Raw genomic sequence first — 72,089 nt, 5'->3', positions numbered from 1 at the left:
GGAACTGCTTTTGAAAAGCAGCGACTGAATTTAAGATTAATTGAAATGTACTGATTGATTTATATTAGTGCAAGTGGGAGTTTGTTGGGCTTTGTGCCCTAAATAAAACTCTACTTCAATGTAATATTTATCATTTAATTATCAATAAAGAGACAGAAGTATTTTCATCACTTATTTAGTGTGTCATTTAGTTCATGTTATCATTTATATGTTTTTTGATTTATAAATTCATCCAAATCCTTATCACATTGATATTCTTGTTTATTGTGTCGTCAGGACAGTGGAAAGTAATCAAGATTATGTGATTAAATTTATTCCTAGATTTATCAGTACAAATGGTTCACTGAAATATCATTTATAGGTGGCTAAGTATTTTAAGGATAAAATACATTGAAGGGTGTAACGGTAAATTAATCCCTATGCAATGTAAATCATATATAGAGGATCATTAATTATTGGGATTCTAACAATGGATAATTAATTGTGTATCTATATCGTGGAACATATAGAGCGTTCTATATAACTGAGAGTGCAATTTCAAGTTCTATGGTGGATGCAATGAGGAGTTAATAAGTTAGTGGATTTACTTGGTAAATTCTAAATCTGCTTATTGGAAGCTCGGATATATAGGCCCATGGTCCCCATACTATTTGAGACAATATAACTTGTAAGACTCAGTTAATTGATTTTAATTAATCAATTTTAATTCTAAAATTAGACTATGTCTAGTTTATGAATTTTCACTAAGCTAGGGCTTAATTGTGAAGAAAAGAAATTCTAGGGTTTATTTGTTAATTAAAAGGCTTTATTAAGTCTAACTAATAAATATATTAAATGGCAATTTTATTTAATAATTAATTATTAAATAATTAATTTTGGCATTTATGTGGTGAAATTGGAAAAATGGCATTTTTGAGAAAATAAGATGAATAATTAGAAAAATAGCAAAATTGCAAAGTGGGGCCCAATATCCATGGCCGGCCACTTGAGGAGCAATTTACCATTTTATTTTTTTATTATTTTAATGCCAAATAAATCTAACCTAACCCTAGGTGGTTTCCTATAAATAGGTAGTGATGACCTCAAAGGAAAAGATGATGCAACACTTTCCTTCAGTAAAATTTTGAGCCATCTTCTCTCTACCAATTTTCGAAATCCTCTCTCTTTCTCTCTTCAAAATTCAAACCCTAGAGTGATTAGAGTAAGTGCCCACACACATCAAGTGGTACTCAATCATAGTGTGTAAGGCTGTGAAGAATCCAAATTCAAGAGAAGGAGAATCGGGCTCAGATCATGGTAATACTCTGCTACAGAAAGGATACAAGGGTTAGAGATCTGAACGAAAGGAGCCATTATAATTCTGCTGCACCTACTGTAAGGTTTATGAAACTTTATATGTGTTTATTTCATATCGTTTTAGAAGTTAATGTTTAGGATGTTAAAAACATACTTGTTAGTAAATCTAGATCTTGGTAAAATATATTCTAACAATGTGCACACACAATTTATATATAAATTTGACACACACTTATGTGGCAAGTAATGTGAACTAATTATTTTTTATTAAGATGGGTCACACTTATCAAAAGTAACTTGCTTCATAAGTGTGTACTATATTTGTGTTTAAACTATATGTGCATGTTGTAGAAGGTAACATCTGTAATGATCAGAACGAAAAGATCATGGGCACCGATAGCCTGTAGAATAAAGAAAATAGGACCATTGAAGCCTTAGGACATCGAGATGGTGCCAGCCAAAGGGAATCCAACTATCAAGTAAATAATCTGAATATAGAATAGTCGTGTAACACCCTACTAGTTTATGTGTGTTATCGTGATTTTGACTTAATTGTGCAGCTCGTTGCTAATCAACGAATTTTATTGAAAATTGTAAATAATTAAAACTTTGTTTAACTACTTATAAATATCAAAATAATAACATATATAAGACTGGGATCCTGTTTACAAAATATTTAGAACTGTTTCATAGTATATAATACAAAAGTTATCGCCTAGTGACTAAACAAATACGTCCAGCTGTCTCAAATATCGTACGTTTCAGACCTAACTGCCCCGACATGTACAATCTTCATCTGCTTTCTCTCACGGTTGCTCAACCTTAGCCTTGCCCTTACCTACAAATGCAAGCCCTTACCTCCACATGCAAACAATATCTGTGATTCAACAAACTCATTAAGAAAAGCATAAACAATGACATAACTATAATTCGGCTTATAATCAGGCCCCCATATACCCAACCATAACCCTATCCCCGTGTTTGACACGGTACTGAGTCAAGAACATTTGTACGACAGTACTATTGACCATAATATTAGCCTATACTCGGTACTCTTGTCCTATACCGATGTGATATCATCAATTAGTACTTAGCCAAACATATACTGTCGATACTCAGTGCATCTCTATGTACACTAATATCGCTATAAAAAATATGTTTTCTATCAGGCATTTATAAATGTGTACACTAAACATGTAATTCACATATGCATACCATTATACAAATCTTACCTTACTTTTGAATTCAGGTGTACCTACCAACCTAAGTGGAACAGCTGCTTGACGGTTTACAGGCCCCTAAATCACATGATTCGTAAAACTGTTGAGTGACACGCTAAATTACTTTTTGGGGTGTTAAACTTGAAACTAAAAGTTTTCCTATCGATGGATAACATGGAAATACCCTAAATATTGCAGAAACAGGAAAAACTAGGGTTCCCTAAAATGCCCCAACCGGTAGACTGGTTCCCTAACTAGAATTTTGGTTTTGTGGGGTTTCCTGGGGACCAACCAGAATTCTGGTTCATACAAGTCCCTTTGAACCGGAATTCCGGTTTAGTGTAGAAACCACCAAAAACAACTTAGCCACTTCAATTCAAACCCAAACCTCACAATAACTTTCAAATCACCTAATTATACCATAACAAACATAATCAATGCAATAACATCAAGCAATAAATCCAGGATTCAAAAACACCATTAAAGAGCAAAGCTTGAGTTCTTAAACTCAAAGCTTGCTCAAACAACACCACAACTCACAAACCTAGCTCAAATCAACCTATTTATCCTTAATTTATTTTAGAATACAATTACAAACACTACTTACAGTCACAGAACCCTAACTTAAAAAAAAATCATGCATAAACTCAACTATGAACATCAAAAAACCAAAGGAAAAAGTGCTAAGGATATTACCTTCAATTGTATTCACCAAGAACTAGCTAGGATCCTTAGAATCAAGTTGATGAAACCCTAATTTTTACTGGTTTCAAGAGAGCTCGAGAGAAAGAGAGAGAAGGAGAGAGAAGGTGTTGAATTTTTGGTATTTTTCTAATTTTTGTTGAATGGAATAATAGTCTTCTTTTCGTTAAGGAGGTCTATTTCAGGCTCATGATGACCTTGTTTCAAGCCTCCACTCCTTGATTTGAATTATCCTTCAGGAGTTTGAAGAAGCTTGATTCATTCCCGGCCAGACCTTAGTGAAGATCCTTACCCTTCTGCTGAAGAGCTATTCTCCCCAACAAAGATCCACTCTATTTTAGAAAATCAGATTATAAAACATAAGTAAACTCACTAAAAGACAAAACTCAAATGGCCAAAAAGACCATTTTGCCTTTACAAACACCAACAAGCACACTTTCCACCTAGGCGTATTTAGACCGTAAGATGCATTTAGGCTTGGTGTAATTTTTGGCCATAACAATTTGTCCCTTACTTTTTGAGTCAAGTGTGGTTGGCTTAAATAGTAGTTGTGTCGATATATAATTAAAACTAAATTTTAAATAGAAATAAAATAAAAAGATAAAAACATTAGGTTTGGAGTTAGGTTTGGAGTTTGTTAGTTGAACCTACCATTAATAATATTAAAAATTAATTACAAATAAAAAAATATATTAATTTTGGTGTAGTTTTCAAGAGTTGATTTGAACTATTGGATTAAATCAAGGGCTATAAATCAATATCTCTATTGATAGGTAAAATACCCAATCCCTACCATAATAGCCCCCATATTTATATATACTAGGTGAGGCTACACGTGCAATGCACGTGCCTAACTCTCCATGTTCAATTTCATTTTATTTTTTTGTTACCTTTTATAAATAATTGTAATATGAATTTATGTATTTTTCTTTTTGCATCTTAATTATTGTGCAAATTATAAATACATATTTTATTATTATATTAAAAATACAAGTGTAAGGAATAAATTTCTATGGGCATTATAGATTATTTGAACATTACATTTTATATTATAAGTTATTCTTAATTTTAAAATTTTGTAGGATGTCTTAAATAACTACAATGTAGACGACTATGGAAAAATTAAATGACTAAAAAATTCTCTTGAATGCCAAAATATTAAGGAAGTGCATCAATGTAACACCCTAACTAGCATAGGCGTGTTAGCGTGATTTTTAACATACTGTGCAGCTCGTTGCTAATCAACGAGGTCATTGGAAAACGTGAATAATTAAAATTTTGCTTATTTAATTAAAATATAACAAATAACTTTTATAAACTTCCGGGATCCCGTTTACAAAATACTGTTACAAAAGTTTACTACATAATTACAAAATACTTGTCGCCTAGCGACAAAATACAAAAGCCATGGTGTCCCGAGGATCGTACGCTACAGGCCTAACCGCCTCGACATGTACAATCTTCACCTGCTCGCTCTCACGGCTCCTCAGCTTTAGGCTTGCCCTTACCTACACATAGCAATAACAATGTGGGTCGACAGACTCAGTAAGAAAAGTATAACATAATAAACATACTAAATCCCGAGTTATAATCAGGCGCCCATACACCTAATTATAACCCTAACTGAATTAGGAACATTCTTGACAAAGTACGACTAACCGCGAATCCAGCCTATACTCAGTACTCTAATCGCACTGATGTGGTAGCAGTTAATTCATACTGTCTGATAGCCTAGCATATATCTGATGGCATCTCGCTGCAACTCTATGTACACCTCAGTGTTGTCCTGATATGCTAATCTGATGGCTATATAAAATTTGCCTAACATATATCTAATATGTTATTCTGACGGCAACTAACATGTACGCTAAACATGTATAAGCATATGCATGACATTATACTAATTGTAACGCCCTAATGTTAAGGCACGCTACAGTGCTTTTTCAATTATTGTGCAATCTTTGCTAATCAAAGATTTTTCTCGAAAAACGTGTCAATTTAAAACTTTTATGTTAATTATTAAACTTTATAATATAATAAAATATTTACATATATCGGGATCCCGTTTTCAAACTTTGTAAAATTAACTTTTCAAAATATACATTTATTACAGGTCGCACAGCGACTACCAAAATACAAATCCCCAGATGTCCCGAGACCGAACACTCCAGGTCGCGCTGCTTTGACATGTACAATCTCACCCGAGCTCAGGTTCACTCCTGTTCAGCCTTCGCCTTTCCTTTACCTACACATGAAAGTAGAAACTGTGAGTCGACAGACTCAGCAAGAAATGCATATAACATATCACATAAATTCCGACCTGTAAATAGGCGCCCATACACCTATCTACAGGGCTTAACAGATGAGCAAGAACGTTCTAACTGCTTGTGCTACTGACCATGATATCACTCCTACCAGCACTATAATCATGCTGTAGGACCGACACTATGTTCGTGCCGCTATGATAGCATCAATAGCATCTAAAAGTATGATTGGCCATGATATCACTCTTAACCAGTACTATGCATGTACTGCTGAACCGACACAATGGTTGTGTCGCTATGATAGTACCAAAACATACTTTCCAGGGTGAATAACACTCTTAACCAGTACGATGCCTGTACTGCTGAACCGACACAATGGTTGTGTCGCTATGATATCACCCAAACATATATAAGGATACACACAGCATGCATATATATATCATACATATACATACACCTAGATATTTATATCACACGTTATATTCAGTTCTTACCTGTTTTTCCGAATTCAAACGTGCTGACCGACCTGAACGGAAATCTCGTGCTAGATGGATGCCCTAATCACATTTTGAAACCGGGTAAGTTACATGGTTCAAAACCCTAACCCGGGAAATCCAAAACCAAAACCCTAGGTTCTGCTATGCTCTTAATGGGTTATTCTAACTCTGGAAATGGGGATACACCCATCCGAGGCATTGAAATGGCAAAAATTGAGAAAATGAAAGGCCCGGGGAACCCTGCCAAAACCAGCTAGCCGGTTTTTGTGGCCCTGCAAACCGGCTAGCCGGTTTGTACCAGTTTCCCCAAAGCATTTCATTCAATGCTCAATCTTCCACCAAATGCCATGAAACCTTCCAGAGTACCTAATTAGGGCATAAACAATATATTCCAGCCAGCAATTCACAGAACAAACCATTCAAAATCAATTTGCCATTAAAGCTCAAAGCTTTGAACTCCATGCTCAAAGTGATATCAAACCAACCAAATAAACTCAAAACCAGCTGCTATAGGCTAAATTCAACTCAACCTAACCCTAGAATTCGAACCAAACTAACATCAAACTCTAACAGCTCCTCTAACACAATTTCACCATTTCAAAATAAGCAAAAACTTAAAAAACTAAAGAGGGGTTCACTAGGGCTTACCTTAACTTGAATCTCCCAATGTTCCTTGCTAAAATCACCAAGATTCAGCAGCCCTTTTTCCTTGCCCTTGCTGGTTACGAAGAGAGAGAGAGAAAAAAGGAAGCTTTTCCTTTGAATTTCTTATTTTCCTTCTAATTTTCTAAATGGGATAAATGAAATAAATTCATTTAGGGAAATCCATTTCCCTTGGCTGAAAACAAGTGGCCACGTGCCAAACTTTTAGGCAGCCACACAACCCCAAACAAATTACCACTTTGCCCTTTAAGTTAACAACTTAGGTGTCTCAAAAGCTAGGGGTAAAATGGTCAATTCCATAACCCCGCTCAATCCCGACAAAATATTTCCTTTAAAATATTTCCCACTAAGAAATAAGGTTCTAAACTTACCCATGTGATCAATCTAGCCATCCATCGCATTTTCCGTTGTCGCCGAACAAAAATTACAAAAATAACATATTACACATATAAGCTAGATAATACCCCTAGAGTTTAATAAAATCTCCGGAATTGAGAAATTATAACTCTAATATTTATTTCTAAATATTGGGGTCCACAATTAAATTAATTCACAAATAATAATAAAATAATAAAAATTAGTGCTAATTGCCTTTACTAATCCATATACTAGAGCGGTCATTACAATTATCGCCCCGTTAATAGGATTTCGTCCCCGAAATCTAATCTGAATAGCTCTGGATGTTGAGTCCTCATATCCGACTCTAATTCCCAGGTGACTTCTTCCACCTTACTGTTCCTCCAGAGTACTTTAATCAGTGCAATAGTCTTGTTTCGAAGAACTTTTTCCTTTCTATCCAAAATCTGCACAGGTTGCTCTTCATAGGATAAGTTTGATTGTAGTTCAAGGGCTTCATAACTCAAGACATGAGTCGGGTCTGACACGTATTTCCTTAACATGGAAATGTGAAATACGTCATGAACAGCTGATAATGCTGGTGGTAAGGCTAGCCGATACGCTACCTGCCCGACCTTCTCAAGTATCTGAAATGGCCCAATGAACCTAGGGCTTAACTTACCCTTCTTCCCGAAGCGTCTAATACCCTTCATTGGTGAAACCCGCAGGAAAACATGTCCTCCTGCCTGAAATGTAACATTTCTACGCTTCGGATCAGCATAACTTTTCTACCTGCTTTGAGAAGCAAGCATCCGAGCCTTGATCTTATCAATAGCTTCATTGGTTCTCTACACTAATTCTAGACCCAGGTACTTCCTTTCTCCTGTCTCGTCCCAATGAATAGGAGAACGACATTTTCTACCATATAACATCTCATAGGGAGCCATCCCTATTGTACTTTGGTAGCTGTTGTTGTAGGAGAATTCAATTAAAGGCAAGTACTTTCTCCATGAACCCTCAAAGTCCATGACACAGGCTCGCAGTAGGTCTTCTAAAATCTGGATAGTTCCTTCTGACTGACCATCGGTCTGAGGGTGAAAGGCTGTGCTAAACTTTAACTTGGTACCCATAGCCTTCTGAAGACTCACCCAAAACTTCGATGTGAACTTTGGATCCCTATCTGATACAATAGATTTAGGGGCTCCATGGAGATGAACTATCTCCTTCACATACAATTCAGCATACTGATCCACTGAATAGGTAACTTTCACTGGTAGAAAGTGAGCCGACTTTGTGAATCTGTCTACAATGACCCATACTGAATCATAAATCCCCGTAGTTCTAGGCAAACCAGTTACAAAGTCCATTGCAATGTCCTCCCACTTCCATTCTGGAAGGACTAAAGGTTGCAATAATCCTCCCGACCTCTGATGTTCAGCCTTAATCTGCTGGCAGGTTAAACACTTGGACACATAGTCCACCACACCCCTTTTCATCCCATACCACCAGAAGTAGGGTTTCAAATCCTGATACATTTTGGTGGTTCCCGGATGCAATGAATAAGGCGTGGTATGAGCTTCATCAAGTATCTCTCTCTTAAGCTCATCAACATTAGGAACACAAACTCGAGCTTTATATAACAACATTCCACTGCTCGAGACTGAAAAGCCTCTAGGCCGACCAGCCACTACTTCGTCTCGAACTTTAATTAGCTCGGGATCTTCCAGCTGTGCCTTTCTGATTCTCTCCAATAAATCAGATTGGAGTGTTAAATTATGTAATTTCCCGACCACAAACTCAATCTCTGCACTAACCATTTCTGAGGCTAGTTGAGGGGCTATCATAATCGTAGTATAAACTTGCCCGGGACCCTTTCTGCTTAAAGCATCGGCCATAACATTGGCTTTCCCGGGGTGATACAGTATTTCACAATCGTAGTCCTTAACTAACTCCAACCACCTTCTCTGCCTCATATTTAGATCTTTCTGGGTGAAAAAGTATTTGAGACTTTTATGATCAGTATAAATCTCACACTTTTCACCGTAAAGATAATGTCGCCAAATCTTTAAAGCAAAAACCACAGCAGCGAGTTCTAAATCATGAGTTGGGTAACGCTGCTCATAATCCTTCAGTTGACGAGAGGCATAGGCTATAACTCTGTCAGCTTGCATCAAAACACATCCCAGACCCTATCTGGATGCATCACAATAAACCACAAATTTTTCTTGATCTGATGGCAAAGCTAACACCGGAGCTGTTATCAAACGTTGCTTCAGCTCCTGAAAACTTGTTTCACACTTATCTGACCACACAAATCTATGATTTTTCTTTGTCAATTCGGTTAGGGGCATAGAAAGTTTAGAAAATCCTTCGACGAAACGTCGATAATACCCTGCTAACCCGAGAAAACTTCGAATTTCTGTCACAGACTTGGGCCTCGGCCAATTCTTCACTGGTTCCACCTTGTTTGGATTGACCATAATTCCATTCTTCCCAACAATATGTCCCAGAAAGGACACTTCAGACAACCAGAATTCACACTTTTTGAACTTGGCATACAGCTTGTGATCCCTAAGTCGATATAACACCATTCGAAGATGATGCTCGTGCTCCTATTCTGACTGAGAGTATACAAGAATGTCATCGATAAACACTATAACGCAGTTATCGAGGAAATCCTTGAATACCCTATTCATGAGATCCATAAAAGCCGCAGGAGCATTAGTCAATCCGAATGACATTACCAGAAACTCATAGTGCCCATATCTGGTTCTAAAAGCAGTCTTCGGTATGTCCTCCTCCCGAATTCTGAGTTGGTAATCAGATCGTAAATCAATCCTCGAAAACTCTGTCGTTCCCTGAAGCTGATCAAACAGATCGTCGATTCAGGGCAACGGGTACTTGTTCTTAATCATTAATTTGTTTAGTTCCTGATTATTAATACATATTCTGAGGGAACCATCTTTCTTCTTTACAAACAGAACCGGAGCTCCCCAGGGCGATGCACTGGGTCAGATAAACCCAATGTCAAAGCATCCCCTGAAGTTGCAACTTAAACTCCTTGAGTTCGGCTGGAGTCATTCTATATGGAAACTTTAGAAACAGGTTCGACTCCAGGTGCCAGATCAATTACAAAATCAATCTCTCGCTGTGGCGGCAATCCCGGTAATTCCTCGGGAAACACATTAAGAAAAATCTTTCACCACCCTGACTACCTCAGGCCCAAATGTTTCAGGTTTGCTGGAGTCAATTACCACTGCTAGAAATCCTACACAGCCACTGCATAGTAAATCCCTAGCCCTTAGTACAGATATAACCGGGATCCGAAACCCCTGGATTGATCCAACATAACCAAATGGATCTTCACCTTCCGGATGAAAAATCACCATTTTCCGCCTACAACCTATACTGGCCGAATACTTGGACAGAAAATCCACTTCCAGTATAATGGCAAACTCAGTTAATTTCAACTCTATAAAGTCAGTACTTAACTTCCAATCTTCGATCCTAACTGGCTTAGACCTAATGCGCCTATTAAAGATAATCAATTCCCCGCTAGGCATTAGGGTTCCAAACCCTCTTTCTAAAACATCACAAGGCCTACCCTAAAAGATCAATCACTCTTATAGTTACATATAAGCGTGTAGCTCCCGAATTAAACATCACAATGTAAAAGACGTCGCTTACAGAGAACTGACCTGCCACTACAGAAGGGCTTGCTGCATCATCAGCTTGAGCATTAGCATTCACCGGGGTAAGAACAAATACCGCTTTCTGCTCTTGTTCTTCTTTCTCCACCTGTGGGCAATCTTTCTTAAAATGCCCAACCTTGCCACATTGAAAACATACTTTTCGGTTGCATTCTCCGGGATGGTGTTTCATGCAACGTGGGCACTCAGGGTAAGAATAACCCTGGCGTGCTCCCTTGCCTTGAAACCTTCGGAACTGCTTGTTCTGTCTTAAACCCACCACTGACGATGTAGGTTTCCTCTTTCGCTCAATCATGGAGCTCCTACCACTTCCACCATATTCTGGATTCAGGCAGGTAATATTCTGACCCTCTACCATAATCTCCTGAGGTCTCATAAAAATTTCCTCAGGGCTTCCAACCTAAGAAGCATTCTTCACATTTGAACCTCCCTGAAGGTCTGAAGGTTCTTGGATCCAAATCTTTTCATACAATGGTTCCACTTGAGTACCAGCCATTCCATGCTTTGCTGGTAATACCGAATCAAAAATGATTGGTATATGTGGTAAAGATACTACAGGAGACCTTTGCTGTTTCAACCTCTGAATCTCTTCTTCATGTCGTTGAATCACAGCTTCCATTTTTGCAAACCTTTGCTCCAAATCCAACGGAGCCTGTGACGGATAACCATCACTCCCGTCGGAAGCCCTCCAAGGGATTTCACCTTGGTTACGGGGACAACTTGAACTCCATTCTCTCCAACCGTTACTAGCCCTGGCCACTTTATTTTGACTCTCCATAATGCACCAGGTGTCCATTCTATAAGACTAACCTGTCAGTTAGTAAGTCACCTTGGTCAGGCAACGACCTATTTACATACTTACTACTGCACTTATGGATTTTAAGGCAATGCACTTATCATAAACAGTTATAATCTAATATGCTTCCTAACATGCTTTCACATTCGTAATTTTTTTTAAAAAAAAAAAAAAATACTAAACAAGTACGGGCTTACTGAACCGTGAACCGAGCTTTCTCTGATGAAGATTGTACATATCTTAGCAAGCTTCGGTAGACAAACCTGGCGGCTCTGATACCAAAATTGTAACGCCCTAATGCTAAGGCACGCTACAGTGCTTTTTCAATTATTGTGCAATCTTTGCTAATCAAAGATTTTTCTCGAAAAACGTGTCAATTTAAAACTTTTATGTTAATTATTAAACTTTATAATATAATAAAATATTTACATATATCGGGATCCCGTTTTCAAACTTTGTAAAATTAACTTTTCAAAATATACATTTATTACAGGTCGCACAGCGACTACCAAAATACAAATCCCCAGATGTCCCGAGACCGAACACTCCAGGTCGCGCTGCTTTGACATGTACAATCTCACCCGAGCTCAGGTTCACTCCTGTTCAGCCTTCGCCTTTCCTTTACCTACACATGAAAGTAGAAACTGTGAGTCGACAGACTCAGCAAGAAATGCATATAACATATCACATAAATTCCGACCTGTAAATAGGCGCCCATACACCTATCTACAGGGCTTAACAGATGAGCAAGAACGTTCTAACTGCTTGTGCTACTGACCATGATATCACTCCTACCAGCACTATAATCGTGTTGTAGGACCGACACTATGTTCGTGCCGCTATGATAGCATCAATAGCATCTAAAAGTATGATTGGCCATGATATCACTCTTAACCAGTACTATGCCTGTACTGCTGAACCGACACAATGGTTGTGTCGCTATGATAGTACCAAAACATACTTTCCAGGGTGAATAACACTCTTAACCAGTACGATGCATGTACTGCTGAACCGACACAATGGTTGTGTCGCTATGATATCACCCAAACATATATAAGGATACACACAGCATGCATATATATATCATACATATACATACACCCAGATATTTATATCACACGTTATATTCAGTTCTTACCTGTTTTTCCGAATTCAAACGTGCTGACCGACCTGAACGGAAATCTCGTGCTAGATGGATGCCCTAATCACATTTTGAAACCGGGTAAGTTACATGGTTCAAAACCCTAACCCGGGAAATCCAAAACCAAAACCCTAGGTTCTGCTATGCTCTTAATGGGTTATTCTAACTCTGGAAATGGGGAGACACCCATCCGAGGCATTGAAATGGCAAAAATTGAGAAAATGAAAGGCCCGGGGAACCCTGCCAAAATCGGCTAGCCGGTTTTTGTGGCCCTGCAAACCGGCTAGCCGGTTTGCACCAGTTTCCCCAAAGCATTTCATTCAATGCTCAATCTTCCACCAAATTCCATGAAACCTTCCAGAGTACCTAATTAAGGCATAAACAATATATTCCAGCTAGCAATTCATAGAACAAACCATTCAAAATCAATTTGCCATTAAAGCTCAAAGCTTTGAACTCCATGCTCAAAGTGATATCAAACCAACCAAATAAACTCAAAACCAGCTGCTATAGGCTAAATTCAACTCAACCTAACCCTAGAATTCGAACCAAACTAACATCAAACTCTAACAGCTCCTCTAACACAATTTCACCATTTCAAAATAAGCAAAAACTTAAAAAACTAAAGAGGGGTTCACTAGGGCTTACCTTAACTTGAATCTCCCAAGGTTCCTTGCTAAAATCACCAAGATTCAGCAGCTCTTTTTCCTTGCCCTTGCTGGTTACGAAGAGAGAGAGAGAAGAAGGAAGCTTTTCCTTTGAATTTCTTATTTTCCTTCTAATTTTCTAAATGGGATAAATGAAATAAATTCATTTAGGGAAAATCCATTTCCCTTGGCTGAAAACAAGTGGCCACGTGCCACACTTTTAGGCAGCCACACAACCCCAAACAAATTACCACTTTGCCCTTTAAGTTAACAACTTAGGTGTCTCAAAAGCTAGGGGTAAAATGGTCAATTCCATAACCCCGCTCAATCCCGACAAAATATTTCCTTTAAAATATTTCCCACTAAGAAATAAGGTTCTAAACTTACCCATGTGATCAATCTAGCCATCCATCGCATTTTCCGTTGTCGCCAAACAAAAATTACAAAAATAACATATTACACATATAAGCTAGATAATACCCCTAGAGTTTAATAAAATCTCCGGAATTGAGAAATTATAACTCTAATATTTATTTCTAAAAATTGGGGTCCACAATTAAATTAATTCACAAATAATAATAAAATAATAAAAATTAGTGCTAATTGCCTTTACTAATCCATATACTTGAGCGGTCATTACACTAATCTTACCTTGATTCTGAATTCAGGTGTGCCGGCCAACCTGAGTGGAACAACTGCTCGGCGAATTACAGGCTCCTAAATCACATCAATTATAACATAGGTGAGTGACACGCTAAATCACTTTCTGGAGACTTAAACTTGAAACTAAAAGTTTCCCTATCGATAAATAACATGGAAATACCCTAAACCACACAAAAATGGGAAAAACTAGGGTTCCCAAAATTGCCCCCAACCGGTAGACCGGTTCCCCAACCGGAATTCCAGTTTTGGGAAAATTCGTGAGAGCCAACCGGAATTCCGGTTCCTACTGGCCCCTCTAAACCGGAATTTCGGCTCAGTGCAGGAAAGACCAAAATTTTCATATCTTCACCAATTCAACCCCAATTCAAGCCAAACTTTCCAGACCTGTTATTTAGACCATACACAACATATCTAAAGCAACAAAACAACTACAGAACCTCCAAATCAAATCCAACCAACAACCACTAAAACCTGCTTAAATCCACTTATCTAATTATAATTAAGCTTCAAAAAACAAAACTAAACCCTAACAGCAGCCACAGCAACAAAAACCACAAAGCATGCAAAATTCATTTCCTTAAAATTCAAAAAAAAAAAAAAAAAAAAAAAAGAGGAGGTTACCAAGAGATATACCTTGGCTTGGATTCACTTGAAACTAGCTGAAAATCCCCTAGAGCTGCTGAAGAAAACCCAACCCTAGCTGGTTCCATGGGTTTCGAAAATGAGAGAGAGAATTGAGAGAAAATGAAATTTTCCTTTACTTTGATTTTTCATGAAAATGAGATAATACCCTTTTGATTAATTCAACTAATATCAGCCTTAAACATTACTAAAAATTAGATTTACTAGTAAACTCCATTCTCACAAAAAGACAAACTAAGGCTTGGCAAAATGACAATTTTGCCCTTCCATACTAATAGCCACTAAAAGTCACTAAGGGGTAATTTAGGAAATTTTAAATTCCCGACTATTCTCGACATTCCCAATGTCTAACTATATCGCCCTGCTAAACTAAAGTACTAAGATGTGATTCAACTAAGCCATACACCGCATTCCAATGTTGCTGAACACTGAACATGCAAAAATATGAAATTTCTATATATGACATATAAAATGCATTCTAAATTCAAATAAAACATCATAAATTAATAATTTAGAATCAATAACTAATTTTCATAAGCTAATTTCTAAATTTAAGCTAAGCGGTCTTTACAATCAGTGCACCAAAGAAGTTTCTTACAATATTACTACTATTAATTAGTCAACCTGTAAATTTTTTAGAAAATTATAAATAACTTATAAGCCTAAAAATAAAATTTAAATATTTTGTATATATATTTATGATATATTAATTTTTGTATATATATAACTATAATATAATATTTTTATTATATAGGATATGAGTTAAAAAATTAAAATTATTTCACAAAAAAATTAACTTCGGGATATTTTTATTTTAGCAAGATTTACTACTTCATAGATAGTTATATCATAAAAGTAAATAAGGAATATTTACACCAAAAAGTACCTAAAGTATTAGGTTTGTAGTACTTAAGTAAATACCCAAATTTTTAAATTACCAAAAAAAAAAAGTAAATACCCAAATTTCTAAATTACCAAAAAAAAAGTAGATAAAATTATTTTTTTAACAGTAAAAGTATTTAAATTATAATGCTTGTAATATTTGTACTAAATTATTTGATTAGCATCAAAGATATTCAAATTTATATGTTTATAGATCCTAACTAACTAAATTATTTCTAAAATTATTTCATTATTAACTATAAAAAAATTACTAAAATACGAATCTACTGTATATTTAATATTTTTAAGGGCTAATTTCCTTATTTTTCTTTATAAAAATACAACAATCGTTTTATAATTGTTCTCACGTTGTTTCTACAATATACTATGTTCTCGCAACTTAAATATGACGTTATTTTTCGAAAAAAAAAATGTAAGTACAAAAACTGAAAAAATATATGGAAAAATATATATATAAAATATATTATTTTTTAAGTACTCTGCATACGTAGTGTCAAATCTATTAATAATCTAAGTATTTTAATAATAAAAAAAAATTACAACTTACGTACTTAAGTGTTACAAACTTAATGATTTAGGTGTTTTTAATTACAAAAAAAAAATTGATATTTATGTGTTACAAATATAATAATTTCAGTATTTTTGCTGCTAAAAAATAACTTAGATACTTAAGTAATAAATATAATAATTTGAGCCATTGTTACAAATATCTCTAAAGTAATATTTTAAATGGTAAGACTCACTCATACATTAACAAATATATAAAATAGCAAAATATAAAAAACAAAAATATGGAATAGTAAAGTGATATTGTGTTCAAGTTAACTGTAGCATTTATTTATTAAAAAAAAGTTAAATCCAGTATTAAACATACTAAAAATTTGACATTTGATAGAGACAAAGAAAATTTTATCCCAAAAAATTGTGTTGAATGAAGAAAACATAAGTTGCTACTTATATTACTATACAAATTAAAAAAGAACTACAAAAGTAGTTGTTAAAATATTTTAGTTTTGCTCCTTAAAATAACATTTTACCTCATTTTATATAAAAAAAAAATATATATATAATTATATTAAAAGTATAATATTCTTCCACTTATCAACAACACTCACATATAATTCTCACATAATTATATATAATAGTTAGATCACAATCTCTTTATTTGTATTAAAAAAACCAAACAAACAAAAAAGTGGTAAATTTTTTTAATAAATTGACTTTCAAACAAGTAAATTAAGATCAATGTAATATCTCAATGTAATTCCACAATATTATAAACGATAAAAGTGACAACAAAAGAGTAATTAGTATAGTTTTTTACTTCAACTTATGAGGGTAAAAATAAAAAAATAAAAAGGTAAAGACAAAAGAAATAGACTTTTAATAATATTAAGTTTATGAGGGCGAATTTGTCATCAACTATCACACTTAAAGTTTGTCATCAATGACTAATTACTAATTAGTGTAGTTTTTGACTTCAACTTATGAGGGTAAAAACAAAAGAGGGTAAAAACAAAAAAAAAAAATAGATTTGTAATAAACATTAAGTTTATGAGGGCAAATTTGTCATCAACTATCACACCAATAAGCCATATCTATAATAGTAAGATATATATTTAATGGGGGCTATTATGGTAGGGATTGGGTTAAATCGAAATCGTTCAAATATTTTTTTAGTACAAAATTTTTCATCTATTTATAATGTATTTTTTTTATTTGACAAAATTAATTATTCAATTTTTATTTGACAAATTTTTTAGTAGATTATTATTATTATTATTATTGCATGTGTTATTTTATTGTTCACTATTATACTTTATGTAATAGAACCATCAACATATATTAACAAATAAAAGTTTAAATACATTGAACATTTACCTTAAACTAAGTTGAAGAATAAGCATACTATGTATATTATTTACTAGTTCATGCATGATTTTATAAATAATGTAATTGTTGTAAATAATTAATTTTATATCTAAAATTTTTAAATATATTGAACATTATAATCTTAAAAAATAAAATTAATTAATATAATATGATAGAATTTTAAAATTATTAAACTAATTGAAATCTTAAATTAAATATAAGTAAAGAAAAAAAAAGAAAATATTACTTCTAAAGTATTGAACTCATGATGACATTTTAATTATTTTAGGAGTGATTATTATAAAATTATTATAAGTTGAATATGTTATAAGTTTTATAAGTATAATTATTGTTTTAAAAATAAATTTAATTAAAATATTTTTTTATGTAAATTTGAAATTAAAAAAAAAATATAATTAAAACTAAATTTTAAATAGAAATAAAATAAAAAGATAAGAATATTAGGTTTGGAGTTAGGTTTGGAGTTTGTTAGTTGAACCTACAATTAATAATATTAAAGATTAATTATAAATAAAAAAATATATTATTTTGGTGTAGTTTTCAAGAGTTGATTTAAACCATTGGATTAAATCAATGGCTACAAATTAATATCCCTATTGATAGGTAAAAATTACAATACTTATTGTATTAGCTCCCTTAATATATCTTATGTGATTATTTATATATATCTATAACATATATATAAAGATGGGTGATATTTTTTGGTTTTCGTTATGTTATTTTATCTTTTTGTGCTTAATACTAATTTGTTTTTTTGTTTTTTTTTTCAAATTTTTTTATTCAATAACTTAATACATATTTAATAACCTATAAATTTATATGCATTACCAATTTCAAAAAAAATAAAATAAAATCAAATGCATTAATATATATAATAACATATAAATTAAGTATTTTTATTTTTAATATAAGCCATTTTTTTTTCCTTTTTTTCTTTTATTTATTTTAAAGGGCACATATATAAACTTTTTTTTTTTTTTTAGCGTTTATATATTACACAATGCATCACTTGAGACTCGAAACCAAGACCTCCAACACACATGCATCCTCCTATGGCCACTTGAGCTAGCCTCAAGTGGTTTGCTCATTTTTTTATTTAATAATAAATTATACACACAACCACATTGTATATAATAATTCAAGATAATTATTTTTCACAACTCTATTAATATAAATTAGAATGTCTTATTTAATTTTTGTTTTTTTTTTCTTTTTTATTGTTATTTATTTTAAAGGGTACATATATAAACTTTTTTTTTTATTAATAAGTTATACACACAACCACATTATATATATAATAATTCAAGATAATTATTTTTCACAACTCTATTAATTAATATAAATTAAAAAAATTTATTTGTCTTTTATATTTAAATTTTTTTAAAAAGACATATAAAGTTTTTAGGGGAATTACCCCATAGTATTTTTTTAATCTTTTTTTTTTTTTTTTCAAATTTACGGTTTGGGTTTCTAAAGTGGTTGCAGCACTAGTTGCAATAAGGGTTTTTGTACGATTTTTTGTTGCAATTTAGGTTACAGCGCTAGTTGCGGGTTTCTATGTAGAATTCCGTACAAATGCAAAAAAAAAAAAAAAAAAAAACTGTTTTGAAGTGTAAAAATGGAAAAAGCCCCAAATTTTTATTCATGTAATAATATATTATATGTAATAATATATACACACAATACACAAGATGATTTTTTTTCATAATATTAAAATTAAAAGTTCACATTGATTTTTATTCACCATTTCTTCTTCAAAAAGTATGTACTTAAAAATTTCACATTGTATAAATTTAGTCTCCATTTTCATTAAAAAAAACAGTATATATACTTTAAAGTATCGCATTGTATTAAATTTATTAAATGAAAAATAAATATATATATATATATAAATATTTTAACTCTACAATTTGAAAGTAGTTACTAAAACATAAAAGAAAATAAATAACATATAAGACCATAGAATTATAGAGATTTTGGTCTTTGTTAGTACATGTTATATACATACTACTAGTTTAACTTGTATAGAAGAGGTTTGAAATAAACTTATATGCGATATTTTTTAATAAAATTTAATTTTATCTTAATTTTTTGGGCATTTTACAAAAATACTGGATTTGGGGTAATACTTTTCAATTTTACTACCACACGGCAGAATTTACATTTATACTGTCCTCCCCTTTTTTTTTTCTTTTATACTGTCAATACCAAAACAAAAGTATGAGGCCTCCATCTTTGACAATCACAGACATAACCACCACAACAACACCAGGACAACCGGAAAATAACCATTAATTCCGACAAGATTGAACAAAAGCAGTAAAATCGACGTCAATAAATAATCATGGCAAAACAACGGTAAAACAACACTAAAACAATCAAACAAAACAAAAGAAAAAATTATTAAAAAAAACAAACAATCTGCTGCACAACCTCAACACCAGATGCAAAATCAACTATATTTGCAAGTCTATTCCTAGAAAATTATAATAAAAAAAACTACTAAAACAACACTGAAACAACACAAAAACAAATGAAGCAAATATAACTACTTAGAAAAATATAAAAGAAACACACACCTCAAAACTCTCTTGTGAGTGAGCTCGTCAAATGTATTTATAGGAGAACCAAAAGAAAAAAACCACAAAAATAGCCAAAGAGAACGAAGAAGAAATGTATTTATAGCCTCCATCTTCTACACTCACAGACAGAACCATCACAACAACATGAGAACACCCAGAAAATACCTATTAATTCCAGCGAGATGGAGCAAGGGCAGTGAAATCGGCATCAAATAAATAAATCATGAAAAACAACAGTAAAACAATACTAAAACAAATAAAACAATAAAAGAAAAAAATGATCAAAAATTAACTATGTTGTGCACATCCTCAATACTAAATGCACTATATTTGCAAGAAAGTTCTGGAAAATTAGAACAAAAAAAAACCACACTAACTCTTATATTTTCAAAAAAAACATAACTAAGAACTTCAAAAAATTTTTAAAAAAAAAAGAAGAAGAAGAAGAAGAAAAGAAAAGAAGATGAAGAAGAAGAACTGAACATGAAAAAAAATAAAAAAACATGAAAAACAACAGTAAAACAATACTAAAACAACAGTAAAGATGAAGAAAAAAAAAACTTGAAGAAGAAGATGAATATTAGAACATGGAGGTGAGATTTATGTAAAAAGCTAGAAGATAAAGATGAAGAAGAAGATGAATAGTGAGAAATGGGAGTGGGATTTTTAAATCTATTTAAATAAAAGAAAAAGAGTGAGACATGGGGTGTGATTTTTAAATTTATTTAAATAAAAGAAAAAGTAAAACATGTCACTTTTATGACAGCCCACATCCCATCAACCTTTTAATCAAAATAATAATTATTAAATTATCTCAAAAAATAATAATTATTAAATATTAAAAATAATAAATAATAATTTTTACATCCATTAAAATAAAAAAAAAATAAATAAATAACTTGAGCCCATGTCCCAATCAGTCAAAAAACAAAACAAAACAATAATAATTTTCTGATTGTGATGCTCTTGCACCCATGACTGAACTTTTTTTCCAGTTCTTTTATCATTGTTTGGAGATTTATTGTTATGCAATAAGTTTGGGTGTTATAGCAGAAAGGAGAAATATATGGAGGTTATGTTGAGAGAAATTTGTCTTTCTGTTTTACTTCTGTTAATGCATTTAGGTATTTTATCAGGAAGCTGTGAAATCATGGGTGAGTTTAGTATCCAAATTAGCCGCAACCTGGTGAATAGCCTTGCTGACGATGAAGAAGATAAATCGAAGAAGAAGACTAAAAAAACTAGTATCCTTCTCTCTGTTTCTCTCTATGCGAAGTGTGAGGGAGATATGGGTGAGTTCGACAGAACACTTGGGCTTGGCGGAAATCTGGTCATCGACGGAACCATTATGGTTTGATTTTTTTTACTGGATGTATTACAGGTTTCTTTGTTCATCGTTAAGGATTTTTTAGGAATGTTTGTATTTATTTTTTCTGGTTTTTTTTTTTTATTATTTAAGTTTTTCTGGGTTTTTTTTGTGGTCCAATTTGTGTTGTCAACTTGATTTTGCTAGATAGATGTTGGTGAGTGATGAGGTTTTCGATCGCATTGATGTTGCTACACATTTAAGTGGGATCTGAGTAAAAAATTTTGGGGAAGAACAATGGATGAATTCGAATTGGGGTTAGAAATTTTCTGGGTTCGAGAGCAATGGATGAATTTGAATGAATATATTAAATGTATTTAATTTTATTTTAAGTATGTCATTTAGTTTTTTAAATAAATTAAGTTTTATTGTAATATAATTTTTATATTTTTTTAATGATTGTTTTAATTTTAAAATACTTTTAAATGTTTAAATTAATTTTTTTAAATAAAATATATAAATTAAATGACATGGACTAATCAAAGAATGACACGTGGACACTAACCTGGCACATAACGGTCAGGTACCTACGGAAGTTCCACACTAGTGACGGAAGGTATTTTTACCGCCAAAAATACGACTTAGGTATTTATCTGCTACTCGGCATAAAACTTAGGTATTTATGCCGCAAATTACTCTAAAATATAATAAGATAGACTTTTCATTATTATCAATTTAATTACTTATCATATAGTAATTATTTTGATTACTAATTTATAAGTTTTAAATTTTATCTCAAGAAGATCTAAATTATAAAAGAGATAATAAATCAATTTTTTTTCTTTTAAGATTAATTTATTGTATTTAGCAGAGTTCTTTAAGCACAAATATTTTTTTTCAAAATTTAGTATTAATATAATGAAATTATCAAAAAAAATATATTAATGTAATAAATTTTCGAGATGTCCAAAATGTAATATTAAGTAAATATTATTTTGAATTTTGCATTTTAAAAATTACCGATTCGACTATCTGTTTTGTCAAATAATTTATATTTTATAAAATTAGAATAAATATTGTGAGCCCAACTTTAGTCAAAATAGAAAATAATAATACTATGATTTTGAGGTTTTATGACTAAATTTACTACATTTTTTTGCACTCTCTTTGTGCTAGAAACTGACTTTAAATTTGTTATATCTTAAAAAAAAAAATATGACAAAAATTAGGTGGAGTAGTATTATGTTTTATTTTTAAAAATATGAAGTCCAAATTATTTTTTAATAAAATAAAAGGCCCTGTCAATAAATTTATATATGTTATAGATTATTATTGTTAGGAATAATTACATAAGACACTATTTTTTTTATAAAATATTTATATTTTTACGTTCAAAGAACGTTTTTTTTTTACATTACTACTGTTTTCCAAAATATAACACGAAAACAACATAAAATTAACAAGAAAACTACATAAAAGTAACATGAAAATAATAACAAAAAATAACATACAGATATCAAAAAGTCAACAACAAATTAACAAGATTACAACATAAAAAGACCGTATTTTCTGTAAATAAAATCAAAAAAATCGTAAAAATATTTAAAATTCCGTAAAACCGTATTTTTGTAATTTTTTTTTGTTGTTTTTATGTTTTTGTGAAATAATCCCTTATTATTATAGAAAAATAGCTATAAATTAATATCATAGGATTTTAAAAAATATGTAATTTAAATAATGTTTAATTAATTGTGTATTTTTTTTTAGTAAATTGCGGCATAAATACCTAATATTTTAGATTTTATATACTTAAATACCTAATGATTATTTTTGAAGGCAAAAATACTTAATGTTACAATTCTTTTACACTGTTACTACCACTTCCTTTAACTTATAAATATGGACATGTGAATGGTTCAGATGCATTACATTTATTTTTATTTTATTTTAAAACTTAATATTTTTAATATCAGAAACTAAATGCTACTTGTTTCAAAAAAAAAAAAAAACAGTTCTCATAACAATTTTCACATGATATTGGCACCTCAATTCAATAATCATGTTCCATATATTGTACTGGTTCACTCAGCTTCGGTAATTTAATATTGCATCTCTCTTATTTTTTTTTTTTTTTTTAAAGAAGTAGTATTTAGTTTTTTATATTAAAAATACTAAATTTTAAAATAAAATAAATAAATGTAATGTATTTGTGCCCTCCATGTGTCTATATTTACGGAAGTGGAAGTAACGATGTAAGAGAATTGTAACATTATGTATTTTTGCCTCTAAAAATAAACATTAAGTATTTAAGTGTATAAAATCTGAAACATTAAGTATTTATGCTGCAATTTACCTTAAAAAAAGTTAAAAAATAGTATATAAGGTAATTCTTCATTTAAATATTATAATTATAGTTCTTGTAAACAAAATATATCATAACTATTCTATTTTCAAACAATTTTAGTAAACAACATATTACAAATATTAATTTTGATTATTCAATGGCAACGTGATTCGTGTTTAGGACTGGGTGAAATTTCTCTGGAGTCTTAAAAACAGGGGTATCCGCGAAGAGGAGGTTTTTCTCTATGCATCCATAGTAGTTGATACCATCTGGAGGGCGCAAAATGAAAAAGTTCACAATAACCTATCCCCAGATGTATAAAAATGTATTGACCTTATTTACACTTCTTTTGCAGATTTACATGCTTCTCTAGTGTCGTCACCGACTCTGACTTTGACAGAAAAATGGAATCCACCCCCTGAGGATTGGACCAAACTGAATTGAGATGTTCGAGTGGGACTGACGAGCATGTGCACAACTGTTGTTACTAGGAACCACCTGGGTGAGGTGATTCGAATCCATACAGCTCAGTTGGACTTTTCGGATGCTTTGTGCAGAGAAACAGCGGCCTGTTGTTCAACCATTTCTCTGGCAATTGATTTAAGTTTAAAGTTCATTATTATTGAGAGTGACTCGAGACTAGTGATCAATATCCTCAATGGAAAGGAGTCCCATTGGGCTCTTGAGAACTATGTCTCCTTTTGGTTGAGATCAACTCCTTTTATTAGTTGTAACTTTTTGAATATTAGTAGGCATTGTAACTTTGCTACCCATAATGTGGCTAAGTGGGCGTTTACCCACCAGATGTATGGATGTATTCCGGTCTCCGCTCTGCCGGAGAACCTACTTTGTAATGACCGTGAGGTCTAGCTTTTGGTTTTATTTCATGAAGTACCACGCTAATTTTCAAAAAAAAAAAAAAAAATTGATTATTCAACATTTATTCTATTACATTTCTCTATTAATTTATTCTAGATTTTAACTACCATATAATAAATGTAGAGAATTACTAAAAAACACCCATGATTAGGTAAAATATTACTATGGGTAAAATTAAATATCAGTTTCCAATTTTTCACTTATTTTACTTTGATAAAATTTATAAATAATTGCTAATCATATCATAATATCATAATAGTACTAGTCCCCCTCTTACACCAAAAGCCCAATGCATCTAAGATGTATTTTGAACTTATAACAACTAGCACGTTTATTTTTAAATATTACACAACTTTATCAATTAGATTTCTCAAAAAGTAAATCTATTATCTAGCAGCTGAAGATATAAACGGTACAAAAACTATTGTTTTTACCAGATAGAAAAACCTGCCCCCATATTGTAACTACTTCAAAATTTATAGTAGGCGCTCATGAAATTGAGTCCATCAAATGAGGGTTGACACTAGAAAAGTTAACTTGCCTGAGAAAACAGTAGTGAGCTAACCATACGAGTCATAACACTATAAATGATGATGCTGATTTAGTCTAAATAAAATGCAGTAAACTGTACACTTAGCCTTCGTGTTTAGTGAAATATGATCATAACCAATAATTATGTGAATAAAAAATGAAAGATATTGCTTGATAGAAAATTAAACAAGAAAAAAAAACTATCAAGGATACAAAAGGAGGATACGGATGTAAACAAAACTGTTGGAGGATGAAGACTTCGTACTGCAAAGTGATGCCAATAAACAAAGTTACAAACAAAAGGCCACTGTCAAGTAAAACAGAAGAAAACACACTGGAGAAAAAAGAAAGAGGGGTGACTATGTTAACTTACCAAGAACGGCAAAGTAGAAACCGTCCCATTGTAGTTTGTGGTCCCTGGTTCAATTCTCATCATTATGAATGTTATCTGCTCTGTAATAGTTGCTGGTAGAAGAGTTACCGCCTTCATGTGTGTCATGAGACTCTGCAGGATTGTATCTATCCTCAAAAGTATTCTCATATCTTTCCCTGTGCCGCCGATCTTTAGATTTTGATCTGTAATCAGAATGTTTCGAGGAGCCGGATGATCTGTTATCATGATGTTTAGATAGTCTAGAAGATGAGTGTTTACTGTCATGATGCTTGATTCTGGTAACATCGATTTCATCTTGTTCCCTTGGTCTACGAGGCCACTCACTTGACCGGACATGTCTTGGACTACTTTTGGAATAGTACTCTCTATCGTGTTTATCCCTATTGACACCCTCCTCAGAGAGTTCATGGTTATCATGATGGCCTCTTCTTGGTTGCTGATATTCTTTCACCAAAGGACCCTTAGAAGTTGTAGCATGAGTCCTATAATCAGAGTGTAACTGATACTGGTGATATTTTGGACTATCTCCAGCGGTTGATGAGTCATGGTAACTTTTCTTAGGCATGTCAGCATACGTGGTTGAGTCGGATGCATAAGGCGGTTTAAATGGAATTGTATCCTTTACTAAAGATTCCTTCTCAAAGCACCCAATGCCTCCAGCTTGTTTGATTTCATCCATGTAGTCTTCTATAATATCTCTCATAACCTTAAGTTTTAGGATTAAAAAAAAAACATATTTATACAGAGAAGGAACGGAAGCAGATCGACATCATTTCTCACAAATGTCAAAACTATATAAAACTCTGAAACATGACTTTTAAGCCTTAGATTAACAGATTTTCAGAACTAATTAACTACCTACGCCAGAACCAAAACTACTTATTATATTATTCATTTGAACGTAGCTATAAAACTAATTTTACTTGTCAGAAACATCCGAGTTAATGGGTTTGTGACATAAACAAATAGGCCCACAAAAAGCTAATAGAAAGAGGATAACCCATATTCAGTATAAAAACTTATGTTCACCTCCTAGTGTGATTGCTTCACCTTCATGTCAGAAACATGTTTATGGGCTTGTAACATAGTATATAAGAGCACAACAAGCTAATAGAAAGAGGATAACACATATTTAGTATAAACTTTTGTTTACCTCCAAGTGCGATCGCTTCACCTTCTTGCCACGGTATGACATTCTTCGCCTTTTGTAATCTCTTTCTTCGGCTAATAATTCCTCTCTAGTCCTGTTCTTGTTTGTATCCTTGTATAATGCCCAATAAAAAATACAGGTGCTCTTGAGATTATAGAATAGAACAACTTGCCTGATATTTATAACAAATATGTTGTGCTACTGTCCCAAATACAAAATTACTAGGAGCAAGTTCATAATGCTTGATATGGTTGAAATTTCTAGACAAAAAGTTGGCTGAACTTTGTTCTATCATTTTTTATTTGCATGAATATACGATTCTCACTTCTTACCAAGTTTCTATCGGAAGGAGCCGGCCCGGGCAATAGTTTACATAATAATATTTCAAGGGAAAGCCCTTTATTCATATTGGACATTACATTATCTATTCCAACTAAAGATTTGGTATGTGTAAATTAAGATTAAGCTGGTTAACTATTCAAGTCATAGTACTTCATTAAGAACCAAAAATGTCTATCAATTAGTACCTCATTAGATATTTTCACCCGAGGTAGGCCATCATGCTCAATTATGGGTCTGTACATAGGACGTTTTTTTCGCTCTTCATCAGCCCTTTGTGACACATAATTATGCTCTGCCATCCTACAATAAAAATGCTATGTCAGATTACCAGAACACCTTATCACACAGTCTAAAGAAGTATACAACGCTAAGTACTTCAATTACTTGGTGAGATCTCAATAGACATGGCAATTGTTCACAACAAAATAATTAGCAACATTTTCAGAGGGAGAAACTAACATAGTTAGCCAACAGAAATTGAAATAATAGCTAATGAATGAAAAAGTGCATGTATAGAAGGATACCGTTGATAGTTAGTAAGTGGTTGGTAAGACCGTAGTGCCTTAACTTTATCTTCAAACAAGGACCTTTCATGCAGTGCTGCAACTGCTGCCACTACCTGAGAAACAAAAATCACCCCTGCCGTAACACTTTCATCTAATATGCTATTATGTTCTTCTTCAGTACCTCTTTCAAGTGGTTCTTCCACTTTGACATTACCAGTACTATCATTTGAATTCATATCCAAACTATGATGAAACTCTTCAATAGGAGACTCTTTCACATTATGCTCAATTGAGAAAATTAATACAGATGACGCAGCTTCTAATATGCATTGCTTGACAATATTTATGGCAAAAAGCTTCCCATTTATTTGACCATAAAGAATGGAAAGCTGAGATGCCAGCCACGTTAAAACTTGAACAAGAACTGGACAATTAAAGCTCGTATTCCCTGGAATCATCTCGGAATCACCATTGTCCACCAAAGTTAAAGCTTCTTTGAGAATTGCCTTCAAACAAAGCCTGCAGAGCACAAATATGTGATCCCTCATAGCCGTATCAATCACAACTCCATATCTGGGCGAACTTGCAATGACCCATCTCGCCAAGCCATTAACTCCAGTTAAATCCAACCCCAAAATGGCACAAAGAACTCTGTATGAGTATACAGTGGGATACTCATTCCACATTTCAACCTCAGCTCTAGTAGCCCACAACTCTGAAGGAAGAATCTTTCTACAATCTCTCCCAAAGCTCTTCGTCTCTATATCCCCTTTGCTCACAAAATTAGCACATTGAGCGGACAAAATTGACGGAAGAGTAAATGTTCTACTGACACCATTTATAGCAGACAAACTAACCACACCAGGGCAATCATGGTAGAATGCATTGCACCCAAACTCCGCAAAGAAATCATCCAAAGAGAAGCAAAGCTCAAAATCAGAGCCTTGAACCGACTGAAGAAAACCCTTTTCAGGCTGCGAAGAAGCGGTGGGTTTCAGAGTTTGGGTGTAATTAAGAGGTGGAAGAAGGTCAGGTTGAATAGGGGAAGGAGAGGAGGGGCAGCTGAGAAAATGAGCAAAGAGGGAGTCGGGTGGCAAGAGGTGATGGGGGTTGAATGAGCAAGATACAAAGCCATTGAGGTTGGTCTGACTAGGGTGTTGGAGTGGCAGAAGAGTAGAAAGGGATAGAAGAGTCTGCTCAGATTGGTGAATAAGAGAATTGAGAGTTGAGAGAGTGGCGGAGAGGTCCGGAGTATGAGGAGTAAGGTTTTGGGGGTGTGGGTGTTGGAATTGAGAGCTAGGGTTTGGGTTAGAGGGTAAAGAAGTGAAAGGTGGATGAGAAAACGGAGGAGGAGGTTGGGTCATGAGAACCTTGTTACTAGTAGTAGCGTAGTGTAGGAAGATTAAAGAGTAAACGCTGAGAGGAGTGAGAGTGAGGATTGTAGTTTGAACTTCTTCGATGGACACCAATGGCGGACTGAATCAGAGTCAGAGCAACGAAACGTGTTTCTTCCCTACCTACCTCCCCTCGTTCGTTGTTTGGGTTAGCCCGTCTCCGACTAGTCATTTCTTAGATGAGACCCCTCTCAAACTCTCTAACCTAAAAAAAAATTATACATTGCACCTCCTCTCCTTTTATGATGCACCCTCGACTTGTTTGGTCATTTTAAAAAAATTAAGTCTAATTTTTTTTTTTGGTTAATACCATTTGGGACGGTGTGTTTTAAAAAAGTTATCAATTGGACCGTCTGTTTTATTAAATGACAAAATAGACCTTGTATTTTCTAAAATGGTACAAATAAGACCCTTAACTTAATTTTTGACAACTTTTTTTTTTTTTTAATATAACCAACTTAAAAATACGAACATATATAGAATATGTAAACAATTTTGTCATAACACTTTTAGATCGTATTATTATTTAATTTTATTTTGACAAAAAATCAGTTCAGGGTCCTATTTTTACTATTTTGGAAAATATAGGGTCTATTTTGTCTTTTAACAAAACAGAGGGTCCAATTGGTAACTTTTGCAAAACACAGGGTCCAAAATAGTATTTAACCTTTTTTTTTATATTCATGTACGTTGTAATTATTTAAGATATCCTATAAAATTTAGAAAAATTCGAAATAATTTACAATATAAAAAATAATATTCAAACAGTCTATTTTACAAGCGTATAAAATAAAATAGTCACGCGTGCAACATAATTCTTGAACGCAATTTTCAGCGTGTTAAACTTTTTTGAATTTCTTAAAATTTTACATGATGTCTTAAATAACTATAATTTACATGACCATAAGAAAAAATTTAACTAAAAAATTATTTCAGATACTAAAACATATAAAGATGTATCGGTGTATCTCTTTTAAGAGAATGCATTATAGAATTTCCCTAAATTAAGTAAATATTTATTTTTAAAAAATATATAATAAAAATTATAAAAATATATTTATTATTTATTTCATGTTTTTTTTAAAAAAAAAATAAATTATATAATAATAAAATTATGTGGTATAAATTTATTAGTATTTCCTATTAATTTAGTATAATTACAATAAATAAATATATTTTATTATATCATCAAATATATATTTTACATATAATATTATTTAATATATTGTAGCACAAAAAATTAATATATTATAATAAAAAAATTATATACCACAATTTTTTTTTTGACAAAAATAAAATTAGTATAGTAATATTTAAAAGAGATTATAAAATTAGGTAATATAGCCTTTTCCGTGCCACTATTTTAATTTTATTTTAGTATAATAATTAAAAAAAAATTATTTATAAAAATAATAAATAATAATTTAAAAATTAATCTAATATATAATAATATTAAAATTATACTATAGAATTATTTATTAAAAATAAAACTCAAAGATTCTATTTTATTTATTAAGAAATTTAAAATTTATATGGATAATGTATATATAAAATTTTAAATTTCTCTATTAAAAAATTGTTAATATAAAATAAAATAAATAGGATAGTATAGAGAAAAATTAGAGTATTTGTCAATTATTGTATCTCACCGGTTGTCATCAGCGTATCTCATCTGTAGTCTTTGTCGTTGTTATCTCCAATATATTTACTCAATACATAATAATACAAATAAATAATATAATGAAGTGCTAGTAGAATTAAAAAAGATCAAAAGTTAAAACAAAAACAAAAAAAAATTAAACACTGCAATATCATATTCATAGAAGTAAGATTAATAAGAGATAGTGTTAAATCCTTATAGTAAAAAAAAATAAAATTGAGAAATTTATAAAAAAAAAACAGAAAAAAAAATGTAACACCCTAACTAATTTAGGCATGTTAGCGTGAATTTTTAACATACTGTGCAGCTCGTTGCTAATCAACGAGTTTAACGAAAAACGTGATTAATTAAAAAATTTCTTATTTAATTAGAAACATAAAGTACTACATTTATAAAATCCCGGGATCCCGTTACAAAATATATTTACAAAAGTTTGCTAATCATATACAAATGTTCTGTCGCCTAGCGACTATACAACAAAAGCCCTGATGTCCCAAAGATCGTATGCTCCAGGCCTAACCGCCCCGACATGTACAATCTTCATCTGCTCGCTCTCACGGCTCCTTAGCTTTAGCCTTGCCCTTACCTACACATGGAAATAGCACTGTGAGTCGACAGACTCAGTAAGAGAAGCATAGCATAAAACTTAATAATATCCCGGGTTATAACCATGACTATAACCCTAATCCCCGTGTCCCACACGGTACTGAGTCTAGAACGTTCATACAACAATACCATCGACTATAATGTCAGCCTATACTTAATATGCTAGTCATACACTAGCCATATTGATGTGACAACATCGATTAGTATTTCAGCCAACATACATTTATCAGTAATCAATACAACTCTAAGTATATTATTACTGCTATCAATGTAATCTAACAGGCATAAACAACATGTATGCTAAACATGTAATAACATATGCATGACATTATACTAATCTTACCTCAATTTCGAATTCAGGTGTGTCGACCAACCTGAGTGGAACAACTGCTCGGCGAATTACAGGCTCCTAAATCACATCGATAACAACATGGATAAGTGATACGCTAAAGCTAAATCACAACCAGGGACTTAGATTTTAAACCAAAACCCTGTCTACTGAAACTTAACATGGTAATACCCTAAACTAACAAGGAATTAACCAACCAAAGCCCTGAAACTAACATGAATTGACAACATGAATTTTTTGGGGAACCCAACAGCAAATCTGGGTAACCGGTTTTACATGCATTGTAAAATCGGTTAGCCGGTTTATACCAGAATACCTAAAAAAACTCCAAAACCTAACCAAATTGATTCCAAACTTTACCAAACCTTCTAGACCTAGATATTATACCCCAATAGACATATTCCAAGCAATAAAACAACTACCCAAGCTCAAAATCAAATTTCACCATTAAAGAGCGAAGCTTGAGTTCTAAAACTCAAAGCTTGCTCAATCAACAAACCAGCCATCAAAACATGCTTAATTCAACATTTCTAATCATAAATAAGCTTCAGAAAACAATATCAAACACTAACAGTAGCTACAGAACTGTAATACCCAAAATCATGCAAAATTCTAAACTTGAAACTTAAGAAAACCAAAGGGAGTTACTCAAAGGCTTACCTTGGCTTAAATCACTAACAACCAACTGAGATTCACAAGAATTACAGGAAAAACACCAACCCTAGCAGCCCTAGGAATTGAGAGAGAGAGAGAGAGAGAGAGAGAGAGAGAGAGAGAGAGAGAGAGAGAGAGAGAGAGAGAGAGAGAGAGAGAGAGAGAGAGAGAGAGTTTTGCTTTTTCATGAATTATCCAACTTTTGTATAAATGAATAAAAAGGTTGTTTTATTAAAAATTAATCTCAGCTAATTTAACTAATAAAAATCAGATTATTAAACTAAAACAAAGTCCACTAAAGGACAAAACACAAATGGGCAAAAAGACTATTTTACCCTTCCCACACTAACCAACATAAAAGGCCACTTAGGGGTATGTTGGTCACCTCTAAAATTTCTACTATTCCCGACATTCCCAATGTCTAACTATATTGCCCCGCTATACTAAAAATAGCAAGATGTGATTCTAATAGCCAAACACCGTGTTCCAATGTTGTCAGGCACAAAACATGCAAGATTTATGAAATTTCATATACGACATATAAAATGCATTATGAATTCAAATAAATTATTGTAAATTAATAATTCAAAGTTAATAAACAATTTCCATAATTAAACCCTAATTATCTGCTAATTTCCAAATTAAAGCTAAGCGGTCTTTACAGAAAATACCTAACATTAAGAGATCTAAAGAAAGGAACAAACAAAAATCTGAGAAATATGTAGAGAATTCACCATAAAATATCAAATTCAACATGATTTTTTTTTCTTTTCAACTAGTTACTTGGAAAGTCTTAGAAACTATCATAACACCGCTATTTTGTATTTTTCTAGATTTGTACAAAATTGAGTACTATTTATATAGTACGATTGGTACTTGTGTACGTCACACGAATGACCTCGTGATATGAAAAGTAGTGTGTTGGATACATTGCTTGGAGATTCACACATTTCCACATATACCTATCAACATATATGTTGATTAGTAAGCAAAGGTAAATCAATATATGATGCGTAACGAGACAATAATATTAATAGTACCTTGTGTTTTTAACCATGTACTGAAATTTTGATAATGTTCATCTTGTACCCATTTTTGATTCCGTGCCTTAGTCAAATTAGTGGTCTTGATCCAATTAAAATGTTCCCTTCAAGTATTCGATGGATTAATTTTGGTTACAATTTAATATTATTATTTTGTTTTAACTATGGAAAGTTAACTTAAACTTACTCAATGTACAGTTTGACCACGTCAGTATTTTGCAACACAAGTTGGTGCGCTTCTTCACGACCAGCTCAGCTTACACCACAAAGAAAAACATCCCTACGCCCTCTACTTATTTCGCTATGGACCCGAGTAGGGCGAGAGCCAACGATGGTAACCTCTGACAAGTAGTATGAGCAGAATTCAATCGTCTCTTCAACAATGTATGATTCAACAATACAACCCTCAGGCCTACTTCTATTTCTAACATAACCCTTCAAGATTTTCTTGTATCGTTCAAGTGGGTACATCCATCTCAAGTACACAGGTCCACACTATTGGGGATTATTTTACCAGGATCTAGATTTACTACCATGTATGTTATTTAACATTCTAAATATGAATTTCTAAAACAATGAAATTTAAATACATATAAAGTTCAAGAAACCTTACATTGGTTGCAGCGGAATTAAATGACTCCTTCGCTCAAATCTCTAACCCTTGTATCCTTTCTGTAGCAGAGTATCACCAAGATTTGAGCCCGATTCTCCTTCAGTTGTTTGGATTCTTCACAATCTTACACACTATGATTGAGTACCAACTTGCTATGCGTGGGCATGTACTCTATCACTAACGCTCGAATTTTTGATAGTGAAGAAGACTAAGAATTTCGAATTAGAGAAGAGAAAAGATCGAAGAAAAAGTCTCAAACTCTCTAGTTGTCAAATATAATGAAAACTAGGTCAAGAGTCATTAGTTGGATTATGAGACCTTTCTCTTCTTTTTATACTAATTCTACTAGAGTTAGGGTTAATTTATTTGGAATAAAATAAATGATAAAAATAGAGCAAAACTAGGCCCTAGTGGCCGGCCATGAAGTGGGCCCAACACTAGTTAGATTTTTGCCATTTTTCTCAACCATTTATCTATTTTTCACAAATATCACTTTTGCACTTTCAACCCTATAAATGTCAAAACTATTTATTTAATAATTAAAATTAATTATCAAATAAAATTGTCATTTATATTATTTATTAATTAGACTTAATAAAGTCTCTTAATTAACAAATAAACCCTAAAATTCTATTTCTTCACAATCAAGCCATAACTTAGTGAAAATTCATAAATAAGACATAGTTTAATTTTAGAATTATAATTGATTAATTAAAATCAATTAATTGAGTCTTACAAGCAGTATTGTCTCAACTAGTATGGGGACCATGTGTAACACCCTAACTAACCTAGGTGTATTACGTGATTTTTAAACATACTGTGCAGCTCGTTGCTAATCAACGAGGTTTATGGAAAAACGTGATTAATTAAAAATTTTGCTTTTTAATTAAACTTATAAAATAATATACAAAAGACTCGGGATCCCGATTATAAAATCATTTACAAAAAGATTTAACTGTTTAACTGATAAACAAAATAAATGTCGCCTAGCGACCAGTTACAAAATCAGCCTCGCTGTCCCGATGATCGTACGCTCCAGGCCTAACCGCCCCGACATGTACAATCTTCACAAGCTCGCTCACGGTCCATCAGCTTTAGCCTTGCCTTTACCTACACATTAACATAGAACTGTGAGTCGACAGACTCAGTAACAAAAGCATAATAATAATCATACATAAATCCCGGTTATGATCAGACGCCCATACCCCTGATCATAACCCTAACTGCCGTGTCCAACACGATACTGAGTCCCGCTACTGCCGTGTCCAACACGGTACTGAGCCACTACTGCCATGTCCAACATGGTACTGAGTTCTGAACGTTCAAGGGACGGTACTATTGACAAGTATCCTCCTGATCGGTCGAACCGGTCATACTCCGGCTGCTGGTCATACTCCAGCCTGTACCGACAGGATACGTCAATAGTACGGAACCACCAACCAAGTGTCAGCCTGATCGGTCGAACCGGTCATACTCCTGCTGCTGGTCATACTCCAGCCTGTACCGACGTGACAGGGTTGGATGGTTCGAAGCCAACATACATAACTAATGTAATCTAACAGGCTTCCTACATGCACGCTAAACATGTAATCTACATATGCATACTGTTATACTAATCTTACCTGGATTCCGAATTCAGGTGTGCCGGTCAACCTGACTGGAACTTTAGCTAAGCGGTGGATTACAGGCTCCTAAACCATAAAAATCAAAACACTATAAGTGACACGCTAAATCACTTCCCGGGGACTTAAACTAGGAACTAAAAGTTTCCCTATCGATAAAAAGCATGGCAATACCCCCTAAAACATAAAAACAAGGAAAACACGGGTTTCTGAAAATTCCCCAACCGGTAGACCGGTTCTGCAACCGGAATTCCGGTTCTGGGAATTACTGGACCCTCATCCGGAATTCCGGTTGCACAACCGGAATTCCGGTTCCTCGCAGGAATTTTTCAAAAATTCCTAACTCAAGCAAATCAAACCCAATTCATACCAAACCTTCCAGACCTGTTCTAAATACCCCAAAGAACATTTTCAAAGCACTAAAACAACCCAGAAATCACAGATATGAAAAACACCATTAAAGCTCAAGCTTTGAGTTCTAAACTCAAACTTGAGCAAATCCCTCTAACATGCATTCAAACCTGATTAAATCTACTTAAATATGCATGACTAAGCTTCTGAAAACAACTAAAAATATCAACAACATCACAGCAACAGAATCTAACCAATTCTCTTTGAAAACCATAGCTTTTTACATAAAAATCTAACCAACTAGAACAAGGAACTCAAGCATGCAATTCAATCTCATTAAACCTACTTAATTCAACATTTTAATCAAAGAAACAACAACAACAATAACCAGCAGCAACATTACCAAAAACATCATGCATTACTCAACTAAAATCATCAAAACACAACAATTTTTAAAGAAACAATGAAGAGAAGCTAACCTAGCTTGAAGAATGCTTAGATTGGATGAGAAATTACTTGAAAATCAGAGCAAAAACCCAGCTCCTTGCACCCACATGCACAGCCGAGAGAGAGAGAAAAAGAGAGAGAGAGTTTGAATTTCTAATTTTGTGATTTTTTGTAAAATGAGAAAAATGAAATAAAAATAAACATATATCATTCATTTCAGCCATTTATTAATAAAATAAACCTTTATTTTCCATTTAATAAACTCACTAAAAGACAAAACATCATTGGGGCAAAAAGACCAATTTGCCCCTCCACACTAAAACCACATAAATCATACTAAAGGGGTATTTTTGGGAAATTCTAAATTCCCGGCCATTCCCGACATTCCCAATGTCTAATAAACTGCCCCAAACAACTAACATGCTAAGTTGTGATTTCTACTGAGCCAAACACCGAGTTCCAAAATACCGGGCACCGGAAATGCAAAATATGAAAACTACTGAATGACATAACCATGCATTTCTGAATTCCATAAATAACAGTATAATAAATTATTTAAATAGCTATAAATAATTTTCATAATTAATCATAATTAACTGCTAATTCCCAAATTAAACTAAGCGGGCTTTATACCATGGGCCTATATAACCGAGCTTCCAATAAGTAGATCTAGAATTTACCAAGTAAATTCCCTAACTTATTAATTCCTCCTTGCACCACTATAGATTTGGAATTGCACTCTCAATTATATAGAACGCTCTATATGTTCCACGATATAGATACGCTATAAAAATTTAACCATCGTTCTAATCTTACTAATCAAAGATCCTCTACAGATGATTTACACTGAGTGGGGATAAATTTACCGTTTTACCCCTCAATATATTTTATCCTTAAAACACTCAGCTTCCTATAAATGATATTTCGGTAAACTGCTATAATCACTGAAATAAGAGCTCTTCCATTTATCTTTATTAAGCCAAGCTCGAAGGAAATTATCATTTCACTTCTATGTTCAGATAAAAGCTATAGATTCATATCTATGTTTAGCACTCCCACTCAATTGTACTATCATGTTCCCAAAATGTATGTTCGACCCGAACCAAATGATAGGCTTTAACTAACAAATCAAAGAACACAAATAACACTCTTGAGATCGAACCTAACCATGTCAGGATTGAGATCTTTTGATCTAAGATCAACCAGTTATATTGACTTAGAAAGATACAACAGTAAGATTATGATATCTTTACTAAGATTAATATCGGTCCCAGTCCAATGTATACTCTATACATTTGATACTAGCATACTTTGCCAATGTTCTGGAAAGAACATAACACTTATCCAAGGTGTAAGAAAGCTTTATCGCTGATTATCACAGAAGTGTAAATCCAGTGCATTGATGAATCAATGGACATTATCTTTTGAAGCATATAATCACAATTACCTTCCACTGTGTTGACATCACTATAATTGTGAATAACTATATGTTCTGGATTTAACAGAAATTGTACACATTAAACCATAAACATGAAAACTACATGTAAACATAAATGACTTTTAATATTCTATTGATAGCAAATCATATTGCATTGAAATAGGTTTTATTTAAGGCATAAAATCCCAAAAAACTCTCACTTGCACTAACATAAAACAAGTAGTGCATTTCAATCTATTCATTGTCTTGATATCCAGCTCAAGTTTAGTGTACACTAAACCCAAATCAAAGGAACTGTAAGTCTGTGGTAAGCTACTGGTTTCTCCACCATTACTTCCTCTGTGTTCATAAAACATTATGCAACATCATTTTCTATATGCATTACTCATCTAGGGATACTGAATTCTCTACTGCTTATTAAGTGCATCTGAATAAACAGAAGACAAATCTCTAATTCTATCCAAAAGGAATAGAGATAAACCAGTTAAGAACTTTCTTTAGTTGAATAACTTTCTAGTACTTTAGAAAGCAACAAAGTTATTTAGCTTCACTGATGGAGCTTAAATTATTATAGATGAGCTATTACATCTTTCTAGAATAATTCCTCCACCCCCAGAGTAACCACCATCTCTAATAGGTTATGAGTTGGTGTAGATAAAAGGATTCTAATATACACCCCTATCATCTAACATATAGGTCACTTTCAGAGATTCTTTCTTGATTGTCTCCTAATGTTCCTTGTTTGATTACATCTTAGATGGCTCCCACTCAACAGTAGGAGTCTGGTTAAGTTCGTACATAAGTGTACACTTAGCCTCTTACTATTGGTTTTCAGGGATATCTTGTTGTGACATATTGTCTTAGTCTGAAACTATAAGTTCCTTCTAGACTAAGTCATCAACATAGCAATCTAGTATTAACATTAATGTAAAATACTTGCTTAAGATTAAGTAATCATTAAAGATACCATAAAACATTTCATGAGGATTAGGTATTTTGCCTAAATCATTCGAATAGACTTAGCAAAATTTCCTATCTTATCCTCAAAATTCTGATAAGTTATTTCTATCCATATGAATGGTTAAATTTACTTTGTTAATTAAATTCTAAAGTTCTTATCATGATCATAACATAGTAATCTATCACTACTGTCATCCAAATAAAGATGCGCTTGGAATTTTAAAATTCTCCCACTCAAATAAGGTATTGTGATACTATGTCCAAGAACTTCATTGATATCTATTTCTATTACTACAGTAACATGCTAATTGGAACAATTACAGGATCAAGAATAAGTTCTAATAATTTGCTAATTTGTTCATTATATTACATCCATGTCTAATCATTAATGTGTGTCATAGAGATACTGTGGTGTATTGAGTATAGTCTAGAGTTCAAAAAAAAAATAATTGAACTAATATCAATAGCTTCTTCAACCCCTAAGTGTTATAGAGATCCTGTAGAGTTATGAATATAGTCTAGAGTTCAAAAAGATATAAAAGATCGTTGAACTGCATATATTACTTCTTAACTTCTTCAACCCCTATCAGATCAAAAGATCTTTTTTTAAACAAAATGTTAATAATTTCTTGAGAATTAACAATTACTGATAAATATTGAATTTAAATTCAAAGTGTTTATGTGGTATTTTCTCTTTACAGAGAATAGTATAACATATAGATTTTGTGTCAATAATAAAATACAAACACATACAAACATGATAAATATAAAATATAATTGGTATCAACATGTACAAGATAAAGTTAACATAAAGCTCAATTCATAATGAAAATTTCTTAAAAGAGAAAATTTTATTTATAATCTCTAAAATGTCATAATGAATTGTCTGCATATAATATGAAATAGAGAATAAAATTTCAAACTAATAATTGAAACTAAATTGTTCACAAAATGAAACAATTAAATCAAAAATTAAAGAAGATTATGAGTTTCATCTTCAATCTTGGACAATCTCCACCCTTCTGTCCAACCATCCGACTCAACTCGCTAGGATAGCAATCCAAGTTTAAGCAGCTGGAGCTAAAATAAGAAGAAAATAAACATGCTTATTAGATACAGATTAATAACCCAAGGGGATAATAATTCTCTAAAACACATGAGTTATAACAAAATAGAAATACCTTGTTTCTTTTCCAAAAACTTAGGACACTGGGGTTTCCAGTGGCCTTTTTCGTTGCAATAGAAGCACTTTCCTTTTTGCTTTGCATTGGGATTAGCAGCCTTTTTCTTATTAGCTGAATTAATGTTGGGAATTATTTTACCAGGATCTTAGATCTACTCACAAGTATGTTGTTTAACACCCTAAATATGAACTTTCTAAAACGATAAAATAAACACATATAAAGTTAAGAAAACCTTACATTGATGCAGCGGAATTAATGTCTCCTTCCACTCAGATCTCTAACCCTTGTATCCTTTCTGTTGCAGAGTATTATCAAGATCTGAGCGCGAATGTCCTTCTCTTTGTGTTTGATCCTTCACAGTCTTCCAATCTATGATTGAGTTACCACTTGCTGTGTGTGGGCACTTAGTCTATCTCTAAGGTTCGAAATTTATGAAGAGGAAAAGAGAGAGAATGATTTCGGCCAAAGAAGAGAAAGGGAAGGCTCAGTTTTTCTGAAGAGAGAATTTTCTGTCAGAAGAATAATGAAAACTTATGATTTTGACTGAGCCATCACTTTCTATTTATAGGAAACTACTAGGTTTAGGTTAGGAATTATTTGGCATTAAAATAATGAAAATATCAATTTTAAAATCCACATAAAGTGGCCGGCCATGGTGTGTAGAATGGACCCCACTTGATTTTGCAGTTTTAACAAATTTTATTTCTATTTTCTCAAAAACGCCAATTTTCCAATTCTAACCATTTAAATGCCAAAACTAATTATTTAATAACTAAAATAGATTATTAAATAATATTGTCATTTAATTTAATTATTAACTAGACATATAAAGTCCATTAATAAATAAATAAACCTAGAATCTCTTTTCTTTACAATTTTGCCCCTGCTTAGTGAAAATTCACAAATTAGACATAGTCTAACTTTAGAATTATAATTGACTAATCACGAATCAATTATTGAGTCTTACAAGCAGTATGTTCTCAACTAGAATGGGGACCATGGATCTATATGCTGAGCTTCCAATAAGTGAACTGAATTTACTAAGTAAATTCCTACTTATTAATTCTTCGTTGAATCCACTCTTAGAACTTAGAATTGCACTCTCAGACTTATATAGAGCATATTATATGTTTCACGATATAGATATGCTATCTCATTTAACCATTGTTATAATCTTATTGTGATCAAAGATCCTCTACATAGATGATCTACACCGAGATGGGATAATTTTACCGTTCTCACCCCTCAATGTATTTTGCCCCTTAAAATACTTAGCTACCTGTAAATGGTGTTTAGTGATCTAAGAATTAGTCACTTAAACAAGAGCTCATCCATTTACTTCTATTTGCTAAGCTCGAAGGGAATCATCACTTAACTTCTATACACCAGTAGAAGCTATAGATTCCATATTTATGTTCAGCACTCCCACTCAATCATACTATCATGTTCCCAAAATATACGTATCACCCTGACCCAAAAGTAGGCTTAACTAATAAATCAAAGAACATGAATAGTACTCCTGAGTTGAGCCTAAGCATATCAGGATTTAGATTCTTTTAATCTTAAGATCAACTACTGATATTGACTTGGAAAGATATAACGGTAAGTTTGTAATATCTTAACTAAGTTGCAATATCGGTCCAGTCCAATGTATACTCCATACTTTCGAAACTAGTATACTTTACTAATGTCCTGGAAAGAACATAACACTTACTCCAAGTGTAAGTACACATCATCGCTGATTATCACATTAGTGTAAATCCAAAACACTGATGAAACAGGGACTTAGTCTTTTTATTCATATGATCATAATCACATTCCACTGTGTTGACGATACTATAATTGTGAATAAACATATGATCTGGATTTAACTGATTTTGTGTATAAATGTAATAAACATATTAAATCATTAGCATGAAAAATTCATGCAAACATATATCACTTCAAATTTCTTACATTAATAACTAATCAGATTGTAAAGGGTTTTATTTAGGGCACAAAACCTAACAATTAACAGCGTTAAGAGGCTTTTTGCTATTCTTCCACTTCTTCTTTTTGGGTTTCGAAGCAGAGGCAATGTTTGCCTCAGCCTTTGTCGTACCATTAGCAGTGCCAGACCTAGGAGCTTTAGTTCCTCCTTTCTGTGGACCTCCGATCAAATTTTCAAATGTCTGAAGGTTGTTGATTAACTCGTGGAAGTCAAAAGTTAACTTGTTCATGACATAATTTGATGTAAAGGGCAAAAAAGCTAGAGTCAAACTGTTCAAGATCAAACTCACTTGAGTTGTTTGATCTATAATAGCTCTATGATTCTCAGCCTCTTAGAAGTAACTAGTCATCTGGAGCAAGTGATCACGCACGTTTTGATGAGGTTTCATCCGTGCATTGATAAAATTCTTTGTCGCCTCAAAACGAGCTTGATCTAACGCCATCCCAAACAGTTCAATTAACTGGTTCATGATATTTATAGCCGTGAGAGTATTAGCAAACCTTACTTTCAAGGTGTCAACCATGCTAGAAGCATAAAGTATCGAGCTTTGTTGTTAGCATTCTGCCTACGCTCGAAATTTTCCTTGACTGCCTTGGTTTCATTCTCACCTGGCTGCTCAGGAGCCTCTTCAGTCAACACAAATAGGGCATTTTCACCTATGAGAGCAATATTAATGTTCTTTTTCTATTTAATAAAGTTAGCTCCAGAGAGCTTGTTGTCAGTCAACAGTGACACCATGGGGTTGTTCATAGTCATATTGGGTACTACAAGTATCAATAAATAGAAATCAAATAAGCTTTAATACAAAATCATACACATTGAGAAATTATTAGCACTTGGCAAGTAGGAATGATAAGTGAAAATACTAAAACAAACAATCCTAAATAATCTCTAAGGTTTCTAACAAACTGATACAGTGTCCCCTTTACGCGAGAGTCAAAGATATCATTCATTGAATAGAGCAGTCAACTCATCTAAAATGAAAAAACATTCTAGCAACCATTTATTCGATCAAGATGAGAATCCGGTGTTGTCTCGTTTAGGTGAGAGTCAAAGTTATTCTATCTTATGAGCTTCCACCATTGTTTCATACCTTGTAAGTCTTACTCCTAGTAGCCACTTTAGGGTGGACGTTACTAAGAATAAAATACTTACAAATAATACTTGTCTTTCGAGATTTTACGACGTTAAATTGCTAATGAACGTTCATCCATTAGGGATGATTACTCACTAAAACAAGAACTATGTAGAACCAATAATAGAGATAAAATATCCTTATAATTAAGCTCATTATTTAAAGTGTATTTTCATCTAATATTTATTTTAATCTATTTATTTTATATATACATTTATTTAATTAAAATTATCAATTTAGATTACTCTAAATATAAATTTTAATTTAATATTTATAAAATTATACTTAGATAGATCTAAAAATAAATAAAATTATTTTCCATCTTAGTAATAATTCTCAATAAATATTTCAAAAATTACTCAATTCAAGTTGGTCTAAAATTAATTAAAATTAATTTTTAGCTCAAATTTAATTTTCGATAAATATATAGCAAAATTTGAAATCCAATGTATTTAAAATAAATAAATTTTTGAATTTAATATAATATAAAATAAAATAAATCCTGAAAAAAAAATTATTCTAATTTATGTTGGTCTAATTTTGGGACCGTTGTAAATTTCGCCTTTTGTAGTAGTGTCTCTACTTTGTTAGAGAAAAGGTTCAACACGGCCTCATTAAAGTGAATCATGTTCCTTTCTTTGATTAGCTAGCAGATGAGCTTACTAAGGCTATTTCAAGTAGTCGATTTTCTATTTTCAGAACCATTCTCATACAAGAAATGTTTAATTATGGGATTGAGGAAGGATGTTAAGACAGTTAAAGTTAGTTAGCATTAAGTTACTTAGCATTAGTTGTCTTTAGTATTTGTTGTTCAAGTTAGTTAGATTCAATTGAGAGCGAGCTGTTAGTTTGTTACTGTAACTAACTAACTAACTAACTCTCACTCTGTCTTTTCATTGCAATCTATATAATCGAGCTTTTTGAGCTAAGTGTAGTAATGAATCAATTCTTTTAAATTTTTTTCATTCTTTCTTCATTCTCTCTGTTCTTTTCTTTCATCTTCTTCATTATGTTCAAAAGAAATTTAAACAAAAAGTCATATGTTTGCCAACTTTAACTAATTGTATTATACAAGATATTAGGTAGCGTTTGGTTGGAATGGAATATAATAGAAATTTTTTTTATTCCATTTCTTTTACTACAAGAAAAGGTCTTTTATCCCGGTTTTTAAGGCTTTTTATCCCGATTTTTGCTAAAATGAAAACAGGAATGTATGCCAGTGGGATAAAAGGTATTTAAAAAACTGAGATAAAATGGGTACTTTTCATCCCGCTTTTAATGAAAAACTGGGATAAAAAAGTATTCCTTTTATCCCAGTTTTTAGAGAAAAGTGGATAAAAGGGTACTTTTTATCCCACTTTTTATGAAAAAACTTGGATAAAAGGGTACATTTTATCCATTTTTTTTAAAAAAAAGTGGAATAAAAAGTCACCTTAATTTTGATCCCATTTTGCAAATGTATAGGTTTTTTATTTTATTTTCTTTTAATTTTATTACATTTCATTTCATTCATTTTTTTTTCAATAATAATAAATATAAATATAATTTTTATTTTTATAATTATATAGAGTATGTATAAAAAAAACTTAATTTAAAATGAATGATAAACATCATTTTTAATAACAACAATAATAATTTGTAAGTTCAATTCTAAATAACACTTTGCATATTATGCATAAATCTCTAAAATACTACACATAATGTCTAAGAAAATACAATAAAAGACTATTAATTAATTTTTATATATCAATGGAAGTAATTGACTTAACCACTGTTGTCGAAGCGGTAAGAGATGACCGTCCTCAGAATATTGGGATGGGCCGCCAAACTGTCAAATTAAAAAAAAATAAAACTAATTAATTAAGAAGATAGTACTTGTATATGTTTGTATTTATAGTAAAAATGAGTATATACTTACTTTTTCTTTTATGGTTGTAATAGGAGTTGAATGTTGAAGCATATCACTAATGTAAGCTAATACATAGTAACCACATTCGTAATTGTATGGTTGATTTGGACAAGCAAAGGGATATATTTGCGGCCCCTTTGTGCCAAATACAATAGTATTTGAACTAATATTTGCATATGCACTGTTAAAGACATTAAAAAAATTATAAGTTAAGCATTTGGAATTTATTAATTGATGATTATATTAGAATGAACAACTTAAAGTTCTAAACTTACGTCTTTATCATCTCAACAATGACTAACGTGATTTTAGATTTAAGCGGGTTTGAGAATATTGTTGGAATTATTTTACCAGGATCTAGATTTACTAACAAGTATGTTTCATTAAAATCCTAATATGAATTTCTAAAACAATGAAATAAATACATATAAAGTTTAGGAAACCTTACATTGGGTGCAGCGGAATATAATGACTCATTTCATTCAGATCTCTAGCCCTTGATTCCTTTCTGTAGCAGAGCATTAATAAGATCTGAACCTGGATCTCTTTCTCTCCTTCTTGAGCCTGATTCTCCTTCTTGTTGATTGGATCCTTCACAGTCTTCCACACTATGATTGAGATACCACTTGATGTGTGTGGGCACTCACTCTATCAATAATGGCTGAAATTATTTAGTGTGAAGAAAGGCTTAGTGTTTCGAATTGAAGAAGAAAGAAGAAGGAAGAGGTCTCATCTAGGTTTTTAGCTTTGGAGGCATTAGTTGGATAATGAGACCATAGTCTTCCTTTTATACTATTCTTCAATATGGTCAGGGTTGAATTATATGGATTAAAAAAGAATAAAACATTGGGCGAAAATTCAACCTTGGTCGTACAAGATAGTGGACCAATCTCTAGTTATGACTTTGCCACTTTATTTCAACCACCTATTCTTCTTTTCAATAATACTATATTTTCCAATTCAAACCTATAAATGCCAAAACTATTTATTTAATAATTAAAATAATTATCAAATAAAATTGTCATTTTAATGTTTATTAATTAGACTCCATAAAGTCTCTTAATTAACAAATCAACCCCAAAACACTATTTCTTCACAATCAAGCCATAACATAGTGAAAAATTCATAAACTAGACATAGCCTAATTTTAAAATTATAATTAATTAATTAAAATCAATTATCTGAGTCTTACAAGCAGTATGGGGACCATGGGCCTATATAACCGAGCTTCCAATAAGCAGTCCTAGAATTTACCAAGTAAATCCAATAACTTATTAATTCCTCATTGCATCCACTCATAGAATTTGGAATTGCACTCTCAGTTACATAGAACGCTCTATATGTTCCACGATATAGATACGCTATTAATTATCCACTGTTATAATCCCAATAATCAATGATCCTCTATAGATGATCTACATTGCATAGGGATAAAATTACCGTTACACCCTTTCAATGTATTTTATCATTAAAACACTTGCCACCTATAAATGATATTTTAGTGAAATAATATAATCACTAAAATAAGATCTCAATCATTGATCTCTATTCAGCAAGCTCGAAGGAAATCATCGTTTCACTTCTAAATACCTACAGAAGCTATAGATTTCATATCTATGTTTAGCGCTCCCACTTAATTGTACTACCATGTTCCCAAAATGTACGTATCACCCTGACCAAAAAGTAGGCTTAACTAACAAATTAAAGAACATGAATAACACTCTTGAGATCGAACCTAATCATGTCAAGATTAAGATCATTTGATCTAGGATCAACTAGGTGATATTGAATTGAATAGATATTACAGTAAATTTATCATATCTAATCAAAGTTCAATATCGGTTCCTTCCAATGTATACTCCATACATCCGATACTGGTAAACTTTGCCAATGTCCTGGAAAGGACATAACACTTATCCAAGGTGTAAGTATACCTATCGCTGATTATCATGCCAATCTAAATCCAGTAAACTGACACATCAGGGAATTAAACTTTCGAACATATAAACATGATTATATTCCACTATGCTGACAACACTATAATCATGAATAAATACATATGTTCTGGACCTAATAGAATTTATACATTAAATATAATCATGAAATAAATCATGTGAACCATGTAACATAAAATGTTATTTCTGATCTTTATTAATTAGTAAATCTGATTATATTGAAATAGGTTTTATTTAGGGCACAAAACCCAACAAACTCCCACTTGCACTAATATAAAACAAAATGTGCATTTCAAATAATCTCAACACTTTGATATCCAAACCAAGTGTAGTATGTAGTATACTCTCCGTAATAGGATCTGACAGGTTGTATTCAATACAATCTTTTCTCCACCATTACATTTCCTTAATCACAAAATTCTTGAAATTGTGAAATTCCTCTCTATATGTCCACTTCTCTAGGGATACTGGATTCTTTACTTTTTGGCAACTAGTTTTGCGTTAGTCAGGAAGTAACACTAGTAGTTAATAAATGTTGGAACAAATGCCAAAAATGTATAGAACTTTCCTTAGACTGAATAAGTATCTTTCCTGCAACTTTAACATTCAGTCTCTCTGGTACAGACTTAAAGACTTCAGATAGGTTTTTACACTTCTCCAAAATCACTACTCCACCCCCAGAGTAATCACCATCTCATCATCAGACTTTTTAGCACTAAAGCAAGTCTAGAAATCTAATTTGGTGTAGTCTAAGAGTATTAAATATACCCTTATCGACTAAGATATAGTTCCTCTTCTTAATTTTAAGATTCACTTGCCAATACCATGCCAATACCATTTAGTATAACTTTTATCGATTCCACGACAAAATACATTATTCTTTAACATGGTAATATTTTTTTTTTTTGATATATTATCACAATCGATACAAGGACACTTAAATTTTTCAGGATCGCTACAATTCTTTAGGGAAAACTCTAAAAAGTTGTTAAATCTTTCCACGAATTGTGGGGTTTCTCTCTTCTCCTCCATCCATGACTTATCCATTTCAAAAATAAAAATAAAATTCCTAACAAACAAGATTAAAAAAAAAAAACTTAAAACTTGCTAAAAAAATTCTAAGCACGCTTAGTAATTAATTATTAAAAACATGTTCATTTAAGAATCCTAAAAAAAATTGGCAAGAGTTTTTCCTATTTCTACAATATTTCTCAATTTAAAAATTATCTAACAATGCACACAAGTAAATCGGATAACAAGAAAAAAATAATCAGAATAGCATTTAACAATATAATAATTGCCACCCATCTGACCGCTAAACATTTATATCGCAGAATCTACTTCACTATAGATGAATATCTAACATATTCAAACTCCTCTAATAGCTTTATAATTAGTAAAAATTTGTTGGTCAATAATGTACCTTTAGCTAGCAATCAATGATCACCGATATTTTGATTCATTTTCTAATAACAATCCACAACCTACAATATTAAATGCAATTAAAAAAAATTAAATTAAAATTAAGTGAGAATAGTAACAAGTAACTAATAAATATATAACTAGGGACTACATACTTATATAATTACACATTATTTAGCACTTCAATTAATTTATACTTACTATATATTCTTATTACATTACATTAGTATTCCTATTACCATTTCTTTTACATTACAATTAACCAAACACCTAATTAATAATTTTAGTTCATGAATGTTTCTTACTAAGTATTAAAAGTCTCTAACTAAAACTATATAACTCATTACATTACATTACATTCCTAGCTATTTCAATTTCCATTCCATTGTCAAGACTATTAAAATAACTATAACTCAAAAGTTTCAACTAAGTATATATATGGAACACTTCTTAATGGGTATTACCCATGAATAGTTACTAAACAAATTTAACTATAAATATTAATTTTAAAAATATCAAACCATTGAATTTTGATCTAATAACGAATAATGAAATCACAAATTTGAATTTCTATGCTTAATTTAACTACTTAATAAAAAAATATCTCTTTTTACACTATATCAAAAATATGTTCATACAAAAATATTTAACTCAAACTCAACTTTTTCGTTTCTTATTTTTCTTGCTCAAAAACTTTTTTTAATTTTTTTTTTTTACCGATGGAACAATCTCAGCCCATATGATATAAAAATGAGTGATTTTTTTTAATTAGATAGAAAAATTAAGCATAAAAGCTCAAAATTTTCTAATTTTACCCATTCATGGGTAATACCCATTAAGAGTGCACCCATATATATATAAATATATATTTTTGTCATAGCAAAAATTTCTACCATTTCATAAAAAATTCTATCAATAACTCATTCAAATATTATAAAAATTAAATCTTTAAGAACTAGAGAGGTAAACAATGATACATAATAAATAATCTCTAAATTAACTAGAAGACATTATTAAAAAAACTATCAGATTTTATATTATCCCTCTCAAACTATTGTTTTCTACTTGGGGCTTATTAGTTTATTAATAAGAAACCCCTTTTATTTTAATATGTCATAGTACATTACCAACACACAACAAGAATAATGATCTTTCAAATAAACTAAAATATGAAACTGTCATCACAAATATATACAAAAAAGAAGAAAAAGAGAATGAACCTGCCATTTTCTCCTTTTATCAATAAGAAACCCTTCTATTTTAATAAAAACTACATCAACCCCATAATTCTTTTACTTTGGTTTTTTCTCCTTCCTATTTTCACTAATTATCTGGTCTTTATGCCAAAATACTTCAATATCAAATTCACAATTCTACCCAACCCCAACCAGAAAAAAATGCTGGAAAAAATGCAAAAAAGGAAAAAATAATAAAGAAAAAAAATATACCTTTAATATTTTGATCAGCTGCTCTGGCGGATTTAGGCGATTGTGGAATGGATGATCGAGTCTCATGGGGTTTGGGTGAGGGATTCTGGGTTTGGGCGAGGGTTTCTGGGTTTGGGTGAGAGGGTTTCTAGGTTTGGGAGGTTGTCGAGGTTAATAGGTGTATGAGTCGACTTCGCGAGATGCATTTTTTAGGGGATGACTTTTTATCCCGGTTGTTTAGTGAAAAACTGGGATAAAAAGGTTTCACATTTATCCCTTTTATCTCAGTTTTTAACTAATAACCGGGATAAAATGTTTCTCTAAAAAAATTAATTCCTGTTTGGCAAACCCATAAAAATCGATCCTTGAACTTATTTTTTTACCTTTAATATTTTTTTTAATGTTCTACTAAACAAGGCCATTGTCTAAAAAAAAATATTTGCTACATATTTGAGGCGCCAAATCTAAAAGTGGGATAAAAAGTCTCAATATATCTTTTATTCCATTTTTTATTTTTGTTACCTAAAATAGTGGGATAAGAGGTCCCCTTTCTTGTAGTGAATTGGTTGCAATTTAAAGTATTGGAATATCATTCCAATAGAATGGTCTTTCCACCATTTTGGTGGAATGACTATTCCATTTTGAAATAGAAGAAAAGATCATTCTAATGCAAGATTTGAAAAATTTTAATAATTTTTTTTTATCAATTTTCTTATGCATTTTCAATTTAAATCATTCCATTCTTATTCCAATTTCCATTCCAACTCCTATATTTTTATTCTTCCTAACCAAACCACACCAGTTAGAATTCTTTTTAATTTAATTTACCAAAGAAAATGAAACAAATTGGATTTAGAGTGGATTAAAAATTGTAAAGAAAAAGTGATAGTAAATTTGTATAGGAGATCAAGTATAAATGAGTTGAGGCCTTCTTGTATGTGTTGTTAGTTTGTATTCGTTTTGGTGTTTGAAGTAATACAATTCATTGGTTTATATATATAAAATTAATACATATGAGGTCTAGGATGCAAATAAGAGAAAGGCATGCATAAGTGTAATATCAATACACCATTTTATTCATTCAGTTTTTGTTATCGCCATGATTATCAATCACATGGGCAATTAAAACCCATCCATCAGCTGTATCTGCATATGTAATAATGATTCCATAACATAACCATATGTTTGGACAAATGGCTAATTAAGTAGCTAACAATTATTTATTAATTACGTATATAGGGATCCATTGAGCTCAAGCCCCAAACTTCTTCTGAAGTTGCTGAACCAAATCCTTGTCCAACATGAACGCCTTAGCAAGAACATCAGGATTAATTGGAGGGTCAGATCCAAACACGGCATTAGCAATGGTAATGACTCCGGGATTCTGGCTCCCAAGGCCGGCGAAAGCCAAGGCGGGAGTCTTTCCGACATTGAACTGGAAGTGAATCATTCCTACGGGGAAGACGAAGACGTCTCCCTTGTTGAGAAGCTTAGCGAAGAGTCTGTTACCGTCTTGGTTAGAAGAAACGAACCCCACGTACAAAGTTCCCTCAGCGACGAACAGGATTTCAGAGGCACGAGGGTGAGTGTGTGGTGGGTTCAGTCCGTAGGGGGCGAAGTCGATACGCGCGAGGGATATTCCTAGTGTGTTGAGCCCCGGAAGGTTGTCCACAAACACGGCCGTGACGTTGGAGCCCACTGCATTGTCTGTGTTTCCTGGAATGTTGATCCCTGAGAAGAAGAAGTCTTCTGCCTTCACCATATCAGGATTCTTGCAGAATCTCCCGTTCACAAACACTGTTACGAAAACACAGTAGTCATAATGTTACTTATTATTATAACGAGTATTTCTATTAGGGTGAGATTGATTTGCAGATATACTTACGCATCTCTTTAGGGTCATCGATCGCCACACAGAAGTCTTGAAGAGGACTTGGGTCGTATGCACAAGCAAGATGAGTAGCCAAAGCTAATGCAGCGAGTGCCAAAAGGAAATGAGAAGTCTTCATACTTATTTAAAAAAGAGAGTGTTGTAATAACTAAGTTTTGCTGTGATGTGTTAATTACTTGGAGATCTTTGGTGGTCCGAACAGGGTATTTATAGATGGGGAAGCAGGAGGAGAACATGATGGGGTTTTTACTGTTTTAGTGAAAATGACTCATTCACTTGGAAATCTAGTTAAAGAAACCTGAGCTGGAGTAGTTGGGAGTACCTACCAATTTTTGATTTTTTTTTTTTTATTTATGTTATAACTAGCTTACATCAACTATATGTTATAATAAGTATTTAACAAGATAATATCTGTGTATATTATATATTAATTTGTTATGTGTAGTAATTAGGCATGAGTTTGTGTTACAATACAACACAGGGACTATAATAACAATATTTCAATCGAGTCGTGATGATATATTACTACTGTTGAAAATTTTATAATAATTAGTTTTTTAGGGGGCTTTACTATAATTTTAGTATGAGTAAATAACGGCATAAGTACCCAAAGTTTTTAAGTTTGTAAGCAGCATAAATTTAATGTTTATTTTTAGTGGCATAAGTACCTAATGTTTGTAAAACTGTAATTTTTCTTCAGTTTTGTCAGTACAGACTCCGTTTTAAATTTATTAAAGGAACATTTAGGAGTAACTGATACTACATGTTTCTGTCTAGACCCAATGATCAAGAATTTAGACTTTATATGTGGTCTGTTTAAGAAAATAACAGGGTTTGTACGGACAAAATTAGAGAAAAATTACAGTTATACAAACATTGGGTACTTATGCCGCTAAAAATAAATATTGAGATTATGCCACTTACAAACTTCACTTTAAATATTTATGCCGCTATTTAGCCTTTTAGTATCGTAGCAGTATATATATAGTCGTAAATTTAAATTGAGTTGAGTAAAATGACTTATCTAGCATTCAATTTTAATAAATGTTTGAAGAGACAGTATTAGAAAATATATGATCAGGAGAATATATTAAAAGTATATCGTCTTGATTATTAGAAAAGGACATAAAAAATCAATGTGTTGACACTAATAATTAAAGAAAATAAAGAGAACTATAGTCGAATGAGTTTTATTAACAACTTTTTTTCTTCTTTAGTATGCGACCATATCACTTGGACAACCATCACACACACGGGCGTACACTCATTGTAGTGAGGTTAGTTTTTGTTTTTATTTATTATAACAAAATAAATATTCTTAAGGGATTTCAAATACCACTCAACAGTGGTATTATTAATATTGATACACTTTAATACTAATTTTCACCTATTTAGTTTAAAATAATACTAAAAATGTAAGTTTAACAAGCTAAACCAGAATTGGTAAAATTAGAAAAAGAAACTCAGAGAGAAAAGAAGAGAAACAGAGAGATTTAACAGAGCGCTTAGCTCAAGAAATGAGCACAATCCTTTTATTTGTAGTCAAGGAATTACAAGGCAAAACACAAAGTTAGTTGAGAAACTAACTGAAAAACTAACTAACTAAACTAACTTAAAATAGACTAAGATCCCCCCTCAAATGAAAAGGGGTAGTAGCCATTTTTAGTACTTTGCCTTTAAGATACAAGAATCGATCTGTAGAGAGAGCTTTTGTAAGAGAATCAACAACTTGATCAACTACTGGGACATATCTGACAGAGAGCTCCTTGGCCATAATCTGATCCCTTACAAAATGCAGATCGATTTCTATATGCTTAGATCGAGCATATGAAAAATTGGATTAGCTGCAAGAGCTTCTGCTCCTTGATTATCAACCCAGATGACTGGTGTGTGAGCTGGTTTGATATGCAGTTCAGATAACAAATTGACAAGCCATCTTAGATCTGCAACAGTGTTGGGTTGACTTCAAAATTCACTCTTAGTGATTGATCTAGCAACAACATTCTGCTTCTGTGCAGACCAGAAGATAAGATTTCCTCCAAGAAAGACTACATAACCCCTAGTTGATCTTTGATTATCAATACAACTGGCCCAATCTGCATCAGAGTAGGCACACATGTCCATTGAAGCTGGCGATCTAAGAAGCAAGCTGTGTGAAATTGTACTTCTAGATATCGAAGTAGTCTTTTACAAGCTTTCCAATGAGTGAAAGTTGGGGCATGAATAAACTGTCTGAGTTTATTGATAATGAATGCAACATCATGTCGTGTTAATGCGAGATACTGCAGAGCTACAAGTGTGCTTCGATAAAGTGTGATGTCCTGAAATGGTTCCCTATCAGACATATATAATTTTTGAGTAGAGCTGGTGGGATTGGGGCAGCTTTTGACACCAACAATAAGCTGAAGTCGAACAAGTAAATCAGTGACATATTTGTTTTGAGAAAGATACATACCTGCAGCATCTCTATAAATCTCAATATCAAGAAAGTAGTGTATAGGACCCAAGTCTTTGAAGACAAATGATGCATTTAGATCAGCTATCAATTTAGAGATCAACTAAGAATTAGGTCCAGTTACTAGTATGTCATTGACATAGACTAGTAGGTTGATTAAATCAGATGTTGAACCATAGACAAATAAATATGTATCTGATCTTGAAGCTTGAAAACCCCACTACAGCAGTGTTTGCCTTAGTTTCTCATTCCAAGCTCGTGGATCTTGTTTTAATCCATAGAGAGCATTATGCAATTGACAGACATGAGTTGGTTTGCTTGGTTCCTCAAATCCTCTTGGTTCCGTCATGTAAATTGTTTCATGCAAATTTCCATTTAAAAATGCATTGCTACCATCCAATTGCTTGACAGGCCAAGCTGAAGTGATAGCTAAGGTAAGAACAGTTCTAACAGTAACAGTTTTTCCACAGGACTAAAGGTCTCTTCATAGTCAATACCAGGTGTTTGTAAGTAACCTTTAGCAACTAATAACCTGGATTTATATGTATTCAAAGAACCATCAACATTAATGTTAATCTGATACACCCACTTATTATCAATAACATGCATATGTGGTTGATATGGTACAATGATCCAAGTTTTTGATTTAACCAAAGAAGTGTTTTCTTTTTGCATTGATTGAAACCATTTTGGATCCTTGAGAGCTTGCTGAATAGACCTTGGTTCAGTTGGAAAGAGAGATTCGGGAGGTGGATGTCTTGCTGATAGGTAAGCCTTAGGTTTATAAATCCCACTTTGAGACCTTGCTTTCATTTTGTAAATTAATTCTTGATATGATGCTTGAGTCATGTGTTGTGTGAACAGGCTGCACACCAGAGTTGGAGGCACCATGATCAGTAGCATGTAATTGCTGAGCTATTACATCAGATTGAACAGGCTACTCCAAGGTGTTTGTAGTATTTGGATTAGGAACAGAAGTTGGTGATGTGGCTGTAGGCATATAAGAAACATGCTGGGTTGTTGCTATGGGAGGAAGATTGGTGTTGGATATAGGTAGGTCTATTTCTGAGTTTTGTAAGATCATAGGAGAAACTGACACAGAAGTGTCTGTGTTCTGTAGGTTGGAACTAGGGGATGGCAATAATAGTTCTGGGATTGGTAGTGGTGATGCCAGAGTTGGTAAGGGGGTGGCAGGTTGGGTGATGGATCTGGGATAACTATTTGAGTGGGTAGGTTGGTAAGCAGGGTGGTGGGTGGGTGATCTCGTATGAGTGCTTGTGTTGATAGGTTAATATTGGTGTTGTGTATAGTAGGTGGTGATGGAGCAGTAGCACGACCAGAAAATGTATTCGATGTAGTAACAGTAGTGGGAAAAATACATGTAGCACAAGGTAATGAAGATGAAGAATGTACCTATGAAGGACATGAAGCATTGAATGCAGGAAAACAACTTTCATTGAACACAAAATTCCTTGCAATGTAGATTCTTCCTTTGGAATTTTCACAAAGAGAGCCTTTGCGATGAGAGGAATATCCAAGAAGGATGCACTGATCTGATCTGAACTCAAGCTTGTGATTGTTGTAAGGTCTCAAGTGTGTTAAACAAGCACAACAAAAATATTTACTTTGGGGGTGTCAAAGAGGAGAGCGAAGTGAAGATTCTGGAGATAGTTCAAATAAATGAGGGATGTTTTCCCCTTAAATATTTGGGGGTTAATCTGAGACCAACTAAATAGAAAGCCTCAGATTGTAGCATTATTCTTGATAAGCTGAACAAAAGACTCAATTGCCGAGCAAGCAAAAAATTTTCTTTTGCTGGGAGAGTTCAGCTCATTCACTCGGTTCTTCTGGGGATTCGTAATTATTGGATGAGTCTATTTATCCTTCCTCAAAAGATTACTTTAGAGATTGATAAAAGTTGTCGCAATTTTCTTTGGGGAAAAATAAGGACCCGAAGAAAGCTTCATCTTGGTTCTTGGGAGTAGGTTTGTCTTCCAAAGAATTATGAGGGGATAGGATTTTGAGAAGGAAAAAAGTGGAACATTACTTTGATGGCTAAGTTTTAATGGGCCATAGCTAGAAAGGAAGGTAACCTTTGGGTTAAATGGATTAACACCATTTACTTAAAGGGTTAAAATATCTAGAATGTCACTATCAAGCAGGATATGAGCTGGTGTTTCTAAAAACTCCTTAAGCTTTGTCATATAATAGATGAGTTTAATCTGTTTCAGGCTAAAAAGGGGGGAGGGGGAGGTTCAAGGTGAAGTATTTTTACAACACGTTGCTTACTGGGAACAAGATTGATTATGACACGAATGTCTGGAATAAGCTAATCACAACGAAACACATGTATACTTATTGAAAAGTAATCAATAACCTGTTATTAACTAGAAACCACTTGAATAGAATAATGAACATCCCCTCATCTCACTGTTCAGTTTGTGATCTAGAAGATGAATCCCATGATCATTTATTTATGAATTGCATCTATACTAAGAAAATAGTGGTTGAAATTGACTCTTGGATGAGTACTTTTTATTGGCCGAGAAACAGGTTGGAGCTTATATTTGGTGTTCGAAGCCGCTTATTGGCCTGAAAAACAAAGTTATGAATGCAGTAATTGCTACAACGATATACATGATATGGACAAATAGAAATAGATGTGTTTTTGATTGTGTTTGTAGCTCGGTTAAGGCAATTTGTAATAAAGAGATAATATATCTAGTGAAATGGTGTATTTTGGGTGTTTTCAATTCCAATGTAAAAAATAGTGATAAGTATATTATAAATGTAATTGAGGGATGGTAGAGTGTTGTGTGATTTGATGTGGGTTGTTTGCCTTTGCTGTATCTTTGTTTGTTTAGTTTTGAATAAAAAATTTCTTTTGTTAAAAAAAAATTAATTATCAATGACAAGATTAACAAATCAAAAATGATAATCGGAGAAAATAGGGATGAACAAAGTATGGAAAACCAGAAATGAATAAATCATTAAAACGATAAAATCAACAGAAGAATATATACTGGTTCAAGTCCAATAGATCAATATGATCTATGACTTTACTCCAATTCTGGACACCACTAAATTCTCTTTATTAATTGAGCAAGAACATGTATAATGCATTCGAGATCGATTCTCTGATGAGTTCTCTCAAAGTGTTCCAACTCTCACACTCTTACCCAAGAATCTTCTTCATCTACAAAAGATTCTTCATACAAAACCCAAACCCAATCTCTCTCTCTTTTCTCTGTACATTTCTCCCTTTACCTCTCAATCTTCTCTCTCTCTCTCTCTCTCTCTCTCTCTCTCTCTCTCTCTCTCACACACACACACACACACACACACACACACACACACACACACACACTAAAAACTCAATTGTCATGTGAAATGATAAGTGTTGGTGGTATTTATAGGTTTAGGATCAAGATTTTGAAGTTGGTGGTTGCAAGAAGCGTGGTTAAGTTAGTTAGGCAATAACCAACTTAACCAATTTTCCTTTGAGCAAGGTCTCCACATCTGCAAAAGTTTGAGTGCATCCGAGAGCGTGTATGAGGGCTTCCAGAAACACAGACCAAATGCACTCACTAAAGGAATTTCCCGAATAGGATAGAGCTAGTTAGAGTCGACTATCTAGAACTCTTTCCTAGAAGGAGCAACTAGCCATCCAGATCTCTTTTCCACAAGAAAAGTAGCTTCCTTGAAGACCCTTCTTAGAAAGACAATTAAAAAGCCTTCTAGGACCTACCTCTGAGAATCAGTAACTACATCATAGAGTTTGATTTGGCCCTTATTATGTTGTGAAATGAAAATTCATCTTTCTTTTAAAAGAAAACATTCTGTGCTCGCTCTTGTCTTCGTTATCATCCCCTTTTACTATGTTGTACACTACATCATCATATTCTACTACTTCTATACAACAAAATCGTACATGGTAACGTACCCATGCATGCATACTGTTGATTATCAAATGAATTAGTAATTTCGTCTTAATAAATGCCGAATCAACCAAACCATCTGGTTGAGTAATGATGATATATAGAAATTTGAAGCTTCAAGCCATCCATATTATATTATTTATATTTACATATGTAATAATTAGTTTATTACTTAGAATCTCATAATCGTAGTTTTGAAATTTGTTTCTATGCATAAAAAGCTATATATGATCTTTTCTTAGCTAAGCTCTGTTTAGATTATTATGGAATTATTCTCTTAATTGATATATGGTACATTGGTGTTATTTATCATCGATCATGATTATGTAGTGTGGAAATTATATGTATGAGACATTAATTCCATATAACGTGCATGTCGGTCTTACTTTGATGGGTACATATAAACAACAACCCTTCACTATATCATTTATATTAAATATAGGTGACTATTCAATGGTTACATTTTTTTTAGAATTAATTAATTATAATTAACTATTTTCTTAAAATAATTCATTAAATATTTAACAAGACCTCTTTTAGCAATTAATATTTATATTTAAATCCTTACTTTAATTATTATTTTAATAATTAAGCCATTTAATTATAATATTTACAATAAAATTTATTTTTTTACAAAAAATAAACTTCTTTTGACACAAATTAAAATTCTCTTCTTATAATAAATTTTTAAATAATTAATTATTTTTAAATAATATTTAATTATTTTGTTACAATTAGATAAACTAAGTATGAGGCCTCAAGCTAATCAATCGATAACAAGTGCAGCTATTTTTTTCTTTCTAAAAAATCTTTCAACTTATTTCACTTTTTACTTTTTAAATATTTAAATAAAAAATTAAATAATTAAGTGATAATTTAAAATTATGATTACAAGCATAATAAAATTTAAATTATGAAATTATATGTGTATAATTTTAAATTATAAAAAGTTTTGCTATAAAATTTTAAATAATTTAAGTGTAAAAAAATAAATTGCTAAAAGATCCTTATATAGTAATAAATTGCAAAAAATTAATTAATAATAATAATTAATTTAATTTTAAAATATAATTAATCTTAATTAAAGTTTTATAAGGAAATAAATGATTAGGTTACTTTCAGGTTACAAGTTATTTATTATTTATTTTTATTTAATTTCCAAATTAATCACAACCATTTAATAGTAATCCAATGACTTAAAAAAATGTAACCATGATCGTTACAATAAAAATGTAACCATTGAAACCTCATCCATATCTATTCTATATAAAATATGGCTATATAACTAAATTCTTGATTTATGAGAAATTAGTGGGTAATTTTTTTTTTTTAAAAAAATATTATTATTAGATAATTTTTTTTAAAAAAATATTAATCATACATTTATCTAAAATCTCTCTATACTCTATTATTACTTTCTAATTTTTTAATGCAATATCAATTTAAAAAAAATACAAAAATATCATCCTATAAACCGTGTATTTAAATAAAACTCAAATTATACTATATATAATATAAACTCTAAACTTAATCTAATTAATTTACACGATTTCTCTCTCTCTCTCTCTCTCTCTCTCTCGGTTAGCTATAATAAAAACTCAACTTAATGTTTTCTCACCAAAGATAATTATTCGAGGTCTTCTCTTTTCTATCTTTTGATATCTTTGTATGAATTATGATGAGAGGCTCCAGATCAGATACCATAATCAGACTTTTCTTAATTGCACACAACACACTTTGTTTAGACTATTTTTTTTCTTCATATCTATGTTTGTATGTTTGGTTAGTAAAATTTTGTAGCCCATCCCAAATTTATTTTTTTATTTACTACTAACAAAATATTATTCTATTTTAAGCTAATTATGAATTTTGTCCCTGAACTTTAACATGTACCAAATCATGTCCCCTAAACTTTTAAGGTCGTTAAAAATTGCCTGAACTGTTGAGATTGTTGCATTTTCAAAAACCTTAAAAGTTCTTTATTTTATTATAATACTATTATGAAAATTGTCTTTTAGTTATTCTCTTTGGTTGATGAGAAAATTGGACAGAAAAATAAAACTAACTTCTTGAATTTATGTGGTAGGTCAAAGAAACTTTTGATTTGCACTGGTTCATTGTAAATGAATTTTTTTTATAGGGACATCATACATGCTTTTGAGTTTGGATGTATGGATATGTGGTAAATCGATTATTTTTTTTTACTAATGAATGTATATTGATTGAGTTTTGAATTTTTTTTTGGATTTAGTTTGAAATCGAAATTTGAGTTTTGAGTTTAAAGAGAATGACATAAGGTATATTGTTGATCTATTTTTCTTCTTTTTTTTTTCTATTTTTTTTTTTGTTTGTATCAAATTCTATTAATTAATTAATATGTTAACAATATATAGATAAATTTCCTTCAAGTATTTTCTTATTAATTTCTTTTTAAGTATTTCTCTAAATTATATAATATATGAATTTTATATCAAAATTAACATTTATTTTCATAATTTTTAATTTCACATTTATAAACTATTATTTTGATATTCAAATTCATACGAAAAATATCTTAATTTAAATTTAAATAAGATATCTATGTTATAAAATATTAGTATTATGTAATATTATAATTTAGAGAAAGAAAATAGAGAAGAGATGAAAATTTTCTGAGTGATTTATTCCAATAGGTGATCTCCTATTTATACACATACAAGAGTCAAATATTAAGAAACTAAGAGAAAGGGAAACTAAGAAAAAGGGAATGTTGATTACATTAATGGAAATAAATAAAAGATTTGGACATCCACATAATTAATACTATTTATAACACTCCCCCTTGGATGTCCATAATATCTGCCTCATTAAAAACCTCGCCGAGAAAACCCAGTGGGACAAAAACTCGGTCAAGGAAAAAAGAGTGCAGTATGAAATTACTCCCCCTCATTTTGGCATTCGTGGAGATCCTTTAATCGACGCATTCCAATCTTGTGAACCATCTTCTCAAAAGTTGATGTTGGTAATGACTTCGTGAATAAGTCTGCAAGATTATTGCTTGATCGAATTTGTTGAACATCGATATCACCATTTTCTTGAAGATTATGTGTAAAGAAGAATTTTGGTGAAATATGTTTAATTCTGTCTCCTTTAATGTACCCTCCTTTAAGTTGAGCGATGCAAGCAGCATTATCTTCATAGAGAATTGTTGGTACTTCTTTATTAGATGTTAATCCACATGTTCCTCGAATATGTTGTGTCATTGATCTTAACCAAACACATTCTCGACTTGCCTCGTGAATTGCAAGTATCTCAGCATGATTTGAGGAAGTAGCCACCAGAGTTTGCTTTGTTGATCGCCTGGATATAGCAAAATGTCACCGCAAGTGAACAAATAGCCAGTTTGAGATCTGGCTTTATGTGTATCAGATAAATATCCTGCATCTGCGTAGCCAATAAGTTGTGACCCACAATTATTAGAATAGAATAATCCTTTATCAATAGTACCCTGGAGATAGCGGAGAATGTGCTTAATCCCTTTCCAATGTCTATATGTTGGAGCAGAACTAAATCTTGCTAATAAATTGACAGAGAAAGCTATATCAGGTCTTGTACAATTAGCAAGATACATCAATGCTCCTATTGCACTAAGATATGGTACTTCTGGACCAAGGAGCTCTTCATGTTCTTCTCTAGGTCGAAAAGGATCTTTTTCTACATCAAGTGACCTAACTACCATTGGGCTACTCAATGGGTGTGATTTATCCATATAAAACCATCTCAAAATCTTTTCAGTATAAGTTGACTGATGAATGAAAATTCCACATTTTAAATGCTCAATTTGTAGACCAAGACAAAATTTTGTTTTTCCTAAATCTTTCATTTCGAACTCTTTCTTTAGATATTCCACAGCTTCTGAAAGTTTTTCAGGAGTTCCAATAATATTCAAATCATCAACATATACAGAAATGATAACAAACTCAGGACTTGAACTTTTTATAAAAACACATGGGCAAATAGGATCATTTTTATATCCTTCTTTTAATAAATATTTACTAAGTCGATTGTACCACATGCGTCCTGATTGTTTTAATCCATACAATGATCTTTGTAATTTAATTGAGCACATTTCTCGATTGCTTGAATTATATGCATCAGGCATCTTAAATCCTTCAGGGATCTTCATGTAAATATCACTATCTAGTGATCCATATAAATAAGCTGTGACTACATCCATTAATCGCATATCGAGTTTTTCACTCACAGCCAAGCTAACCAAATATCTTAATGTTATTGCATCCACCACAGGAGAATATGTCTCCTCATAATCAATACCTGGCCTTTGAGAAAAACCTTGAGCTACAAGTCTTGCTTTGTATCTCACAACTTCATTTTTCTCATTTCTTTTACGTAAACATACCCATTTGTATCCAACGGGTTTCACACCTTCAGGTGTTTGGACTATAGGTCCAAATACTTTGCGTTTAGCAAGTGAATTCAATTCTGCTTGAATTGCTTCTTTCCATTTTGGCCAATCTTTTCTATTTTGACATTCTTTGATAGATTTAGGTTCAAGATCCTCGTTTTCATTCATAATTTCTAGCGCTACATTATAAGCAAAAATATTGTCGACAATTACTTCGAGTCGGTTCCATTCTTTTCTTGTATTGACATAATTTATTGAGATCTCATTATTGCTAATATTTTCAGGTACCTGAATCTCTTCAAGAGATTTGTTTATGTCAACATCTTCCTCGAAATTTTCAGCCTCTTCATTAGGGCCATCTTGATTATTTGCTCCCTTTCTTTTTCGAGGATTTTTATCTTTGGAACCGACTGGTCTACCACGTTTCAAACGTGCTTTAGAATCATTAATTAATTGTCCTTCTGGGACTTCAATTCGAATTGGAGCATTTTCAGCTGGAATATGTGATTTTGTAATTTTCTTTGGGTCAGTAATGCATTTGGTAATTGATTTGCAATATTTTACAAATGAATTATTCTTTGAACTTCAAGTTCACATTGATTTGTACGAGGATCAAATTGAGATAATGATTGTGCATTCCATATAATTTCTTTTTCCAGCTGTTTCTTTTCCCCTCCCCCTAAAGCTGGGAAACTTGTCTCATCAAAATGACAATCAGCAAAACGTGTTGGTAAATACATCTCCAGTTGTGGGTTCGAGATATTTAATGATAGATGGAGATTCATACCCAACATATATTCCCAGCCTCCTTTGAGGACCCATCTTTGTTCGTTGTGGTGGAGCAATCGGAACATATACTGTACAACCAAAGATTCTTAGATGGGAAATATTTGGCTCCTGACCAAAAGCCAATTGTAGTGGGGAGAATTTGTGATATGATGTTGGCCTAATGCGTACAAGTGCCGCAGCATGTAAAATAGCATGTCCCCAAGCTATAATTGGGAGTTTTGTTCTCATAAGTAATGGTCTTGCAATTAATTGGAGGCGCTTAATAAATGATTCTGCTAGACCATTTTGTGTATGTACATGAGCAACAGGATGTTCAACATTTATCCCTATTGACATACAATAATCATTAAAAGCCTGTGATGTAAATTCACCAGCATTATCAAGGCGGATTGTCTTGATTGCATAGTCTGGGAATTGTGCTCGTAATCGGATTATTTGAGCAAGCAATCTTGCAAATGCTACATTACGAGTAGATAATAAGCAAACATGTGACCATCTAGTTGATGCATCTATCAATACCATAAAATATCTGAATGGTCCACATGGTGGGCAAATAGGCCCACATATGTCGCCCTGAATTCGTTCAAGAAATCCAGGGGATTCAATTCCAACCTTTACCGGTGAGGGCTTAATGATTAACTTTCCTTGAGAACAAGCAGCACATGAGAACTCACTGGATAAAAGAATCTTTTGGTTCTTCAATGGATGACCATGTGAGTTCTCTATTATTCTACGCATCATAATTGAACCGGGATGGCCTAACCGGTCATGCCAAATAACAAATAAATTTTTCTGGTTTGTGAACCTCTCGTTCACAATAACATGAGTTTCTATTGTACTTATACGTGTAACGTACAAACCTGAAGACAAACCAGGTAATTTTTCTAATATGCATTTTTTTCTTGAAACAATAGATGTAATGCAAAGATATTCAAAATTATTTTCATCTATTGTCTCAATATGATATCCATTACGACGTATATCTTTGAAACTCAACAGATTCCTTTTTGATTTGGTGGATAATAAGGCATCATCTATAATAATTTTTGTTCCTCTAGGCATCAATATAATTGCTCTTCCGGAGCCTTCAATTAAATTTGCAGTGCCTGATATTGTATTAACATTTGCCTTCATTCTTGATAAATTTGAAAAATATTTATCACTTCTAAGTATTGTATGAGTGGTTGCGCTATCCACCAAACACATATCATCACCATTATTTGTAGAATCATGTATAGAATGACAAATGTCCATTACTTCATTAACAAAAAAAACATAATAAGTTCAAAATATAAATGCTTAAATATTAAAAGTTCATAACATAAACATGCCAAATAAAATAAACACCTTAAAGTAAATAAATGATAATAAAAAAAACATAACAAAGAAAAGTGACTAATTGTGGACATTCCCATCTCCATTATCGATATTCATGTTGTTATTAATGAGATCTTCATTAAAAAAATCTGCAACATCTAAGTGCGTAATATCCAAAGGCTCTTTGAGAAAACCATCATCTTGATAGGCAAAATTTGCTTCTATTTTCTCCTTTCCTTTCACAGATGCTTGATAAAGATCAGCAAGGTGTTTTGCCGTACGACAGGCGCGTGCCCAGTGTCCTTTTATTCCACATCTGGAACATAAATTTTCAGAATTTCTATGATTATTATTTTGAGGACCTTTTCCCTTGTTCTCAGTAGTTGTGCTTTTCATTGGAGTATATGAATTTTTATTTTGACCATTACGATGCCAAACATTGCTTCGACCGCGATCGCGACCACGACCGCGACTTTGATTATGGTCACGACCACGTCTATTACTTCGATTATGATCACGACTACGACTATGATTATGATTATCAGCAATTGTAGCATTCACTTCAGGGAATGGAGCAGACCCAGTTGGGCGAGATTCATGATTTTTCATCAAAAGTTCATTATTCTGCTCAGCTACTAGAAGACATGAAATCAATTCTGAATATTTTTTAAAATTTCGCTCTCTATATTGCTGCTGCAGGAGCACATTAGAGGCATGAAAAGTAGTATATGTTTTTTCTAACATTTCATAGTCAGTAACTTTTTCTCCACACAACATTAATTTAGAAGTGATATTAAACATTGCAGAGTTATAATCACTTACTGATTTAAAATCTTGCAACCTCAGGTGCAACCAATCATTCTTAGCCTTTGGCAATATGACAGTTTTTTGATGGTCATATCTTTCTTTCAAATTTTGCCAAAGCACAAGAGGATCTTTTACGGTTAAATATTCAGATTTTAACCCCTCATGGAGATGATGGCGAAGGAAAATCATAGCCTTGGCCTTATTTTGTTTTGTTTCAGTATTTTGATCTTTGATGGTGTCTCCAAGACCCATAGCATCTAAATGGATTTCAGCATCAAGAATCCATGACAAATAGTTTTTTCCAAAAATATCAAGTGCCACAAAATCAAGTTTTGCAAGGTTTGCCATGGATAAAACTATATCAATATAAAGTGTAAATTATTAGACATGTACATAAACTTTGAAAAAAAATACAACAAAATATAGTACAATATAGAATAAGATAATAAGATTAAACAATATAATATGATAAACAAATCAACACACATATATAATATATAAGCATCTATATAGATATATATAAGCATAGACATATATTGTATAAATATTAATTCATTAAAAAAAATGGCTAACTCGAATGTGTTTCAGTCAGATGAGTATATATATATATACATATATATATTTAGTGTATCAAGACTTTGAAGCAATTCGAGATCACATAACAAAAACATTGTCATACCTTGGTTAGAGGCTCGTGCTGATAACGTGTTATAAAATATTAGTATTATGTAATATTATAATTTAGAGAAAGAAAATAGAGAAGAGATGAAAATTTTCTGAGTGATTTATTCCAATAGGTGATCTCCTATTTATACACATACAAGAGTCAAATATTAAGAAACTAAGAGAAAGGGAAACTAAGAAAAAGGGAATGTTGATTACATTAATGGAAATAAATAAAAGATTTGGACATCCACATAATTAATACTATTTATAACAATCTATTAGTTATTACTGTAGTTATATTTATTTATTATCTTTTTAATTTTCTTATTTTTCATTAGGTTTATAAATTTATGTGATATTTTATAATAGAAATAATTATATCGTCAATTTTGTAAAAAACCTAATTGTAGATAGATTTCATAGTCTTGACTTTGAGATTGAGAAAATAGGAGACAAAGATAAAGTTTAGTTTAATAGGATATGGGAAAAATAGTTGTAAATAAGGGTATATTATCAAAACCCATTTACCTATCTACTTACACCTATAAATTTAATTTATAATAATTAATTAAAATAAAAACTAAATTAACTACCTAATTATAATTCTCTAACCATATAATTTGAATATTATTATTTAATAATTAAATAAAACAAAAATCAACCTAATTAAAAATATCTACCTACGTATAATTTTAATTTATTTATTTTTTATGCTCTTTCTTTTTCACACTCAATTATATTACATTTCAATTCCATTTTTAAAAATTTCAGACTTTTTCTTTTTTTCTTTTCTCTTTTTTTTTTGTTGTCGTATAAATTGATTATACGACTGACTTTTTTTATATGGAAAAAGATTTTTTGGCATACGACTGACTTTTTTAAATTGTATTTATATATAAATATTATTTTTAATTAAATCAAATAAAAAATAGAAAAAAATGAGAAATAATAGTAAAATATCAATTAATAGATTTATACTCTAATAAAATATTAAAAATTGAGAGAATTAAGGAGAAAAAAGAAAAATATTAATTTTAAATTGTATTTATATATAAATATTATTTTTAAATTAAATCAAATAAAAAATAGAAAAAAAAATGAGAAATAATAGTAAAATATCAATTAGTAGATTTATACTCTAATAAAATATTAAAAATCGAGAGAATTAAGGAGAGAAAAGAAAAATATCAATTTTAAATTGTATTTATATATAAATATTATTTTTAATTAAATCAAATAAAAAATAGAAATAAATGAGAAATAATAGTAAAATATCAATTAGTAGATTTATACTCTAATAAAATATTAAAAATTGAGAGAATTAAGGAGAGAAAAGAAAAATATCAATTTTAAATTGTATTTATATATAAATATTATTTTTAATTAAATCAAATAAAAAATAGAAATAAATGAGAAATAATAGTGATTAAAAAAAAATCACCCAATGATTTCTCATAAACCAAGAATTCTGTTATATAGACACATTTTATATGGAATAGATATATAGATTTAAGTATTTTATAATTTATAGAAAATTTATTAGAATTAGAAAAATAATAAAAGATTGATTTATTAGTTTATGCTCTAATAAAATATTAAAAAATGAGAGAAATAAGGAGAAATTAGATAGATGTATTTAAGCTAATTTTAAAGCGCCACATCACCGCCTCATACTTCTCCTTTATGTGCCTATATAACAGAATTCTTGGTTTATGAGAAATTCATGGGTGACTTTTTATTTATATTAAAAGAAAATGGTTTATGAGAAATTCATGGATCACTTTTTATTTATATATAATAAAATAAATCCCATTAAATCTAAAAAAAAATACGATTGGATTTTGGCTGTTGTACATCTACGATAGTATTTTCTTAATTATTTATTGTATTCCTTTATTCCTATTACAATTTTGACATTCCCATGGGATCACACATAATATTCCAATCCGCACTTCTCTTCTTTCTTCTTCACAACTTAATAACAAAATATATAAGTAATAATAATAATAAAAAAGAAGTGTGACTTTTATCAAAGTTCACAAAACCAACGTTCACAAAACCAAGCATCAATGGCGAAAAAAACCCAACAAAGTTTACAACTAACAAATGATTTTAAGTACTCGACATATGCATTAGTTTCCAGGAGCAAAGTTTTTTAAAGTTACGTAATAATTTACATATATGCTGCAAACACAATATAAAAAAAAATAAAGAAAAATATGGAAGAAAGAAGAGACAATTATTCACATCTAGAAAGGTAGTAGAGATAATAATAGAAACTTTTCATTTTGTTTTTATCAATTTTTTTTTTCTTTTTGAATAAAGATAAATATGAAATTTTAATCGTATAGAGTTTTATTTTAATAAAATATAGTATTTTAAAATAATTTAATAGTATTTTGTTATAAAATACTATCACTTTTTGTTAAACATGGTTTTCACTTTTTTCTCGACACTACCATATTCAATTTATCAACGAAAAAATGGACAATCCAGATATATGCGGACCCGACTAGAATGAAAAATATAAAATACAAAAATTACACTATTGTCTCTATCGAAGCAAATGAAGATTGAAATCCACCAATGACTATCATTAGTTTTCTTATCTCTAATTTTTAGACAAATGCTATCTTCAATTATCAACAAGTTAGAGATTAATTTTTAATTTTCTTTGTATCTTACACCCATTTAAGTAATGTTTCTTTAAGTATTGGAACATCAATTTTTAATTTATTTTTGGATTAACTTAAGAACATATTTAAATCATCAAACTTTCTTAATCGCTAATATATTGCATTCGGTATTCACTTTTAATTGACAACATTATAAACTATAATATTTAGATACACATAATAATAATCTCACCTAATAACTAATAATATTTTTCTTTAATTTTTAATTGTATCACTTTCAAATAACATAGAAAAGAACAAATATAAAATTTAGTATACGTGCCTCGCACGTAGCTTTTTGCTAGTTTATATAGATATATATATATATATATATATATTTATATGATAACTTCCATCTAGCACTTCCTCGTAGTAAAACAGAAAAATTTTAATATATACTGTAATTAAGTAAATTAATTATAAATTCATATGTACAAGTGTAAATAAATTCCTCCCATTTTTTTGGTGACCAAAGACAAAAGAAAATATAATTGGAGGATCAAAATGTGTAATCGATTTTGAAGTACCTATAGAGAATATCTTTATATAGGTATTTTTTGGTTTAGTAGGTTTGATCCTCCCGTTAACTTTCAAAAATATATAAATAATTAAACCCAAAAAATTAAACATTCTTTTTTTAAACGTTTAAATCCAATAGTTAAACCCAAAGAATATTAATATTAATATTGTTACACGATTAGCTTAACAGATTAGTCTTACATGATTTTTTTTTTTAAACCCAAAAAATTAAACAATCTTTTTTTAAACGTTTAAACCCAATAATTAAACCCAAAAAATTAAACAATCCTTTTTTTTTAAAAAAAAAATTAAAAAAAACTACACCCATACCCATCAACAATCATCAATATAAAATTTAAACTCTATACAAAAAAGTCATTTATAACCGTTAACTTTCAAAAATATATAAATAATTAAACCCAAAAAATTAAACAATCACGTTTAAACCCAAAAAATATTAATATTAATATTGTTACACTTAACAGATTAGACTTACACGATTTTTTTTAAACCCAAAAAATTAAACAATCTTTATTTACACCGATACCTACCCTAAATAACAATCATCAATATAAAATTTAAACTCTATAAAAAAATCATTTATAACATAATTTACAATTAGTCACTAAATTTTTAAACAAAAAACACTAAAACTTAAAATAAAACTAATATTTACGTGGCTTGTCACGTAACTCTCATCTAGTATATATATAGATATATATACGATGAGTAATGGATTCACTACTACAATGTTAGCCTTTAGAGGCAGTTTTTTCAACCCCATTTATAAAAAAGGAAGCTAAAGGGTGTGAAAATACCCGCTATGTTCGAAATTGACATTTAGAGGCGGTTTTTTGATAAAAACCGTAGGTATAAAATTGCATTATACCATTTAGAGGCGGTTGGAAATTAAATTTTATTTTTTTTTTCTGAAATACCCTATGCCGTCGGTTCCTTCATAGGAACCGACGGCATAGGGTACACGAAAACCTGACACGTGTACCCCATGCCGTCGGTTCCTATGAAGGAACCGACGCCATAGGGTCGATCTCTGAATAAACCCTATGGCTTCGTCTTCCTCCTTCATTTCACTCAGCCATTTCCCCACCCAGCAAAAACCAGAGAGCAAAACCTCCAGCCCAAACCCTCGCCGACCCACCTTCTCCCCACCTTATCTCCCTCATTTCTCAACCATTTCAGCCCATTTTTTTTTTAAAATCCTCCATTTTCGATACTAAATAACATACACCTAAAAAGTTTTGATTTTTTAGCCTCTAAAAGTGTCATCCGAACCCAAATAGTAAACTTTGGGTGTGAAATCCGGCCACCCATTTTTGTTGAGAAATTGTTCAATCTCAACCTCGTTTAAGGTATAAATATTGCTTCTATTCTTATTGTATTATGTATATTGTTTTATTTTTTTTTTTTGTAAATTATTATTTGAGTTTTTTTTATTTTATTAGTAATATTATTGTGTTTTATGTGTATAGTGTCGGGATTTTTTACGGTGGTCGTCGGATTGCGGTTATTAGGTAATAATTTATACCTCAATGTATAGTATATATATGTATTTGTATATTTTATTGAATATTTCTATATAATGTGTATATATTGTGTGTGTGTATATTTTTTATGAAAATAAATTTTGTAATTGTATTTTATATATTTTTTGCAATATATATTTATTGTGAATAAAATGACATTGGAGGGATTTCATTAGTTTAGAAATAAAAATTTTAAAATGGAATTAGTGTGTGATATAATTTTATTTTTTTGAGATAATAGTGTGAGATATAATTGATTATATATATGTATGTATAATTTAGTAACTAAGTAACTTGTTACAATTTTTTATAACTAGTTATAAGTTATGAAATAATTAATTTTGTAATTTCGTTGTATTTCTTTATATTATAGGGGTTCGGCATAATTTTGTGTGTAGCGTATTTGGGCTTGCAATTATAGGTATATTGTAAAGCCCGCTTAGTTAATTTGGAAATTAGCAGTTATTTATGTTAATCAGGAAATTATTTATAGCTATTTAAATAATTTATCATTGTTATTTATGGAATTCAGATATGCATGAGTATGTTATTAGCAGTTTTATATTTCGTATTTCCGGTGTCCGGTATTTTGGAACGCGGCGTTTGGCTCAGTAGAAATCACAACTTAGTATGTTAGTATTTTGGGGACGGGTTTTAGACATTGGGAATGTCGGGAATGGCCGGGAATTTAGAATGTCCCAAAAATACCCCTTTAGTATGATTTTCATGATTTTATGGTGGAGGGGCAAAATGGTCTTTTTGCCCCATTTGTATTTTTGTCTTATGTGATTTATGATATGGAAAATAAATGTTAAGTGTTTATTTTATTTATATGTTGGCTGAAAATAGAATGTGATAAATGGCTTTTATTCTCTTTTACTCACATTTTCAACACTTAGTCAATTTAAAGGAAATTTCAAAAACTCACACACTCACAACTCTCTCTCTCTTTTCGGCTGAGAATTTTGGGGTTCAAGAATTGGATTTTGTGGTGATTCAAGCTTGGGTTTGCAATCTTTATTGATCTCTTGTGTGGTATGTGTTTCCTTGTCCCTTTTTCCTTAAATTCTTGAAGAAAAATGATAAAAATGGATGATAATGCATGTGATTTTTGAGAGTTGTTTCTGCTGTGTTTTGTTGTTGATTTATGTTGTTCAAAGCATGATTTTTGATGTTAAATGAATTGTGTGAAGCATGAGTAGCTAGATTGTTCAAGATTTTAAATTATATGTGAAAATTGATGATTTTTGTGAGAAAATGCTATGTTTAGTTTCTGTGTTTTTGCTGGATGTTGTTGTTTGTTTTCTGAGGTAATTCTAGGCTAGTTTAAGGTGAATTAAGCTAGTGGATTGCTTAGTTAGTTGGTTTTGCTCAAGCTTGAGTTTGAAACTCAAAGCTTGAGCTTTAATGGTGAATTTTGCATGTGGGATTTTTGGGTAGGTTTGAGGCCTTGGAATGGTCATTTGGGACCTATGTAGGAGGTCTGGAAAGTTTGGGACCATTTGGGTTCGAAATGG

General features: G+C 31.6%; 2 protein-coding genes across 2 annotated transcripts; both read right to left on the bottom strand.

Annotated features, from left to right (window-relative positions):
* Positions 1-24,696: 24,696 nt before the first annotated feature.
* LOC115719359 (U11/U12 small nuclear ribonucleoprotein 48 kDa protein) lies at positions 24,697-29,017 on the bottom strand. Its single transcript, XM_030648363.2, has 5 exons — positions 27,426-29,017; positions 27,087-27,201; positions 26,563-26,670; positions 25,389-26,115; positions 24,697-25,279 (listed from the first exon to the last, which is right to left on the bottom strand). Exons 1-4 carry the CDS (start codon positions 28,769-28,771, stop codon positions 25,438-25,440), a joined length of 2,247 nt encoding a protein of 748 aa, XP_030504223.2. The 5' UTR covers positions 28,772-29,017; the 3' UTR covers positions 24,697-25,279; positions 25,389-25,437.
* Positions 29,018-50,524: 21,507 nt separating this feature from the next.
* LOC115718819 (germin-like protein subfamily 1 member 17) lies at positions 50,525-51,640 on the bottom strand. The gene is made up of 2 exons (XM_030647636.2): positions 51,452-51,640; positions 50,525-51,363 (listed from the first exon to the last, which is right to left on the bottom strand). The coding sequence occupies exons 1-2, from the start codon at positions 51,573-51,575 to the stop codon at positions 50,819-50,821; spliced, it is 669 nt and encodes a 222-aa protein (XP_030503496.1). The 5' UTR covers positions 51,576-51,640; the 3' UTR covers positions 50,525-50,818.
* Positions 51,641-72,089: the final 20,449 nt, after the last annotated feature.

Source organism: Cannabis sativa, chromosome 2 (assembly GCF_029168945.1).
Source record: "Cannabis sativa cultivar Pink pepper isolate KNU-18-1 chromosome 2, ASM2916894v1, whole genome shotgun sequence".
Lineage (NCBI taxonomy): Eukaryota > Viridiplantae > Streptophyta > Magnoliopsida > Rosales > Cannabaceae > Cannabis > Cannabis sativa.
This window is presented reverse-complemented; position numbering and strand designations above follow the sequence as displayed.

Bases quoted from the DNA above. Each gene is read 5' to 3' on its own strand.
- LOC115719359 (XM_030648363.2), bottom strand. From the start codon at position 28,771: ATGACCCAACCTCCTCCTCCGTTTTCTCATCCACCTTTCACTTCTTTA. The intron at 27,202-27,425 runs GTATCCTTCTAT...TTTTTATTGTAG, and splicing joins CCACTTACTAACTATCAACG to GATGGCAGAGCATAATTATG. The intron at 26,116-26,562 runs GTAAACAAAAGT...CTAAAACTTAAG, and splicing joins TGAAGCGATCGCACTTGGAG to GTTATGAGAGATATTATAGA.
- LOC115718819 (XM_030647636.2), bottom strand. From the start codon at position 51,575: ATGAAGACTTCTCATTTCCTTTTGGCACTCGCTGCATTAGCTTTGGCT. The intron at 51,364-51,451 runs GTAAGTATATCT...TTTTCGTAACAG, and splicing joins CGATGACCCTAAAGAGATGC to TGTTTGTGAACGGGAGATTC.